Source organism: Euprymna scolopes, chromosome 6 (assembly GCF_053919585.1).
Source record: "Euprymna scolopes isolate OS-2025 chromosome 6, ASM5391958v1, whole genome shotgun sequence".
Classification (NCBI taxonomy): domain Eukaryota; kingdom Metazoa; phylum Mollusca; class Cephalopoda; order Sepiida; family Sepiolidae; genus Euprymna; species Euprymna scolopes.
In genome coordinates, this window is record NC_136487.1 from 36,990,783 (window position 1) to 37,062,871 (window position 72,089).

Sequence of the window (72,089 nt, forward strand, 5' to 3'; positions counted from 1 at the left end):
ATACTTGAGTCTTTGTGATATACAATGAAGGAGTTAGCACTACAAGATCCTGCCATGGCACTGTCAATTGTTTTTCCTAACCCTTACCCTGATTTTTTCTTGGTTTGGTTTGTTTGTTTTGTTTTATGGCGTATCAACCCTTTTCGGGTTATTCAATGCCAAATCCAGTTATTTTGGAAAAAGTTTTTATGCTTCAAGCTCTTTATATCTTCACATATTCATTTGTAGAGTTTAGTTTGGTTGAGTAGGGAAGTGGGGGTGAAAAAGGGGGGGAGAGACTGCTGCTTTTGTTTTGGGCTTCGCAGAACATGATTTAGTTGTGCAAAAAGTTAAAAAAATAAAATAAAAAGGTCATCTTCCGACAGCCTGATCTGGTTGCACTAGCTGATTTTTTTCTTTTAAAAAAAATCAATTATCACTTTTTCAAGTATGATTAAAAAAAAAAATTGTCTTATGGCTGATTGTCAATCCAATCTAACAATTTGTAAAATAAATAATTAGAGAAATATAACGAAACTGATATTTTAAAGGTACGTCCAATCAATCTGCCCATTTTGTAATGGAAATGATACTTCAAACTTAAGCGTGGCAGGTAAAAATGCTATTTCAAATTTAAACCCAACAGGCTGAGAAAGTATCTATTTCAAACTGATTTTTGGTGACAAATTAACCAACGGAGAAGCATCTAAAAATTCTATTTTAAAAATAATCGTGATAGACAAACTGACTGAAAGACACAATCTTCTAAATGTAGGCTAGAGCGATCCAGAAATGCAAATAATTCTCATACAGAGAGAGAGAGAGAGAGAGAGAGAGAGAGAGAGAGAGAGAGAGAGAGAGAGAGAGAGAGAGAGAGAGAGAGAGAGAGAGAGAGAGAGAGAGAGAGAGAGAGACGAATTTAAGGGGAAATAACTAGGAAACAGAGTATCAAGGGAGGTAATTAAGTAATATTTATTAAGAGTTATTTACCTTAGGTTTGTATAGAAAATAAAATAAATCTGAAAGAGGTAAAATGAATGAATAAATAAATACATAAATATGGAGGAGTATAAACAGACTATAGCAATACAGGAAATCGGTTATTGAAATAGTGTGACTTATGGACAAAAAATGAGCAGACGAAAGGTTTTGTAGAGTATTTTTTTTCTTTAATCTTCATATAGAAAAACAACTCTACAAGACTTTCGTTTCTCTGTCCATTTTTTGTTCATACGTCACATCACTTCAGCGCCCACTTCCTTGCATTTCTATAGCCTTCTTAAACGCCTGAATATATATTTACCAGCAATGCTTCAAGCAAACTATCTTTCCCTCATACGTAAAAAATATTTAATTTTATTTTACAAGTATTTTAATGGTGAATTATTTACAAGTATTTTAATGGCGAATGCTCTGACGAACTGCAAGCACATGTACCCCCTCGACGTAAATACCCCCGACAAACCCGACAAGCAGCAAAATCCCACCCCTTCACAGTTGAGATCCCTAGATTGAGAGATCCTTCTACTCCAGTAGTTTCTACCTCAGAACCGCTGGACTTTGGAATTCCCTTCCGAGTTCCTGCTTCCCCAAATGTACTGACATGCAGAAGTTTAAGTGTAACGTGAATCGAGATCTTGCTGCCCAACTCCCGACATAGTACCCATGTAGCTTATGTCCCTGATAGTAGACCCCTACATCAAAATGGCAGTGTGCCTTGTTTAGGATGAAAATGTAAAAAAAAAAAAAATTAATCAACATGTCCTCGGGCAAAAATTATCACAAATCTTAATTATTAATGACGTTAAGAGGAGTTTAGTGTTAGAATCAATGTATTATTACATAGTAATAAGGAAAAAGAGAGAAAAGGTCATTATAATACTATCATTTTTTTGTCTTGAACGGCACAATAAAGAACATGGTGCCATCCTGTAAGACTATTTTGTTTTTCTTATCAGGGTTAATCGATATATCGATACATTTCAATCATGTTTTAATTTTTGATTATGTGCATGATAGTAAATAAATTTTTAACTTGATATGATTCATGATTTAATAATATATATAAAAAAAAATTTGAAACTATAGGTACTTGTGCAGTTTAAAATTCCCAAACAATTTTAGAAAACTATTCTTAACATAGGGAGTCCATAACTTTGTTAACTATATGGAACTCTCCTAAAATAAAATCCATTAAATTGCTTGAGAATGCTAAAGCTGCATTACTAGTAAACCATCTTTATTGCGTATGTAACATTTTACTATGACATTATGTTATACACCGTCGATCTGTACGGTTAATAAGCTTTGTTAATATCTTCATTTTCGAAAATAAAATAAATAAAAAAAATAGAGAGAAATGAAAATTTAATAAAAATCGAGATGAATTATCTCCCTTGCTTTGTCAGCGTTGCAGTTGCACCGTTGCAGAAATGCACTAAAAAAAGCCGTTTAATCTTTAATTACTTCAACTTAAAATGTAAAGAATCAAACTTTTTACAAGGCATCGAATGCAAATTAAGTAATTTAAAAGCACAGAAAAACAAGTAATCGATTTTCTAGATAAAGAAGCGTCATAGGTATACATTTAACACACTTCAAATTTTTGAGAGAGTAGTATCCCTTTTCTCTTTATTAGCGATCAAATATCGTAAATCAACTGCAAGAAACACTTGGTAATATTTAGCTCTCCTGCTTGCCTTCGCTTTGTCATCTTAAAAAAAATAGATAAAATTCAGGACGTTTGTCCGGAATAATAACAAAAATTGAAATGTTGAATTTCAACTAAAAATAATGTCATCTACTTATATTTATTTTCATGATCCATTACTGCAGTTACCTCCCCTGACTTTATGTAGTTACCTCCCCTGCAATCATAAGCACCCGAAAGCAATTTCCATTAAGAATTAATTTTCTACTGTATAATCTTTCGTAATTTCTGGATATTTCATTAATTTCAATATGACAATGAAATAGATAACATTATTTTTAGCTGAAATTCAATGTTTTAATTTTTGTTATTATTCTGAACAAACACCGAATTCAATAATTAATTAATAATTTCAAGTGACACTATACGTTAGTATAATTTTCCATCAATATCGTCAGTTTCATTGAAACACTGGAAACTCAGCCACAGACCAAAAGTTATTGAATCAGTTTTGACACTATAGTATTCTCTGACTGCTGAGGGTGTTGCAGGGGGCTGAATTGGTTTGGTGCTGATTGGGCACACAACTAAGAAAATAGACACCAGGCAAAATGCAACAAATGGCAAAGAAGAGAGGACAATCAGAGCTGGACAGTTGTAAAAGAAATGTATTTATTTCACCATAAATACATAAGGAAAACGTAGAAGTAAATCGATCGATGATGATTCCGGGAGGAAGGTTGAAAGGACAAGAAATGCTGTACCTGGACAGCAGCCGAAACTGGATAGACGAGAAGCTGAAGATATGGAAACTAGATCCTGGGCAGCATGGAATGACGTCATACAGAGATTGATGTGGATGTAGCTGAAGTATGATGAGATATCTCAGGTCGGTCGGATCTGTGTAGACATGACTAAGGGCTAGACCGATAGGAAAAGTGGTTGCAGGAATAGAAGTGGGGAAGCTGGATCCTAGACAGGGACGTCCATATTAATCTCACATGGAAATTGATATGCACGTCTCTGAGATGGGATATTTCAGGTTGGTCTGGTTTGTGTAGATGTAGCTAAGAGCTGGGTTGACAGGAACAAAGGTTTCAGGAAATGCTGGATCTTGAAGTTAGGCATCGACTCACTGGAACAGAGAACTGAGCATTAAAGAGCACTAGAATAGAAAGCACTGGAACAGGAAATTTAAAACTACAGGCAGAAATTTCTGAAAGGGGCTAGGGCAGGAATCGCTGGTGCAGGAAGAGGCTGGAACCACTGGAGCTGAAAGAAGCTACTGGAGTTGGAGCTGCAGCTGCGGGAGCTAGAAGCTGTTGCTGTGAGCTGGAGTTGCTGAAGTCAGAGCAGGTGTAAGGTGCTGGAGCAGCAGTAGCAAGCTGGAACCAGAGAAGGAGCTGCAGGAGTGAGGTGGAGTCAGAGTGAGGTAGAAGTACAGGAGTTGAAGCAAGAATCAGATCAGGAACTGGAGAGCTGGAGTCAGGTGATTGAAACAAGTGACAAGATGTGAAAGATTAAATCGCATTTTAGTAGTTTGAGAATTGCCTTGAAAAGGGCAATTTGATTTACTGCTACTGTTGCTGCCTTCTCCTCTTGGGGCTCGACAACTGATTAATCAGTCAGGGATGGAGGCCTCCTGATTTCCCTGGCTGAATCGATTTTTCTGGTCAAAGTTCATTGCATGAATTTATCAGGAGGCACATTACAGTGACGATGTCATCAAACAAACAAATAATTATAATCAATTAATGACCACATTTTGCTTGGTCCAAAATATCTAAAATTTTGATAGGCTGTATTCACATAATTTTTGGTCTACATTTAGATGCTGGTGATTGACTGGGTGTGAGGAAGTTGAACTGCATGTGTTTCAAGATCAAGACTTTTTTGGAACGTAGCTTAACATTCACGTTTGTTAAAAATGTTGGAAAAAAGATTTGTTTGAATCTGTAATGTTCCAACGTAAACAAATAGAATGGTAAAAGTAACCCTTATCCTTGAGTGGCCGATCGGCCTTGATAAGTGGTGACGCCTATGAAAAAAAAAAAAAAAATGATACTGCGAAGGGGAAACACGATCAAAATAAAAAAAGAAAAGAGAAAATACTCTACAAAACCTTCTTTCGTTCGTTCAACTAAAAATATGTATCCATATATACTCGCACTTACATATAATGACTAGTACTAAAAATATTGACGAAAGAATTGGTTACAGTTGGTAGCTTTTGATCTGTAGCCTGAGTTCCCAGTATTTACATTTTCGCACTTTTAACTAACTGGAAGTATTTTTTGTTTTCATTTTCGGAAGAGATATAGTAGGGAGAAGAGGAGACAATCTAAACTTTAGTGATGTTTTTTACTTTTAGGACCTTTATTATATTTTGTTAAAGAAATTTATCTTTTTTTAAAAAAAAAAATCATAATTAAAGTTTTTCAAATAAAGTCATTGAAAAAAAAAAATTTTTTTTTTTTTTTTGACTCATATTTACCCCTATTAACGCATATCACCACTTGGATGTAAGGAGCTACTATTTGGGACCATACCTAGGAAAGATTAACAAGATGTTGGTTTATGTTACATTTAAACTCTTGCATATCAGTACAGCCAGGGAAGCAGGCAGCAGGAAGAGAATTTCAAAGTCTACATTGTTTGAGGAAAGAAACTATCTACAGTAGAAAACTTTCTTACATTTAGGGACTTCAACAGTGAAAGGGGTGAGATTTTATTGCTAAATGGGTTTGTCAGGGATATGTACACATGAGGGGGCACAAGTGCAACGAGTGGAGTTCATCAGAGCACATTCCATATAATATATTTGTAAAACTGGCTACAGGGATGCAACATTGTGGCGATGGGACAGAAGTTAGAGCTTAGTTGACAAAGTGGTACATATTAAATGAAAAACTCTTTTTTGGACCCTATCCATGAGGAAGAGGCTAGTGGTAGATGCACCAGCCCAAATGTGGCAACGATAGTCCATGCATGGGCGAATGGTGGCCTTGTAGAGGTACAGGACACTCTCAGGTGTGAGTAGTCTTCTAGCTCAATAGCTCAATAAAGGGAACGCACCTTCTTTGCAACAGCTTTCGCAATATCCTCGATGTATTTGTTCCAGTTCATATTGCTCGTAAATTTTAGGCTGAGGAGTTTGAAAGAAGAATTCTCAAGGAGGGTGTTATTTGTCATGGATATCAGTGGTTGGAATGGTGTCTTGTAATTGTTAAAGGATAGCAGCTTAGTCTTACTAGTATTACATGTTACCATCCATTTACATTCCCATTCCACTACAGTTTGGAGGTCATTTTCTAACGATTCTGCCATCATCTTAGATTTATGTACATCCGTTCTTTCCTAGTCCATGTTATTGAGCATTGTATCATCAGCAAATATACCCATTTTGGACACAATATTATCAGGGAGGTCGTTTATAAATATCAGAAATAATAGTGGTCCAAGGATCGACCCCTGAGGCAATCCCGCATTAATGTTATGCTGCTTGGATGTACATCCATCAATGACAACCTGGATGCTTCTATTGTCTAAGAAGGATCTAATTATATTTAGTATAAGCCCAGTTATACTGTATGATTTAATTTTCACTAGCAGCCCTTCGTGCCAGACTTTGTCAAAGACATTGGATATATCAAGGACTACAGCCCTGGCTTTGCCCACCTTATCCAGTACATGGTACATACGTTCAGAGATGACTGTTAAAATATCTGCAGTAGAATGACATTGCCTGAATCCATACTGTTTGTCAGAGAGAAGATTTGCTTTTGAGGAAACTAATAGGGCAATAATTGAGAGGGTCAGTCCTTTTACGAGAATTCTTGTACACTTGTACCACAGTGGCCATCTTCGAGCTACTAGGGAAGCAAGATTCAGCAAGACATTTATTATAGAGCTTGGAAAGTATGGGGAATAGTTCAGCTGAGCATTTCTTAATTAGTATATCAGAGATGTAATCAGGCCCACACACCTTTGAGATGTCTAAGTTTTTTATGATATTGCGGGCATGAGAAGGAGTGGTTTTTACATTATCTAGTGTGGCTTTAGTTCGCATAGGGAAATTTGGGAGTGAGTTGTTTGTTAACTCTAAGGTGGAGTTGGAGGCAAATCGTTGGGCAAGCAGTTCAAAATATTTGAATTTGACTGTTGTATTTGACATGCGAGTCCATCTTTCAAACTCCTTGGCCTAACGTTCACAGGAAACATGAGTTGGAACAATTACATTGAAGGCATTGCAAGAGCCGCTGCAAGAAAGGTGGGCTCTCTCTACCGTGCTAGAAAACTACTAACACCCGAAAGTATCCTGTACCTCTATAAGGCCACCATTCGCCCATGTATGGAGTATTGCTGCCACATCTGGGCTGGTGCATCTGCTACTAGTCTCTCGCTCCTTGACAAGGTTCAAAAGAGAGTCGCAAACCTGATAGGCCCTGAACTGGCATCTAAGCTTCAGCCTCTGTCCGATCGACGAAATGTTGCATCCCTCTGCCTTTTCTACAAGTATTTTAGTGGTGAATGCTCTGACGAACTGCAATCACTTGTGCCCCCACGACGAGAGCACCCTCGACAAACCCGACAGGCTGCTAAATCCCACCCCCACACTGTAGAGATCCCTAGATGTAAAAGATCTTTTTACTGCAATAGTTTCTTCCCCAGAACCGCTAGACTCTGGAATTCCATTCCAGGTCCCTGCTTCCCCAACAGTACTGACGTGCAGAAGTTCCAGTGTAACGTGAACCGACACCTTGCTGCCCAAATCCCTACATAGTACCCCAGTAGTTGTTGCCCCTGATAGTAGCCCCCTACACCAAAGTGGCAATTTGCCTTGTTTAGGGTGAAAATGTAATAAAAAAAAAAAAAAAAAATTATATTTTCTTAAAGAAAGTTATATAAAAAAATAAATTCCATAAACTCAGTGATATTTTACTTGTGTATTAAAAAAAAAATTTGTATGAAAAATAATTTATATAGAGAAGTATAAGAAGGCTATAGCAATGCAAGGAACCGGCTGTTATATTGGTGTGATGCATAAACCAAAATGGACAAGTGAAAGAAGGTCTTATTTGCTTTTGTTACTTTCTTCTTTGTATGTCCATTTATGTTCCAAAATAATTAGAATATAAATCAATAAACATGAACTTATTGTTTGATATAACTGGGATGGCAAAAGTCTGTAATATTTCGAGAATATTATCTCTTTTTTTTTTTAAAGAAAGAGGCTTAAGAATGCCATTAAAAAAAAATTGAAGATAAAAATAACAAAAACAAAGAAGACCTTTCGTTTGTCCATTTTGTTCATATGTCACATCAATACAACAACTGGTTCCTTGCATTGCTAGTGTGTTATATATTCACAGTGACAGGTTGTTCAATTTCTATATCGACTTTTGTCACTGTTTACAATATATACACTTGGCAGCAAATAAAACACAACACAGCTGAGTTATAAAAATATTTTGATACCTTTTTGATTTAGTATGATGGATTTTGACACCAGCGAAGGTGCGTGGCAGGATGTGGTGCAGATTTGGCAGTGAAGAGAAATATGTCAGCTTGTCCTCGCTCTGTGACTAACTCTCTGCCTGTTCACTTATGCTGCATGGATTTATATAAACATTCTTTCATCCTTGAATGTTTAATATTTCCCATTGGCTATTGTCACGATCTTTTGACCCATATTTCTGTCACATATTTCTGGTCAAATTATTTATTTCAATAGACAATAGTGGAAAGCCTAACATTCCACAAATGGAATTAATTTGTGTGTCTATAACCCTTCGAATGCCTATCTTCCTGAGGTCACATGCCTAATATCCCACACTTATACTCGGCTATATTTATTTACCAGCAATGCTTTAGGCAAATTGACTATCTTTTTTTAAAATAATTATTGTGAAATATAGGATGTTACATTTTATTAGTAAAGTTAAAAAATTATATTTTGAAATACTGTTGCTGATATAGTAAATTTTTTAAAAATTGAACAACGGCATGCAGACGGCTCAGCAATTGGAACCTATTTTTACAGTCTTGCTGCAGATATAACATGTGTAGCAGACGGGATTGTGAAGAACACAAGCAGGAGCAAATTCTTATGGCTTGAGATTTTGAATATACTTCCTTCTTGACTTGTCCAATCAGAAGCCAGCTCTCAGTTACATGACCGAGTTTATAAAAGATTAAACTGGCAACATACTCTTTCTGTTTCTTCCCAGATCTTGACTGACAACAAGTCTACATGAAATGAACCTGCCCCCCCCCCCAACTTCTCTATTAGGACTCAACAGAACTCACCTGGCTCTCGAGCTCGGGGTTCGACCAAGACGTGAATACGAACAAACCAACATGGTTATCTCCACACACGGACTTCAATGCGGTACACACAATAAAGCCATTATGAAAATATAGGAGAAATCCTTATTAATATATTTTGGCAACTCCTGACATGATGGTGAATATGCCATGTTCATCAGCATCTTATACTACACATGCAAGATTTCTGTTTGTGCATAGTTTCATACAACCTCTGTTTGACACTTTAGTTATTTATTATCATGAGATCATATCAGTCAAATCTGCTTATGTAGGGTCGCCATGCTGTGCACTTGAATGCTCTCCTTCTACAAAGCCTGGTTTCGACGACAAGTCAAGACAAGATAACTGACAGATGATGTAGAATGCAGGTTTTATAGCAGAGTTTCTGCCTTTTAGATAAATGTGGGGGGAGCTTGGTCGACATTCACCGATGCCTGGTATCACGGTCATGATGTGAGCATAGGTAAATGTTTCCCAATCCCCAACAAAAATATGAAAATAAAAGGTTGTCAAAAATGGCATTAAGACAAAGGCGAATTTTAAAAGTTCAACATTATTTTTTTATTTAACAATATAAGAAAATCAAATGATGTTATTGTGTTGATGTATTTTTATGTATGCGTCATGAAAGCGATAAAGCTAAAATGTCCAAGAAATAAATATTTGGCAATAAAGTTAATGTTTGTAACTTATTGTATGATCGCTAGAACTATATATATATTTGTAGTTAGTCTGATAGGTTTTGAATTAAATGCATAAAGCAAAGTAAAGAGAGAGAGAGAAATCTTGCTCTGACTGAGGCAAAATGAAATCGAAGAGTATATGTTAATTCTCACTACTTTGGTACTTCCATGTGGAGAATTTAGGTGCGTGCATGCGTTTAACGTCCACGTGGACAGAGAACAACGTTGATGTCTACGGCATTCTGCTCAAAGATCGACTGACTGCTTTTGGCGCGTTCGCCCCCTTTTATAGTGGACAGACTGGCTCCCAGAGAACTGTTAGGGAAAATATTTTTATATTCTCTTTCCTTTCAACACGATTGGCTGAAAACACAATATCCTTGTGACGTTTGTTGCTTCCAACTACGTCAGCAAAACAAGACGAGTTTTAGTTTTTACGATCGTGAAAATTGCGTGGGTGTATACAACAACTGTACGTGCCACTGAAACGTTGTTTGTACAGTCACTTAATATTTGAAGCGAGTCACTACAAATGATTTAACAAAATCTACAGATCCATTTCGCCAAGTGGAGTAGCATCACGTCTGCGTATTATAACAGGTATTTATACAATCTTGCAGAAAAAAAAGGTGGAATTGGGCATTTTAGTCTAAAAGATTTTTTTTTTTTTAATTTTTGGAGTCGTTTACTCGGAACAAGGGGAGAAAATTCAAGAATTTCTCTGAAAATGTTAAAGTTTTAGGTAACTTATTTGTAAAAGTAAAACAAACCCACTAAATTAACACAATAACACAAAGTAAAATATTAATTATGTGAACATTTATTGAATTAAAATAATTTTTTTTTAATTTTATAAAATAGATAGAATTTCGAAATAAATTACAACCGACATTTTTTATATTTTTCTTGAAATGTTTGATCGTGAAAAAAAAGGTAAAACTTGTCAAAAGCACTCTGCTTTGGGGTTGTTGTTTTTTCTTCGTTCCATTTTAATCTTTTTTTTTTTTTTTTTTCCAAATTACTCTGGTCCCACATTTTTTTTTTTTTCCAAATTACTCTGGTCCCACATTTTTTTTTTTTCCAAATTACTCTGGTCCCACATTTTTTTTTTCCTGAGATGCTTGACAAACATTTTATAATTTTCCAGTAAGAAAGTTTAGATTTCTCAAAAAATGTCCCTTTCCTCGCACTCATACCGAAATAGCCTTTTTTCCTTTTTTTTTTTTTTTTACGGTGATAACACAAACACATAGTTTGCACAGCGCACATTCAACTTTCTCCGTAATAGAACACGGTATTTGGGACTTTGGACATATTACCATTTTGGGCAATACACCATGTTATATTAGAAACCTTCTACTTAAATAGTCGATCAATGTGGCCTGGTTGTCCCACTGAAGACTTTCTTGCAAAGGGTTTTTATTCCAAAAGCTGTTCTTAACATGGGGAGGTTGGAGATAATACCCCTAAAAAGTGGGACAACTATGCCACATTGACCAAATCTTCTTGCTTCCAACATTTTATTATTGCATAAAAATTGTTATATTTGCAAATTGGGCACATATTGGTGGTCGTGTTATGCAATTTTTAAATTTATTTTTTTAAATCATTTTATCGATTATTTCCGATTATGTTGGTGCATGCGCAATTACAAAAAAAAAAAAAAAAAAAATTAAAACGGAACGAAATTTAAATTTCCATTTTTAAAACAACCCCAAAATGGAGCGCTTTCGACAGGTTTTACACACACACACACACACACACACACACACACACACACATATATATATCTTGCACTTTAATTTTTCTTGCATGATGATATCTAATATGATTGAAACGGTCTGCACATCGACTGTATTTACATAAAGAATAAAAAAATATAATTTGCTCTCTTTGATTGAGCACTATCAACGACCCTTGTTGAAATTCAATTATTTTCAATTTTTGGATATTTCCATACCCGAAAGAAATGTATATATATATATATATATATATATATATATATATATATATATATATATATATATAATGAGATCAAGGGTGATGCAATGTTTACTTGATGTAAGCAATGGTAAACTTCAATCTAATATAAATACCAAGTATTTATATATAGATATTTTAATCCCAACCAAATAAAAAAACTCAATACACTATTTATGACTTTAATAAATTGCCGTTTTATTTAATGCCTTAACCAGCATTGCTGCAAATATGATTTGCTGATTTCTTTCTGTCCTCTAATGAGAAGAATAGCAAGATAGCATTCTTTGAAACTCTACGGAATAAGGACTTTGTAAATTGTTTTTTGATGTATTTAGTCGAACAATAAATTTTATTATAAATTTCAACTTACAGTTTTAATTTCTTTTCTCTTATATTATATATATATATATATATATATTTAAAGTGATGGTTGTGTAGTTCCAACGAGAGAAAAAATGTATATTTAAAAGAGTGTAGCCATCAACATGGCTCTATATATATATATATATATATATATATATATATATATATAATATAAAGCTGTGTGTGTGTCTGGTCACAAATAGACTCCTATATAGTTGACTATTTTAAAAAACTGATTACATATAATGATAGATGTATCGAGACAGAGGAATGGGTATGTTTGATCTGGCAGAACGGTGGTTCATTAAAATTATGGGGTCTGCGTTCGCACCTGGTCCACAAAGTATGGAAATAAAAAATTAAAAAAAACGTTTACAAGTGTTTTTTTTTATATAGATGTACATAAGAATACTTTGATAAATATGTTTTAACTTAAATAGGGATGGTATAATAAAATTGTGGGGTCTGCGTTCGCGCCTGGCCTCCATAGAATGGAAATAGGCACAAACTTTAATAAAGACTTTTTATATCTATCTGCGTAAGTATACTTTGATAATTATGTTTCAGTTTGAAGAAATATGGTATAATAAAATTATGGGGTGTTCGTTCGCACCTGACCTCCATAGAATGGAAATATGTCACAAAGTTTAACAAGGTTTTTTAATATAGATCCACAGAATATTGTGATAAGTGTTTCAGTGTGAACAGGTATGGTATAATAAATTATGGTGTTTATCTATTTTATTTTTACTTTCATCATATTTTGCATTTGGTTTTGATACCCCCAAATTCAACCCAAATTTACAACCCTTTCTTTTCATAAACTATCATACTTTCATAAATCAGAGTCCATTTTCTGTAGGCTGTTTTTGAACCCAGTCAACGACGGGTACTTTTGCTAGTATATACATAAAATTGATGCTTTGGAACATTTTTATAGAGTCACTCCCGTCTCGAAACTGAAAAAATTAAAATGGGTAATTAAAGATTTAAGAGATTTTCTTTGCTGATGTCATATGTCTGAACAATCATATTACTTATTTGCAACGTTTTCAATGGCAACATATTTCTTGGAGCACTGGAAAAAAGCTATAACAACCCCAAACATAACTCCACTCCATTAAAAATAACTGTATGAAATTATCGAAACTGTTTCGTGCAAAAGCTCCACTCCGGTTTAATTTCGTTTCCAATTTTTTAGTAGTTTTAGCCTCGTTTTCGATTATGTTTAATCGCGGCGCTGAAAAGCAATATGGCGCTGCTTGTTACTTCCTTGCCCGTTTGGAGTTAAAAAAAAATATAAACAACAGGATTCTTCGCAAAAACTGGTATCATGGATTTTCTTAAAGATGCCTTGATGTCTATGCTGGGCGGTTAAGATTCTTCGCGACCTATTTAGTTAAGCATCAAGTCGATTCTATAGATGGTACTTTAAAAGATCACGTTTTTTTTTTAAGGGGTGTGGATGTCCATGGAGGAACGTACTTTTTTTTTGTTGTTTTTTGTTTGATTATCGTAATGGACAAGAATATTAACGAATAACTATTTGAGAAAATAATACTGTTATAATTATTCGCATACAGATTTCCTTCGATCATTATGGACTTTTGTCGTCTGTATTTTTCTTAACGATTTCTGATATAAATTGCCATCAACGGAACCAATTCGTACCCTACGTTCGTTTCCAGTAAAAATTAGTTTTATTGAAACGAAAATTCATGTTTTAAGAACGCGATTACAAAAGTTTCAACTTCAAAGACTGCATATTTAATTAATTTACGAAAATATGATTTGTTTAAATTTATTAAATCTAGTTTTACTTTTAGCCTAGGTGTGCTCTTCTTCCTGTAGCTGATTCGTTTTAAAAATCTATCCTAAAAGCTAGACAACATTTTACACACAATTGCTTGCGTTTCTGTTCAACCTCAACAACAATGACTTCACAACAGCAGACATTCTCAACAACATTTGTCCAAAAAGAAAGCTTGAAACGGTTGTCGAGAGATAAAATGGTGTTGGCCTCATCTTTGTTCGAAGTGTCATCATTTGCCGACGGAGACGACAACGGTCATCGTCCCCCAGTTTCGCACGTCATTTCGTGTTGACATGACTTCCAACCAAGACTTTAAAACCGCTACTTTAGATTCGATTATTAATGTGTTCGGACTGACCCCGCGGGACCCACTGAATGGATTCCTGGGTAAGTTATTCCTTTTCTTTTGAAGTAATATTGTAGATTAACACCCTCAGCTACCACCTCTATGAGATTTCAACTTTTTAATTTGATTACGTGTGAACAGTGATACCCTAACACTTGTTGGAAAAGGAGCCCCCCCCCCCCCAATAAGTAGGTAAATCAGTCTCTTATGTAAATTTAACTTGAAATGATGTTATATTTCCGGGATAACATTCCAGCATTTTAGAACAATTAGATTTTCTTCTCTTTTTTGCTATGGAAGATAAATGATGCGGATTTTGTGTGTGTGGGGGGTACTAGTTTAGGCAATAATATAGTATTACGACCTTGCCACTCAAACTTAAGGTTAGTAGTAAAAAAATGGATGGTAAATTTTTACGACGTGCCCCTGCCCCTGCCTCAGTGCCCCAGCGTATTATAAACACCCCAACCTCTCCATGTTAAAAACGGCTTTCGGAATAAACCCCTCCCAACCTGGTGTGGAGGCGGGGTTATTCCGAAAGCCGTTCTTAACATGGAGTGGTTGTGAGTGTTTATACTATGCTGGGGCAGGTCGTAAAAAGAATACCAAATGGATAAACTGCCCGCAATAGTTAAAATGGTTTGGAAATAGGAGGAATTAATTTACGTTAAATTTATATGGAAAACTGACCTCTCACTGTAAATGATAAAACGGCTGGGTGCTTATGCACTTATGTTACCGTGCTATTTTTTTTTTTTTTTTTTTTTTAAGTTCAAGTTTTATGATATTTTTTATTAAATTGCTAGGTGAAAGTACAGAATAATTACAAAACACCTTCCCCTCCCCATATTAAGAATGACTTTCCAAGTAATGTTATTTCAATATATATTTGCTGCCTACATAACCCCGGAAGTGAAGCAACGATGAGGCTGGTCAGTATCAGATGGGTGACCATTTTAGGAATGCTAGGCGTCGGCGTCGTATGTGTTGAAAACAACTCCTGCATCTAATATCACGGTTTAGCCACCATAGGTGAATAAACAAGAAATTGCCGAAAGAAATCATCGTATTTTTAGCAAAATGCGCAGTTATTTATCGATTTTTTTTTTTGCTTTTTTGGTATCGATTTTTTAAAGCATTTTCTATTTAATGGTATATTAGCAATATTGGGCTCACTAAAAAAAAAAAAAAAAAAAAAAAGGTACTTCTGTATTTTTGAAATAACTAGCATTTCAGCCCGTCGTTGCCCGGGTGTTTGAAGGTGTATGTTGAGCAAAAAAAAAAAAAAAAGTGGTAGTAGGTAGGCAGGCTCGAACCCGTATTGCAAAGGAGGAAAAGAACAGGGAAAAACCTGATCTCTTTGCTGTTACGACGACCGCTAAACCGGAAGTGACGTAGGCTTTAAGTAAGGCTAGACAACTGAAAGGAGAGGATAACTTTCGAAAATATCAGCGAATAAAGCGACCCCCCCCCCCTAGAAAAGTGCCCAGTTGAAGGTGAAGATATTAATGTTTTTAGCCAATTTTTCGATATTTGTCCTTTTGAAAGGTCGATCTTCAAAACGATATTGATCTTGTAAAAATTCGTCGCCTCTGTCGAAAGTTTTAGGCAGACATGTAAATATACATACATACATTTCTATATTGGTAGCTCAAATTTTCGATCCAAACCGATTAAATACCTTGACCTATCTACCTGAATACAGAGAGTGATCCGCGCTATTTTTTTAAATCGTATTTCCAAGTTTAATTCAAGTTTTCTGATGTTTTTTTTATTCAATTGTAAGGTTGAAGTATAGAATAGGTACAAAACACCCTCCCCTCCCCCATGTTAAGAATGGCTTTTTAAATAATAACGTTAATATTTACGTCCGGATCACTCTGCCAAAATTTCAAATGTTTAGACCAGAAATTGTCTGAGTAATTTGGTAGAGACCGCAGAGGTCATTTTTTTTTTTTTTTAACTTTGACTATTATGACGCCTTAACATTTATTGTTTTGGGCTCAAATCAAGTTATTAAGTTAGATCTATATCCAAGGAACCTATATCTAAAATTTCAATTGTTTATACCCAAAATTGTTGGAGTTTGGTAGAGTTCTCAAAGGTCAAATCGTTGAACTTTGACCCCTTAACGGCCAAATTTCTGGCCGAAAACGGATTACAAAGATTTTCCCAAATCTCCATACCCTGTATATCAAATTCTGAGTCTGTAGACTGAAAATTGACAGAGTTATTGTGTAGGGAAATGTACACACAGACACACACACACTCACAGACACTTTCGCTTTTATAGATACTAGCATTTCCGCCCGGCGTTGCCCGGGGGTTTGGAGGTGTGAGGTGTATGTTGAGCAAAAAAAAAAAAAAAAAAAAGGCGGTTAATTTTTTTTTAACTTTGACCCCTATTATGACCCTTTAACATTTACTGTTTGGGGCTTAAATCAAGTTATTAAGTTAGATCCATGCCCAAGGAACCTATATCTAAAATTTCGGTACTCATGCAGAGAGTGATCCGTACTGAAATAATAACGTTATTATTTAAAAAGCCGGTAAATATAGGGTTACGTAACAACAGAACACTGACCGCTCTAATTTGTTTTTTATGGGGTAATTGAGGTCGCTGACAACGAATCTGATACTCAAACCGGGGGGGGGGCAAATTTACCGTTTGCATGGTATTAACCCATGAACCCACAAACTACTTTCCGTCATTTACAGCTTCCGTTTACGCTACGCGCGCGGCAGCATAAACGACGGCTTGCTTCACCTAGCAAACTGATGTCATGATGTACCATGTACTTCTCACATGATGTACCAATCTTCCGCGGAAAATTTTAAATTAGATGAAAAAGAAATAAAGCAAGAAAAGAAAAGCACATCAAGTTGTGGGGGTGTAATTTATTCATTTTTTTTTTTTTTTCCAGAACATAGAATTTTTAAATTTTCAAAAATACATTATAGCACTTTTTGGGTGGAAAATTTAAACTTAGCTGAAAAAGAAATAAAACAAGAAAAGAAAAGCACTCCAAGTTGGGGAGAGGGGGGGGGGTAATTTAATTGTTTTTTTTTTCCTGGAACATAGAATTTTCAAAAAGTAACGCAACGACATTTACCGATTAGAACACCATTTAACATTTTTCAATGATTTTACTGTTTACATTGGGGGCGCAAGCGGGGAGGGGGGAGTGTTGGGGCACTCCCAATGTAAAGAGTAAAATCTTCAAAAAATGTTAAATGGTGTTCTAATCGGTAAATGTTGGTGCGTTACTTACGGAAAAATGGTTAACTGAATTGCAGAAGCACCTATTAAGTCACATAAGATTTATAAATCCCCCTCCTGCAAAAAAATGAATGAAAAACATAAAAATGTTTGGTGCTTACCGCATTAAAAACTACGTGAGACCAAAAAAAAAAGTCCCAATTTGTTGTACTTTTCTTTGATTGTAAGTCATTAAAAAATGTCAGTCCGTAATTTTTTCCACCCAAAAAGTGCTATAATGTACTTTTTGAAAATTTGAAAATTCTATGTTCCAGAAAAAAAAAAACAATTAAATTAACCCCTTCCTCCCCAACTTGGAGTGCTTTTCTTTTCTTGTTTTATTTCTTTTTCAGCTAATTTTAAATTTTCCGTGGAAGATTGGTACGCCATGTGAGAAGGCAGTTTGCTCGGTGAAGCAAGCCATCGTTTATGCTGCCACGCATGCGTAGCGTAAATGGAAGCTGTAAAATGGCGGAAAGTAGTTCGTGGGTTCAGGGGTTAATACCATGCAAACGGTAAATTTGCCCCTGGTTTGAGTATCAGATTCGTTGTCAGTGACCTCGATTACCCCTAAAAAAACAAATTAGAGCGGTCAGTGTTCTGTTGTTACGTAACCCTATATTTACCAAAAAGCCATTCTTAACATGGGGAGGAGAAGGTGTTTTGTACCTATTCTGTACTTTAACCTTACAATTGAATAAAAAAACATCATAAAACTTTAATTAAACGTGGAAATACGATTTAAAAAATAGCACGGATCACTCTCTGCATTAGCACCAAAATTTCAAGCGTTTAGACCCAAAATTGGCGGAGGAGTTTGGTAGAGTTTTCAAAGGTCAAATCATTGAACTTTGACCCCTTAACAGCCAAATTTCTGGCTGAAAATGGATTACAAAGATTTTCCCAAATCTCAGTACCCTGTATATCAAATTTCGAGTCTGTAGACTGCCATCAATGACTAAGCTATGAAAACATGTCTACTGCAAGGCTAAAAAATTAAAATATGAACCAATATTAACTACGTTATGCATTCATATTGCTGGTGTTCAACCTTCACCTGGCAAATTTCATTTTTTTTTTTTTTAATTTTCAAACTTTTGCACGGATTTTTCCGTTTTCATGTCTGTAGACCAAAAACTCTAGGAGGAGTTTGGTAGGCAAAATTTTTCAAACAAAAATATATGCGTATACATAAATATATATGGAAACAATTTTGTGTTTACTATAAACTTTTTACGCAAATATTATGCAAGCATAAGTCATGTAGATTATCTGCATTAATATAATTACACGTAATAGTTAACTAAAGATGATCATCCTATGAGAAAACCGAAGAAATAAATGGGGAATTAATTAAAATGAATGTTTAAAAGAATATGCAAATTAGCTAGATTTTTTGCTAGTGAATGAAATTCCACGACCCATATATAAGAAAATTGTATTTTCTTTTTAAATAAATAGAAAAGAGGGTTTTTTATATGAATACACACAAAAGAAAAACAAATTTATAGGAGTATAGATAATGTTATTTCAAAAGCCATTCTTAACATGGGGAAGTGAGGGTGTTTTGTAACTATTCAGTGCCTCCACTTAACAATTTAATAATAAAAAAAAGATATTTTGAAACTTTAACCTAAAAAAAAAAACTATTTAAAAATAGCGTAACACCAAAAATACATAAGCACCAAAAAAATTAATTTATTTTTCAAAGATTTAAAAGTAGTGTTTTTCGTAAAAATAATGAATATATATATATATATATATATATATATATATATATATATACATACATATATTGTTAATTTGAAAGATAATAATTAACATATTCAACGAATTTCACACTTCAAAGCACAAAAGATGAAAAATAAAACACATTCAAAATTTGGATTTTCAACCTTAAAATCTGATACGTGTGCAGTTTTTTTTAATTTTTTATTTTTTTCCTGTTTTATCTACAAACCTCACCTTCCCAACAATACAATATATTTTGCTCAGTTTCGGCTAATTATTTTAAGTGTATTTGTACCCACAAATAAAGAAGGGGGTTGCAGGCAAAAAAATTAGATAAATTTCGATTATGAAAAAAAGTACACCATTATAAAGTTCGTTCTTCGCTTAAGAATCGGTGAAAGATTTGTATTGATTGGATAATTACTTGATTTTTGGTAGATTTATTTTTAAAGAGAAACTTTGTCTAAAAAAAAATGCTTCTTCCTTTCGTTTTGGCCGTGCCTAGTTTTATGGAAACGTTATTTTAAAGCATCAATTATGTAAACACGGTTTTCGTCTCGCAATTTTCATTATTTTCGTACGATGAAAAATTTTTTTTTTTTTTTTTATTATTACTAGTTTATTTTGCCCTTCTCCGTTTTAAATGGTACAAAAGTTATATTGATAATATAAACTTATAATTAAGTTACATCGTGTTACACATGTTTGGGGGAGGGGTAATTCTGTGGTGAATTTTGGAGGTGCCTAGGGTTCCACAGGCGAGAAGTTGTGAAAATAATACTCACAATGAGAACAGTAGTCCGAAGAATTGAAATAACACATAGAATGTTTTTGTCAACATTCCCGGAATAAGAAGTAAAAATTTGGGTCTATGATTCCAAAACCTTATATTGGAATTGCCTACAAGACCCATGACATAACAGTTAATAGCGTTGGTTAATAATCGATTCTAAACAGTAGCATGCAGAGGTCTGGTGATATCCGGGGTCAACTCCTTCATTGTATGACCCCCAAAGACACAATTTTAAGTCCAAGTACTGAGAAATATGAGAAAAAGAAATACTCGATGATTGGATTAATTTTGGATGTCTGAGGGTCACTGCCCCACATCGACTCCCTCCCTTCTCAACACATCACTGGTTCTAGGTGACAGTCTTGAAGGTTAGACCTGGTGCTTGTGTAAATCGATGATCTTTTAAAGCAACACATTTCAGGTGAAAACATTATTACGCACTTACGTGTTATTTCAAAATTAGTATAAATTTAAAAAAAAAAAAATACGAAAAATGATCTAGTAGAATATGTAGATGTACTGGTACTTATGTTTTTTTGGTACTGTTCTGAAATGACATATCAAAAGCCATTCTTAACATGGGGAGGGTATTTTGTAACTATTCTGTGCTTCCACCAAACAATTTAATAAAAAAAAAGGATGCTTTATTGATCTACGCTATTTTTTAAATAGTATTTTCATGTTTAAAATTTATGTTTTTATTAAATTGTAAGATTAAAGTACATAATAGGTACAAAACACCCTCCCCATGTTAAGAATGGCTTTCTAAATAACATTATTTCAGCACAGATCAATAAGTGCACTGCACTAGTACCAAAAAAATGTGAGCATGCTACTGCTACCTCCGTGAATTAAATAAAGGGTTCTATTCGAAATTTTGCCCAGATTCTCGAATTCGACAGAAACATTCCAGAGTTCAACAAGATACACCTGAAGACCAATATGACTATAACTCTCAAGATGAGAACAGTAGTCCGAAGATTCCAAATAATATGAATAACCAATCCTTATCTAAAAAAAAAAAAGAAAAAAAATTCAGAAACGTTATAGACGTTCTATGTCAACATATTATATCGATAGCCACCGATTCGTCACGTGACTCGTGTTTATGTAAAACTTGAACTGACGGACTACAAGAAATTGAAACGAAATAAATCTGTTTGTTAATGGTTTCATTGTTATCAAGTGCGATGTGACTTAACACGTAAACGTCGATAGACTTTTTTTTTTTTTAAATGTTATCAATAATTCATCATGGCTACGTTTTCTTTTTGTAATGTTTTCACAGAATATAGATTAAGAGTTCCAAAATTCACACTAGAATTGTCCACATGAATCCATAGTATAACGGATAAAGACGTTGATAAACAGTCAGTTCTTCATAGAGGTTCAGTGCTTACTATAAATGATAATATTTAAGAATAACAAATTAATACTGCTAACTCGTCATGGCTGACGTAATGTGAACAACCAACGCTTGTGAATGAAATAAATAAAAGATTTTGTTTGAAATTCCGTACAGGTGGGAAAATTCGATTAGAAGCTTCTTAAGGTCAGAATTTATTTTACGATCAAAACTTTGTGACTATAATAACCAAGTTGAGAGTAGTGATACAAATGGTTCAACTGCATATTTAAAATTTCACCAATTATTTCGTTTGACTGAAAAAGTACACCCCCTACCCCACACACACACACACATCCATCCAGTGCGGCCGTAGCCATGATTGAACTCGCTACACGAGTTTGTAGTATAATTCGAATCTTGGTAGCTGAATACTTGATGCTGCGCCAGAGCTATCAAGGGTATTTTTTATCGTGACGCCATCACTAGATGGGGTGCCTACCACAATTTAAGAGTGTCCCATCTACCCTCGAGAGAAGGATAGACTGCATTAGTTTCTCAACCTGGTATGCAGTGCCTCGCCTTTCCAAATGGACACCCATCTGGTACTGGCCAGGCTCAACGTTGCTTAACTTCAGTGATCTAACAAGAACCGGTGTGTCAACACACACACACACATATACACCCTCTTTTTTTTTTCTTTTTTTTTTTTTTAGATTAGGAAGAAAAATTGGTAATGATCAGAGAAGAACACGAGAAAAAACAATTGTTATGGTTTTAAAATATGTTCAACATGAATAAAAAATAAATTCTATGTTTTTAAACTTCAAAATTTGAAAGTAATTTTGGAGCTTTTGAAAGTAATTTTGAAGCTTTTGAAAGTAATTTTGAAGCTTTTGAAAGTAATTTTGGAGCTGCCAAATAGGAACATTTTATTTGAATGAAAGTTTGAAAAGGATGTCAAGTTCATCTGTGTTCCTAAACCCAAAAAGAAAACTACTTATCTCAAGAATCCCTGTTGTATCAAAGAGCACTATTAGTTACAAAACTGTAAACTTTTGTTTTCAATCATTCAAAATAACTAAATTAAAAAAATCAAATAAAGCTTTTTTTTTCTTTGTTTTTTTTTTTCATGTTTTTATTTCTTTAATCTTAAATTACTAAAACCAAATTTAATCAAAAATAAATTACATATGCTCAAACACTAAACAGTGGAGAGATATCATATTTAACCTCATGAAGTGTGGTTTGTCCTTGACAACACGCCTCCCCATCTTTTTACTCCATTACACACAAGGATCCGGGTCAGTTCCTGATAGCTATCGCTATTGTACTAGTGGAAGAGTGCTAAGGTCCTTTTCTTTTTTTTTTTTTTTTTTTTTTTTTTCATCAGCATTTGAAGAGATTAGATTCTTCTCTTTTTGAATTGATCTTGTGTCAAAATTGATTTGAGCTCAACATTTATCCCTCACAAGGCGGGATGATGTGATACAAGGGTTGGAAAGTGGAATTGAAGAACTAGTGCCCTAGAGAATGAGTACTCTGGCCTGTAAAAGAATATGCATTTATATTGAGAAATGTATTGCTATGGACACCATGACATGGGCGCACAAGCATAGGACGACCTAGATCCACATGCATTCTGTAAATTGCACATGATACCAACTGTGATCCTGAAGATCTGAGGTAGCTGATGGAAGACAGGGAAATCTGGAAAGTCACTTTGGTCCGGGCGAGGCACCCGACTAGATAGATAGATGACCTGCAAAAAATTTCTTACTCTTATCAGCATTTCAGGTGGTGGTGGTGCCTCAGGAGATTAGCAATAAACTAACTTCAAAAAAAATTTAAAAAAAAAAGGGTAAAGCCTGTGAAGGTAGACCTCTTAGAACTACACAAGGCCAACAACATATCTCAATCAACAGGAAAAAAGCCATTTCAATAATGGTGTAGACTTTGTTGCCAATGAAAACCCCTGGCTAGCAACTCTCTCTCTCTCTCGTTATGGTGATGTATGCAGTTTTGGTGTTTTTTTTTTGTTTTTTTTGGCATTCAGATTATCAATTAGTAACTTTAATACTTGACTCCAACTTTTGAAATTTAAAAAAAGTTTGACTTTAATTCCAACCCCAAAAATCTTTTCTTTTTTTTTTTATTCAATTTTCACCCCAAACAAGGCACAGTGCCACTTTAAAGTAGGGGGCTACTGTCGGGGACATAAGCTGCAGGGGTTCTTTTGATACATGTCCGTTGTGTATTACAACTACATTTCTCACATTCAGATTGATAGACATTGCATAGAGGATAACATCTTTTTTCCAGTCGTCAAATGAAATCTGTTGCTGTTATCTCTCATACAGCGCTTGGTATTCTGAAATGGTCACCCACCTAGTACTGACCATATTCAACATCACTTTGGTGATCTGACGAAACCTGGTGCATCAACATGATTATGTCATGTAATGATTTTTTTGCTTTTGATTACGAATTATTGCTATTTGCTCTGTCTCTTACTAGAGAATGTGATGCTTGTGTGGTTTCAAATATGACAAATGTTACCTACTGTAACGATGAAGAAGAAAATGAAGAGTTACCAACTTTGAAGCGTGTCGACCGTTTTGCACATTGTGCACTTGATTTTTAGTCTAAGAACTTGTGTGTGTAGTTTTTTTGTTTTTTTCTTTTAGAAATAATATTAATTTGCATATGAGGGCAACAACTAAGGACAAATTGAAGAAGACGGGCAGTTGAATTTTTGACAACTGAGAAAGAGAGCATTAGAACTAAGATTTGTCATTTTTTATCAATGTGATGGTGGTGGTGGTATTGAAGTGGGGTCATGTTTAATTTCCTTGCAGGACAAGGTGGCATATTTCAAATAATTTTATGTCTTCTATTCATCTTTCAATACTGTTCTTTCTCTATATCTATCAAGTTGTCTTGTCAGATTTTCAAAGTCAAACCTAAATAGATTTTAAGCTGGCAAGTCGAACTGTTACAACTAAAATTTCATTTCTTTTTCTATATAAGTTGAAAACCAGAGTTCTGGAGTTGATAGCCAAAACACTTGACTTTTCTTCTAAATATCTGACATTTTAAAAGGTTTGAACTATGGCTTTGTTTGTTGTAGAGCATTCACCCTAGGTGAGTTGAACCAGCTTCCTCAAAAGTTGTAAACGTCAAGGAGATATTAAATTCACAGGCAGTCCCCAGTCTCCTGTAACTATGGCTATGACTCTTAAAACAATGAGACTGCTCTGAATGCTCAAATCTGACTCCATAGCATAACTCTGATAACTTCACACAAAGTTAAGAAAAAGGGTTTCTTTTTGTGGTTCAATTTTATTTATTTATTAGCTCCCCTTATCGAAGAAGGCAAATATGACCCATAAACTTGCTATGTATTCTTATACTTGTAAACTGAGATTAATCAGAAGGCAAGAAATATGCCAGTTTGTGAGCCATTATTACACCAACAAAAAAAACTCTCCCATTCCATCCTTGACGGTTCTTTCTGTTCTAATACTACACTTCATCTTTCCTGTCCTCAGTTAGTGAAAGAGAAAAATCTTTCTAAACTGAGAAATTAAAAAAAATTTTTTTTGTCCTATCCAGTTTTTTGTGAAGCTAGACTTTCCACACATGAAAAACTGACGTTCTGTCCGTTTGTCCTCATAAGGAGGCAAATAAATAAGGACCCCCCTCCCTCCCCTTTGTCATAGTTATTCTCCATGTCTGCTCTTTTAAGCCAAAATGGAAAATAGGCTAGAATTAAAAATCTAATTCCTTAGTCAGTTTTAAGGAAAACAACTTCAACTAAAAAGAATTTAGACATTTACAAAAATTGCTGATTTGTGATTTATCGGAAGTAGGGAATCAGATGAAAATACACAAATCCTGGTCTCTTTTTTTTATTTACTTCTTTACCAGAAAGTTTGAGACACAAGGTTAGGTGTAATTTTGAAAAGTCAGTGCCCGAGGATAAGCGCACTTAAACCTACAAAATATGCCTGAGCAGCCGCATTGGTATTCCCTGGTAAAGGCATCTAACCTTTTTAAGAGATATGTAAAGTTTGGGAAGCTGGACTATTTAGGACCGAAGAGAACCATAGCTCAGCTGGACGAAAACAAAGCCAGTTTGTAACTGACCAGTTTGGCACAAGTTTTATCGAACTTTTCTCTCAATTTTATGTGTAGAATAATCTAAGCTAGTTTGAAACCTTTGAAACATTTCTTAAACTATTAGACTTAAACATGTGGAATTTAGTACAAATAATCCTTGACCTATGCAGATTTTCCTTAAGAGGCTCATGAACCAAGAGTTCATACATTTTGGGTATGAGAAAATAATAAAAATGAAATATATATAGTTGAGGTTTAGGATAAATACCATAAAATCAGTTTTTTGTTTATGAGGAAATTAATGCTGTCATTGTTTTTAGGTCAAGTATTTTTTTTGTTTTTTGTTTTTTTATAGTAGCGCGAGTATTTATCCTGGATCACTTAGCAGAAATGATCTTCAAAATGTGCACACACTCATCAGTTATCTTGTCGGGTTTTTAAAGTCAGACCAAAATAGCAAGTAGTCTGACATATCAATACATATTTTTTTTCATTTTTCCCTTCCACTAATTTATTGGGACGAATATATTTAATTTTATTGTATATATATTTTTTTTAATACTTATTCCAATTAAGAAAACTCTTAGCATGGAGATATTTTCCTGTACTTACCAAAAGAGATTGAAGCGAAATTATTGTGTGCAATTATACTGAGCTCTTTTCTTTTGGTTACAAAATTAAATCCATCAGAATTAATTTCTGTTTCTTTGTAACCTAGTGGTATTTTTATCTATTACACCTGGGAAATGACAGGTATATATATATAGTGTATTGTGAGTTGTAGTTCAATCCTCATTGATGGTTGATCGTTGCTGATGAAGGGTGAACCCAGAAATGCATGTCAATGGATAAAATTTTATGCATGTAAAAATATTTACAAAAAAAAAACCATTAAAAATAAAATGAAATAAAAAAAAATTAATAAATAAAAATAATAAATAAAAACTATACCCCATAAAAAAAGTGATGTTAAAACAAAGAAAGGGGAAGTAATTCTCCCTCTTCGCCGCTTAGGAAAACAAACATTTAATACAAAAAAAGTAACAGTTCAAAACCGCTTATATATCACTGATAAAAACTAATAGGTCTTATCTAGTATAGATATATATTCATAAAAACAAGAAAAAGGCATATTACAATTTGTTTTTTTTTCCCCACTTCGCTATCTAAATCACTGTATGTAATTGTTTATAATAACTAGAACTAACATGATCACCTCTGTTGTGATATCGATCGATTTCTCAATCTAAAAGCTTTTCTTTGACTTTATCATTAATCAAGTAAGGGAAATGATTCTATTTTAAACTGTACACAAGTTTATAAAAAGCAAAAAACTAGCAGGACCTATTAACTGGCGTTGCCCGGTGAAAGCATTCCCCTCCCCTTCGTAAAAAAATTAAAGTATGGTTGTTGTTGCCCAACACCCCCAACCTCCTCATGTAAGGATGGCTTTCGGAATAGACACCTCCCCCCAAACTTTGCATGTTAAGAACGTCTTTTTGGAATGGTCACCCACAACATACCCATGTTAAGAACGGCTTTTGGAATACACACCATTTTGTGAGTAGGGGGGGTTCAAAATGTTTGCCCCAAATGTAAACTTGATAATCGCTCTCTTTGCCCATGCATACTAATCTGGTGGGCATTGATTTAAAGTGCATAATACAGGGCTCTATATCTCAAACTTCTTGTATCCACCAAATACAAATGAGATTTTCTTAATCAGCATAGTGGAAAACCTTTAAAAGTTGTCATTTTAAAGAAAAGTGTAGGTGGAGGTAACCTCCTCCTGTTAAGAACAGCTTTCAGAATGGTCACCCGCAACATCCCCATGTTGAGAATGGCTTTAGGAATAGACACCTTATTTTGTAAGTAGGTGGGAGGGGGTGTCAAAATGTTTGCCCCAAATTTCAACTTGATAATCACTGTCTTCACCCGTGCATACTTATCTGGCGGCCATTGATTTAAAGTGCATAATACAGGGCTTTATATCTCGAAAGCTACTTCTATCTGCCAAATACAAATGAGATTTTGTCAATCAGCATAGTGGAAAACCTTTAAAAGTTATCATTTTAAAGAAAAGTGTGTAGGTAGAACTAAGGTAAAAATTTTCTTTAAAAAAAAAGGAACAATTGGTCTCTAAGCAAACATATAACAAATAAGTAGTCTCATTGGTAAACTGATTTATAGTTTAAAACATACCTGCATAAAATGTTGATTGTAAGCAGTTAAAACATACCTGCATAAAATGTTAATTGTAAGCAGTTAATGCTGAAAACGAAAAATAAACAATAGTACCCATAAATGGTAATATTTTGTTTCAGGGTTTTTTTTTTGGGGGGGGGGGGGTCTGCGCGATGTGAATGTGTGCATATGTATGGGAAACAATAAAATTAAAAAAAAAAAATGGGAAACGCCACATTATAAAACAAAGTAAAAGAAAAAAACAAAAAATAGCATCGTGGTCGGTTCATTACGGAGATTTGAAATATAAAAATACAATGGTACCCATAAATGTTATGTTGTTTTGTTTCAGGGTGTTTTTTTTTTTTTGTTTTTTTTAGGGGGGTAGTGGGGTGTTAATATGTGCGTAGGTAACTGTAAGGTTATCAGTGCTTAAATTTCTGATTATGAGTAGTTAATATGCTTGTATTTGGTTTAATATTTTTAAAATGATTGCTTCGTGTAGAGAGAGCCACCATATTTGAAAAGGCCTGGAGTGTTCGTTAATGTAATAAGAAATGCAGAATAATGGATTTGTCAGCTCTCGGCCAATGAGTTTTTTTTTTTTTTTACTTTGTGACACTGAACGTATGGACAAGTATATTAATAATTAGATATTTAAAACAATAATATTCTGGTATGAAACAAAATCTCTCAAGAATCAAAATAGTTGAAATTGTACTTTTTTTTTTTTTTTTTTTGAATAAATGTACGTTACTGAGAAAAACAATATTTCTGTAGTCATAAAAGAAATGTTTGATGAATCCCAATTGAGGCAAACAATCAAACATTTTGAAATATTTATTTGCACAAAATATAAAATTACATAATGAACAAATAAGGTACAAGGTTATTCAAAAGTGTGGGAATAATGGGTGTCATTGGTCATCCTTGGTCTCAAATACTTAAAATTGTCTATCATACGCTTAACTAGAAATATATCACTTACCACAATACCACACTCACTCCAGGGGCTGTCCTACTTAAGATAAACTCAAATTTGAAAAAGTTTTAGTGAAACATTTATAGTAATAACATTTCATTGGCGAGGGAATGGGGAATAAACAAGAAACAACAAAAATTGGTTAGTAAGGATCTCGCAACACTTTCTAAACAATAGACCTCGCAATGTTTTTCGGTTTGCTGAAAGCAAACAGGTCAATCTCTAAGTGGGAGTGGGATCTAACTGCGGGTAAAAAGAAAGTGGTTGGGGAGTGGGTAAAGTTTTTCCAAGATGAGTTAACACTGGAGATAAAGGCCAAAGATGGAAAGAAATAAAAATAGGGAATGGGAATCTTGGAGGATGTCTATTACCAGGACAGGGTGGGCTTATTCACTCTACTAGCTAAGCATCTGGAAGCTTAAAGAACTTACCAAAGGGCTGGGGTTTGACAAGACCCTGAACCATTTGTGCCATGTTTAGGCAGGGAACACATACTCGTACTTGACTCCTCTTCTCACACACAAGCTTGCCAAGAGACTCTTATCCACCGTCTTTCAAACTCTGAGACATTTTGATGTGGAAATGTCTGGAGAATCTTTTTCTGAGAATAGTATCTTTTTCAAATGTCGCTGGGTTGAAGTAGTCTGCAACAGAAGCTGAAGTTCGAAGAATGTCTCCTTTTGCCTATGTTGCTGAGGTTGTAATGTCATGAAAATGTTCCCAGAGATGAGAGGACTATGTTGTTCCTTATTCAGATATTGGATATATTCAATAATTCAAAATGTAATTGTTGTACATAACCAAGCTTTTAAGCTGACTGTACTACTTGTAAATTTGAGGATGATTTCAAAGTTTAATGGGAGATATGCTTTAAAATCATCACAGGTGAAATAAAAACTGGCTTGCATGTAGTTGGGGTTCTATTTATGGGAAAACAATAAAAAAAATGACTGTTTTTAGTGTGCAAAAGTTTCTTCCTGTAGATGTAGTGGAGAATCGATCATGTGACCATTATTTTTATTTATTTATTTATTTTTTTGTTTAAATAAATTTTTGTAGGAAAACTGAATGGCTTCCATTGAGTTATGACTTTTTGGAATAATTAAGTGATGATGCTCCTTTCAAATTCCATTTTAATACAAATCTTTTGATTTGTGAAAAGATAAGATACAGGAGGGGGGTGTTCCTTGTCAAAAAGAATTGTCAATTTAGAATGTAGAAAGGTTTTAGATTTCATCAAAACTGAAGGAAGGTACGTTAGAGGATTGGCAAAAGGTTGATTTAAAACTAAGAGAAAACCTCCAAATTGTAGCACATGTCAAAATAAATCAAGCATATAAAGTTTATCTTGTGAGTTTTTCAAAGTCAGACCCAAATAGCAATTTGTTTTACATGCTTAAACCAAAATGAGAAATAAAAAATAAAAATACAAAGTTGTGTAATATGTTCAGTGTATATTTTATATATTTGTATGTACAGAATTCATTCCTAAAATAACCAGTCATTATGAATTTTAGAATGCAACTGCTAGATGTAAGAGGTTGTAATGTAGGATATATTTAGCTTAATTGAGTTTACAGGCAAAAGAGACACAAATGGTGTGAAAGCATTAAAATTAAGTAAAAATTCAGATACTTAAGATTCTTGTGAAATTTTAACAATAAATAATTAAAACTTTTAATTCTCAAATTTCAGTTTCTTTAATGTATTTTAGACGGCATAATATGGATACAACCTCCTATTTGATCTTGAAAATTAAAATACGTCAGATTTGCATTGAATTTGACCTGTAAATGAACTAAAGAAATGGAATAACTAATGAATCTTTGTTTCCTTTACTAGGAGTTGCTTCTAGCTTGACTATCTATTCCCATGGGGATTCTCTCCAATCTCTCTCCAGACCTTACATAGCGTTCTTTTTGTCTAGCCATTTACTTAAGTCACCTGGTTCTTTTGTTCCCTCATCACTTTGTGGCCACACTTTAGCCTTCTTTTATCTGTGTTAAGCAAGAAATTCTACTCATTGTCTACTAATAAACACTATTTCCTATTTCTTTTGTTATATTCTTTTTCTCTTTTTACTTTTAATTCTCAACACCTAGGGTGGGGGAGGCGCTTATAGTATCATGGAACTTTACATATCCCCAAAGAAAATAATGGGGTTAAATTGCATGAATAAGGTGGCCAGTTGACAGGCCCATTTCGTGAAATTATTCATTCATCAAATATTTCTCTCAGTAAATTGATCATATCATTTGCAATTTGCAAACACTGTTCAGGTGTCGATCTCTTCGTGATGAATTGTCAAATCAAGCTGAACTCAAAATAACTGATAGTTGCCAAATCTACAATTAAAGAAATGAAGTCAATTTAAAGTTTGCTGCTGCTAAAAAAAGGCATCATATATATATATATATATATATATATATATATATATATGTAAAGCTGTGTGTGTATAATATAAAGCTATTCGTCTGTGTGGTCACGAATAGGCTCTTAAAAAACTGGGTCTGTGGGGTCTGTGTTTAAAAAAACTGATTACATATAATGATAGAAAATGTATCGAAACACAGGAATGGGTATGTTTTATCTGGCAGAGTGGTGGTTCATTAAAATTGTGGGGTCTGAATTCGCGCCTGGTCCACAAAGTATGGAAATAAAAAATTTAAAAATTAAAAAAAAAACGTTTACAAGTGTTTTTGATATAGATGTACATAAGAATCCTTTGATAAGTATGTTTTAACTTAAATAGGGATGGTATAATAAAACTGTGGGGTCTGCGTTCGCGCCTGGCCTCTATAGAATGAAAATAGGCACAAACTTTAATAAAGACTTTTCATATCTATCTGCGTAAGTATACTTTGATAATTATGTTTCAGTTTGAAAAAATATAGTATAATAAAATTATGGGGTGGTCGTTCGCGCCTGACCTCCATAGAATGGAAATATGTCACAAAGTTTAACAAGGTTTTTTAATATAGATCCACAGAATATTGTGATAAGTGTTTCAGTGTGAACAGGTATGGTATAATAAATTATGGGGTTTATCTATTTTATTTTTACTTTTATCATATTTTGCTTTGGTTTTGATACTCCAAATTCGAAGCTATCTCTTTACAACCTTTCCTTTTCATAACCTATCACACTTTCATAAATCAGAGTCCATTTTCTGTAAGCTGTTTTTGAACCCAGTCAACGACTGGTACTTTTGCTAGTATATATGTATATATATATATAATCATAGAAACCTTTCATAGAGGCGCACAATGTTTTCTAAATAGCAGGATGATAATAATAATAGATGAAAAACTGTTGTCTCTTTTCATTCACCAATCAAAACTTATCCAAAATTGGCTTATTTATTTCATGAATGTCTCAAATGTTGATGAAAAAAGAAAAAAAAAACATAAGTTGAACCCCCTTTTATTTATTTTTTTTTTTTTTGCTACATGATATTAAAATCTATAATTCTGCTGTTACCTCCAGATGTTCTCTTTTCTGAATTAATTAATATTTTCTAACATTTTCTCTTTCTAAAAAGGATTAATGTTTCAATTATCACACAAGCAACAGCTGTAGGTGTTTTATTGTTGAGTAATAATTTTAGTGTTTTTGTAAAAAAAAAAAAAAAGCTATTGTTTCATAATTCTCAAATAGATATTAAAACATTTGAAACACTCTACAACAAAAGGCTTCTTATTTATAAGTTATACTCTTTTGTTTCAAACTGACAATCCTTTTATTCTTCATTAATGTGACAATGGAAAGCTGATTTAGGGCTAAGGATTCTTTTCATCCATAATTTTTATTTGGGATCTAAATTTGACAGCATTCAATTGTTAACATTGCTTGCAGGCAAGATGTTTTCAAAATAAAATAATCCTCATCAAAGTCATCTTATTTAATACATTCAATATTGAAATATTTTCTGATCATACAATAACAGATTTCGTGTCTATTTAGTTAATAGCAATATTATATTTACTGTACTTATATTTATGTCAGCTATCGCTCAAGAAGAGTTGTGCAAGTTTGTTCTCTAATGTGTGCCACCCATGTAACAGTTTTTGAGAGCTGATGAGTTATACAAAATTGTCTATGGAGAGATATAGTTTGAATGTCTAATTAAAACTTAAAAATCATTGGGTGGCTGAAATCACACCCTTTTTTTTTTTTTTTAATCTTTTTCTACTTCTCTCTCTATATTCAGAAGTGTTTGTTTTTATGCACTACAGAAATGAGTGGCACTCATTTTTAATATGGAAAACTCAAAATGCTCTAAAAATTGATGCAAATTTATTTATCTTAAATGTCTTTATAATTTATCCCTTTTTTATGAACTCACTTTAATTACTGTTAATATTGACAAAACTATTGCATATAAGTAGAAAGATAAGACAGTAAAATTAAAAATGAATAGCACTAAACATTTTTAAAAAATAGTTATGAAAACGAGGCGTTCAAAATAACGAAATTGAATAATGTTGCATTCAAGTACATGGCGTTCATATACTCTACTATAACTCTTGGTAGTTTTAAAAGGTCCAACTTCAGCTTGTCAAATTTTAAGTCTCAACTTAAAAAAAATGGATACCTTGGCAGTGTTAGCAGTAGTTCAATTCTTGACTGATTTCCTGCCTGAAAGTATAAGAAATTTTACCCTGCAAGTAATTAACTTCATCCAACCTAACAGCTCTAATTGCAATCTATTAAAGAAATTTTAAATCAAATTTTACTTAAGTGTCTCACCCAAGGTGAAAAACCTAAACACCATATTAACTAATACTTACTAATAAATGGACAATAGGTACCCACAAAATCGATGACGTCATCAATTATGGTTATCGATATGAAACTTTTAATATTTACGGAAGATTAGAAGCAACAATATATTACATTTAAAGTTCATAAAGATTTTGTAAAAGCTGTTTTTTTATTTCTTTTTCAAACCAAAATGAATAATGAAAATGACATTTTTTTTTTTTATTATTATATTTTTGTTAGATTTTGAGATTTACACAAATGATATAATTATTAAAAAATATATAATTATATATATTATTATTTTTAAATATTTCTATGCCTGCTAGTTTTTATACTAAAAAGTCCCAACTTATGAAAATATAGGTTATTCCTAAATATGTATTAAATATAAAACAATCACAATTCTAACTTTTTACATATAGTATAATAAAATTATGGGGTGGTCGTTCGCGCCTGACCTCCATAGAATGGAAATATGTCACAAAGTTTAACAAGGTTTTTTAATATAGATCCACAGAATATTGTGATAAATGTTTCAGTGTGAATAGGTATGGTATAATAAATTATGGGGTTTATCTATTTTATTTTTACTTTTATCATATTTTGCTTTGGTTTTGATAGCCCCAAATTCGAATATTGATTGAAGCAAAAAAAAAAAAATGCTGTGAATCAAATTCAGTTATTCATTAGATTCATGAAATGGTAATAATTATACAAAAAAAATAGGGAAATTTTGTGATGGACATGCACGAAAGCGCTCAAGACTTGTGTGTTAGTGTCTTAGTTGGGCCTACCTACAGCAAAAATGAGTTTGTCCAAGGGCTACAAAAAGATGACGCCAGAGTCATTCAGTGAATAACTGCAGAGGTTTCTCTGCTAATGTGTTGGATTGTGTTAATGGAGTTGTTCAGTATCATGTCTGGTTGGGTTGTGTCAATGAAATTGTTCGGAACTGTGTCAGGTTGTACCAACGAAATTGTTCGCATTGTGTAAAAGGCTACGTTGATGGAATTGTTCGGTACTGTGCTGGGTTGTGTCGATGGAAGTGTTTGGTACTGTGCCGATGGTATTGTTTGTGTTAAGTCGTGCATATGGAAGTGTTCGATTTACATTTGTTGTTCAGTTGACTTGACGGTTGTCGCAGTCGTCCTGCCACGTGTGATAATATATTGGGAGGGGGGGGTCCATTCCCCTTTCCTCGTGAAGTTACAAATTTTGTCATCAAATAGTGTCCTATTTGAGAGAAATATTTCTGAAATGGCAATCCACAGATGCATTTTAAAAAAAAGTTATTTTCAAAAAGTTATTCACCAAATATGCAATTGCCAATTCTTAAGATCTATCATAAACAGAAAATGTAAAACAATTTCTTAAGTTATTTCTAAACAAATATCAAATCCATATGTTTTAGAATAATATTCACATGAATGACGAATATGATATCTTGATTAAAGCAGAATATATTTTCAGTAAAAAGATGGTTTTCATTTTCGATTTTCCACAACATGATTTTATTGTTGCTATTTTTTATATTTTTTTTTTAATAAAGCATCATAGATTTTAATAATTAAAAAAAAAAATCTATATTTCAAATAATGCCCCTACAGTATGTGTGAAATCAATATTCATTTAAATCAAAGATAAAATTTGATATTAAAAAGATTTGCCCAAATTCAACATTTAATTAACTTTTAAGTATTAATGGCACTAAATCTAATGAACCTGAACGGGCGAGGCCCGTGTTTTGACAAGCTTCTGGGTTTGACCTTTACTCCTGATCTGAAATGGAACACGTACATCAAGTCTGTTGCCAAGGTCGCTGGAAAGATGGTGGGATCCTTCTACCGCTCCAGAAGATATCTCGCTACTGATGCAATTCTCTATCTATATCAAAGCCAAGTATGTCCAAGGATGGAATGCTGTTGCCATATCTGAGCAGGAGCTGCTAAAAACAGCCTATCCTGCCTTGACAGAGTACAAAATAGACTTCGTGGCTTAGTGGGGGATGCCCTTTTCTCTACCCTGCAACCTCTCTCCCACAGAAGAGACGTTGCGAGCCTATCCTTGTTTTATCGTTATTTCCATGACAGGTGCTCGTCTGAACTCCAATCTCTGGTCCCCCTTCGCCAATCTTTCACGAAAAACACCCGTCTAGCTGAATCCACTGTGAAAAATTTTCCCCACTTTATATCTATGCCTAAATCAAAACGCGGATTCCATGAACAAAGCTTCTTTCTTAGAACTGCACGCCTGTGGAACTCTGTTCCGTCTGCCTGCTTCCCACCGGACTACAACTTGGATGTTTTCAAGTCCAACATTAACAAATTCCTAATGAACCGCCCTCTTAAGTAAACACTTCATCAAATCTCCACATTAACGTAATGTACTTGCAATAACCCTTATCCCTGAGTGGCTTCCGGGTCTTGATAAGTGGTGATCACTGTCTAAAAAACCTATTAGTTTTCTTTTTAAAGCATTAGTGAAAACTTTTGTCTAAACAAAAATAAGTTTGTTAAACTTATATTTTTAAGTACTAAATAAATCATAGATTTTAGAAATTAAAAACATGAATATTTCTTATATATTATGAATAAAGCCCATACAACTTATCTATATATATATAAAAGCGAAAATGTATGTTCGCTTTTTGTGTATGTCCAAGAAAGACTTTTTTCAGAGAAGCGGTGAGTCGGTTCACAACTTTTTAAAACTTTTTATATCACATGTAAATCGTAATATCTCACAGTTAACAACGGAGCTCGCCTGTCTATTTAATTTGCTCGACTTCGGGAAGATAAATATTCAACAGTTTTCACTCTCTGCATGTAGGTTAGGCCTTTTCCTATAATGTTTCCCCTACCCCCAACGTCTTGGGGGGGAAAAAAAAAACATTCCCGCACTAAATGAAATGCTACCCCGCAGTCAAAATTTGACCTCATTAAGTCATTAAAACGTGCACCTGCTAATTTAAGTAATTAAATAAATTCAAACGTGTTTCCGTTAGCATCTCGCAGTGGCGCAATGGTTAACGTTGCACTTTTTTTTTTTCACACTTTAATTTACAACTTTGCCTCAAGTGTTCGGGTTCGATCCTCATACTTACCTACCAAAACATTTTTTTTTTTTAATTTTACCCCCTCCCCCCCCCCGGGTTTCCACACACACCTCCGGGCAACACCGGGTACCCCTCACTAGTCTTAATGAAATTAATATGACTCTAAGACAAATTAGCTTTGAAATATGATAAATATGATTAAATAAACATTGATAATAAATAATATAAGTCTTAATTTGATTAAATAAATGTTTCTTTTTTAAAGTACACAGAAAAACAGGTCTGTAATACTTAACTGCTAATGAAAATTGTCTAACGATTGAATTGAAACAGTTAACCTCTAAATTTTGGAAATTGCATGTTTCCATAGATTTATTGGTAGAAAGGTGCTAAAAACAGTTTTCACCAACCATTAATGTTTTGTTATAAAATAGAATTTAGTGTAATGTTTTACAACTAAAAAACTGTTTGAAACAGAACTTTTTGGAATTATCGAATTGGAAGCATTTGAAAATTATTTTTGGGAATGTTTTTCTTTGAAATTCAGCTGATTATATTATTACAAAACATAATATTGAATTTATTTGCATTTTCTATTTACAAATTCAAGGTAAGTAAAAAAAAAAAAAAAGTTTATACATAAAAAATCTATTTTTAATTTTTTAAAAAGTATTCAGCTTTATAAACTGTTGAAATTTTTATCAATTCTAATATATTTTGTTCAGATTCCGTTAAATGAAATATGGGAGGGGAGTGAACACATAGCAAAAAATATTTCCCCCCATATATGAAAACTGCATTTTAAATATAAATTAATTTACAGGTGAATGAGTATTAAAAAATTCAATGAAAATCTGATCATTAGTTGATTTTTATGTAGATTTATAAAACATGGGTATTTTTATGCCTTCAAAATAAGAATGCATAGAAACATTGGTTTAAAGCATCGATATAATGTAAACATGATTTTTAGTCTTGCAATTTTCATTATTTTTGTATGCTGAAAATTTTAAATTACTAATATCAACTTGTATTAAAGTTACATCATGTTGTGTATGCGGGGGTAGGGGTGTTAATTCTTTTATGCATTTAGTTCATAATTCAGTTTAAATTTTCAGGCTTCTATTGAAAGCCAGTTTCAGATCATAGAAAGATTTTGAATTTGCAACAAAAGTAAATCATGAAAATTGAAAGTAAATTGTAGTTCATTAAGAAGTTAATAATAAATTGTATATCTTGTTGGGGGGAAAGCAGTTGCTTGTATTGAATTCATTTCTTAACAATTTTTTTTTTTTTTGTTGTTTTCTTTCATTCCAGAAATGTGGTATCAAATATTCTTATGGGCTCTTTTCTCTTCGGTGTTTGTTCACTTGGTTTGTGCCGTTATAGCCTTCAGTCGGCTACGCAAACATAAACTAGGCAGATGGATTCCAGCCTTGATTATCATCATGGGAGTGCTGTCACCATTAACGGGAGGAATTCTATCCAGTAAGTTCAACATTCACACTCTTGAAATTCTTTCGTTAGACAAGATTTGAAAAAAATATCCCCCCCCCCTCAATTGCTAAATTTAAACCAAAATGTCATTTTGCAAGAATATAATTTGTTTGTTTGTTCAGTTTATTGGCCTATCAACAGCTGCATGGTCATTTAAGGCCAAATAAGTTCATTTTTTTTTTCTTTGGATGTCTTAGTAAGGTAGGTGTTCTTTATTTTCCAGTATGTCAAGGTAAGATTGGAGGAAGGTTTGTAAGAGATTTGGGTTGAAAAGTTTTTTTTGTTTTTTTTTTTGGTAGATTTATACTTTGGAGGAGAGGTTTACCTCTTTCAAGTAATTTAGAATTGTTTTTTCATTTATTTTTTCAAAGAGATCTTTAATGTTGTTAATGCTGTAGTGTTTTTGGCGTAGGGGAGCTAGGTCAATGCAGTTAATTAAAAAATGTTTAACGGTGTAGTTTTCTTGGCAAGGTAAGCATTCAGGTGGATTTTCTCCTTTTAATAGGAATGAGTGGGTGATATTTGTATGCCCTGTTCTTAATCTTGTAATGATCACTTCTTCTCTTCGGTTTAGTTTAGATTTGGGATTCCATTCTCCAAGTGTAGGTTTGATTTCTTGTAGCTTGTTTTTTGTATAAGTGTTCCATTGTTGTTGCCATTTTGTTTTGATATACAGGTTTATGGTTGGTTTAAAGTCAGTGTAGGGGATTTTTATGTTGGAGATTTCCAAGTTTAGTGACTCTTTAGCAGCTAGGTTAGCTTTTGTATTCCCTAGGATGCCAATATGGCTTGGGATCCAGCATAGGATGATTTGTTTTTGAGTATGGAGAAAATCGAGTTTGTTTAATAGATTAGTTATTAGCGGATTGCAAATGTTCTTTTCTTTTAATGAAGTTAGGACTGATAAAGAGTCCGAAAATATTATAAACTTGTTTGCTTGATCAGCACTTATAATATTAAGGGCCAGGTTTATTGCTGAGGCTTCAGCACTAAAGATGGAAGACCTATCAGGTAGGCGTTTTTGGATTTTTCTTTGCCGATAAATAGCAGAGCTTCCGACTTTTTCTTTGGTTTTAGCTCCGTCAGTATAAATGTGTTCATAGTCCGGATAGTCATGAAGAATGTCATGTATTTTTTCCATATAGATGGGTTTGATTGTATTCGATTTGGGGTGTTTAGAGAGATCTAATAGTATAGGAGAGTGTTTTAGATGTTCAGGTGGGTTTACAGCAGTTTTGGAAAGCCAGGGTGGATGTTTGAGTGTAGAAGCTTTGTGGATCTGCGAGATGTTAATTTTGGCTTCGTCTTTTATTTCTTTCATACGGAGACCATAAGACTTGATTGCTTTTTCCTTTTTTTGGAATAGGATTTGGTGTTTGGGGTGAAAGACACTCTGGTATATAGGGCTTGAAGTGTTAGATGCAAGTTTTGTATAGTATTGTAGGGCTAATTTTGTCCGTCTCATTTCAAGTGTAGGTTCATTCGCTTCTGCATAAAGACTCTCGACTGGTGTAGTGGGAAATGCTCCAAGTGCTAGTCGGAGTCCTTGGTGGTGAATTGTGTTCAGTTCTTTAATGTAGGATTTTCTTGTTGCACCGTAGATAAAGCAGCCATAGTCCAACTTTGATCTTATCAGTGTTTGATAGAGTTTTAGAATTGTTTTGCAATCAGCTCCCCAGTTTGTATGAGCTATGGTTCTCACAAGTTGCATTCTTTGGTTGCATTTTTTCCTTAAGTATTTAATGTGGGGTATGAAGGTGAGTTTTTTGTCAAAGGTGATTCCAAGATACTTGTATTGATCCGTAACTGTTAGTCTATTATTGTTAATTTTTAGCTCGGGGTCAGGATGCATTTTTCTATGTTGGCAGAAGTGAACACATTTTGTTTTTGTTTGAGAAAAGCTGAAGCCATTTTTGGTAGCCCAGCTAGTAATTTTGTTGATGCATAATTGTAGGTGTCGTTCAATAGTGTTCATATGTTTGGCCTTAAAACTAATCATGAGATCATCAACATAGATGGCATAGTTTGTTCCGAAGTTTATGTTATTAACTATATTGTTTATTTTCACATTAAAGAGTGTAACTGAAAGAATTCCACCTTGGGGAACTCCCAATTCTTGTTTTTGAGACTTTGATAAGATGTTTCCGAGTCTTACTTGGAAGGTTCTGTCACTCAGATAGTTTTTGATAAATGTTGGCATTCTGCCTCTTAGACCTAGTTCATTCAGGTCTTTTAATATTCCATACTTCCAAGTGGTATCAAAAGCTTTTTCTATGTCAAAGAAAACTGTTACCACATGTTCTTTGAGGATGAAAGCTTCTCTAATATAGGTTTCCAAATTTATGATATGGTCAATAGGGCTTCTGCCCTTTTGGAAGCCTGCTTGGTGTTCAGAGATTAGGTGATTTCTTTCTAGATACCAGGATAGTCTTCTATTGATCATTCGCTCGAGGGTTTTGCAGATGCAACTAGTAAGTGCAATGGGACGGTAGTTTATTGGATCTGAGGGGTCTTTTGAAGGTTTAGGTATGGGAATTATAATGGCATGCCTCCAAGTGTCGGGGAATTTTTCATTGATCCAGATATCATTGAAAATTTTGAGGAGGTATTCTTTTGATTTCATTGGCAATTCTTTTAGGAAGACATAGGGAATTTCATCTGGTCCGGCTGTTGAATTATGGATGTTTTTGAGAGATTCTTCTAATTCGTACATAGTAAGGATTTGATTGTAGTATTCAGTGTTGTCTGAATGGAAGCGGATTTGTTGTTGTTCTGCTTGGTTTTTGATGACTTGGAATTCTTTGTTCCTATTAGTCGGTGAGGAGTTTTTGGCAAAGTTTTCTGCTAAGATTTCAGCTATTTTTTCTTTGTTAGTGATTTTGACATTGTGATGGATGAGATGTTTATTAGCTTGTTTAGTGTATTTCCCAGTAATTTTGTTTATCATGTTCCATATTTCCTTAGGTTTGGTGTTTGAATTTAGTTGGCTAACATAAGTTTGCCATGTTGATTGCTTAGCTTGCTTAATGGTTCTGCGAGCTTTGGCTCGGTTTATTTTGTAATTTTCTAAATTTTCTTTAGTTGGTTGGCTATTAAATTTTCTGAGTGCTGTTCGTCTGGCTCTGAGCGCTTCTTTGCAATCTTTGTTATACCAAGGCTTGTTATATCTTGTTGATGGGGAGCTTTTAGGAATAGTTTTCTCAGCTATAATATTTAGAGTATTGGTGAAGTGGGTAATGTCATCATCTTTTGTTAAATTAGCTTCTTGCACTAGGTCTGTGTGGCACCTTTTTTTGAAATCTTCCCAGTTGGCCTTATGCAAGTTCCATCGGGGTGTTTTAGTGTCATTCTCTGGTTCTTGACCTTCTAGGATGATCGGGAAGTGATCGCTCCCACAGGTCTCATGATGTACATTCCATTTATATTCTGGGAAAATACTGGGTTCTGATATGGTGAGGTCAATAGCCGAGAGTGTTCCAGAGCTAGGGTGAAGATAGGTGTTGGTTCCGTTGTTAAACAAACATAGTTGGTTTTCATCTAGAAAATTTTCGATAATTTTACCTCTTCTGCTTGTTTGTTTGTTTCCCCATAGTTCATTGTGGCTATTAAAGTCACCCATGAGGATAAAAGGTTTAGGGAGTTGTTGGATCAATAAGTTCAAGTCTGTTTTATTTATGTTTTCATTAGGTGGCAGGTATAGGGAGCAAATTGTTAGCGGTTTTCTTAGACTGATGGTTACTGCAACGGCTTGTAGTGTTGTATTCAGTTTGATTTCGCTTTGAATTATATTGTTATTAATTAGAATGGACACTCCTCCGGAGGCTCTATTTCCTTGTTCGTGTATATAATCATAGGTTGAATATCGTTTGATATGTAGTGTGTTCTGAATTTTCTTATAAGTTTCTTGTAGGCATATGACTGCTGGGTGAAAAGAGGCAATGAGAAGGTTCAATTCGTCGAAATTTACCTTTTCACCTCTAATGTTCCATTGAAGGAATACTGGTTTATAGGTCATTGGTGGTAAGGTAATGATCCTCTGTGCTGTGTTTTTTTTTCTTTCTTTTCTTTTTTTTTTTTTTTTTTAGTTGATTATGGGTTTTAGTATTGGTGTTGATATAAGGTATGGATTTAGTGCAAGTTGTGGAGGGTTTTCAATTAGCTTTGTTTTTTTCTTCTGTTTTTGGCTTGTCTTCTGTTTGGTCTTTTGTTTCGGGATCTGGAACTAGAATTAGCATGGGACCTTATGTCCGTTTTGTTTTGGTTTTTCTTTTGTTTTGACGTTGATCGATGGGAGATTTCTTGATTTAAGGTTTCTGTTTGTTGGTTTGGGTATTCTGTTTCCATTTCATCTTCAGGTTCAGTTTGATTTTTAGGGATTGGGGTTCTAGTTCTGGAGTTTGAACGGGACCTTATAACTGTTTTGTTTAGGTTTTTCTTTTGTTTTGGTGGTGTTCGATAGGAAATTTCTTGTTTTGGGGTTTCTGTTTGATATTCAGTCTCCATTTCATCAGTTTCTATTAAATTTTTGGTGAGGATTTCTATTTTTTGTTTTGCTGGTTTATTATTTGGTTTTAAGAAAGTTAGTTCTTGGGGATATTGGCTTTTAAGAGGAGAGGTTTGGGTTTGGGAGGAGATAAATACTTTATTGGGTTCTTTCCTAGTTTCTAGTTTTAATTTTTCTAGTTTTTGAAAGTGTTGTATTTTTAGTTTTTTTTGGAAGTTAAGCAATTCGTTTGGTTCTAGATGTACCAGTTTTTCAATAAGTTCATTGTATTTATCAGGCTGGTTGGTGGGATTTGTTTTTTCTGTTATTTTCGCATATGTTTTATTTCTAATGACTCCTTCCACTATTGTCTTCGCTTCTAAGTAAGAAATGTTTCGTTTATGCTTTGTGGCTAAGATTTCTTTTTCAGTTTTCCATCGTTCGCAGCTTTTTGAGTAGGCAGGGTGCTCCCCTTGGCAGTTTATACATTTGGACTCGTGACATTCTTGTTCATTGTGACTTATTTCTTTAGAGCCACATTTAGCGCACGTGGGATGACCTCTGCAGGCATCTCTATGGTGACCGAATTTTTGACAGTTGAAACATCTCAGAGGATCTGGGATGTATATTTCAACTGGTTTCATGGTGTAACCAATTTTAATTTTAGGTGGAATTTTTGGAGTGTTAAATGTAATAATGTAAGTATGGGTTGGTATTTTTTCTGAGTTTTTCTTTATATAGATTCTTTTAGAGTCAATGACTCCTTGTTTGCTCAGTTCGTTTTGGATTTCTTCTGGTGAAGCCAGAGATAGTTCCCGGCTACGGATAACTCCTTTGGATTGATTTAGTTTATTGTGTGGGGTAACTTTAATGTTAATATTATGGAAAGTTTTCATATTTTCTAAATTTAGGCTTTGGCTTTTTGTCTCAATTTCTATTAATAGGTTACCATCTTTAGTTTTTTTTACCATTTTAGGATTTATTTTCCTTGTTAACACCTTTTCAATGAGAAAAGGGGATAATTTTGACATTGGCGTTTCGTCCAAAGATTCTAATACATAGTATTTAGGAAAATCCGTATTTTCCTCATCATCTGAGTCCGATAAGGCGCGTTTGGGTTTTTTTTTTGTTTTGACATAAATATGGATAAAAGTTTCTTTGCCTGTGTTCCCCACCCACCCCGGAGCCCAATATTGGGACTTGTCAAGGGGGAAACCCATTCGCCTTGACGGAGTCAGGGCTACACAGGCAGTATACTCAGTCAAGTAAGAAATACCGAGCATCTGTCGTTACTCAATTTTTCACTACCCAAATCTAGAGTGAACAAAATTTTGTGATTGCAGCCATGTCGGGATTGGATTCTACACTTGCTGATTGACCCTTGGCCAGCGCTTTCGAACGTCTACTTTAGGGGTGAGGTTTATCAGTTTCTATGGTTTTGTTTAAGAGGATTTCTTTTGCTAATTTTAAATTTCTCAGTTTAGTCTGAACCATTGATAGTAGACATAGTGCTTGACCTGACCAGCCGATTGATCGGATCGGGCCCCTCCGACCGCCCGTCTAACCGAGGTAAGGGCCAAAGAGATGTGTTAGGAAGAGGAGGCTCATGAACTCGTCCTCCAGGACCTTCAATCACCAGGATTCCGTTCCAAGGTGTCACGGGTCGCCACCCACGGCCAACAGGTGGCCCCATTGAGGGACTTTTACCCTCTGCAGGGGGGCAGTCAGTGTATTCTAATGCCCCACTGACAGGGCCTGCAAGAATATAAAACTGTTTCCCTATTACTAGGCATTCCATAATCGGTTTGGTTAACATTTGTATCAGTCTATATATATTTAGCACCTTTTTTTAATAAATCCTGAATTGAAAGATATTTTTCAAGTACTTTTATTTATTGGCACTTTATTGAACTACCTCCATGAAGAAGTGAATATATTTGGTTGAATTTGTAACTGTGTACAGCCTGTATTGCTTGACCAATCATCACCAAATATGGTCAAAATGTTGGTCATGGTGTAAATTAGATATCCCAAAATTAAATCAGATGCATGTCAGATCACAGAAAAGTGTGAATTTACATTCACACTTTTGGCAATATTGGTTATCTTTATTGTAGACACTTGCTAGAAATTGAAACTTCTGATTTTTTTTCTCCAAATTTGATATATATATATATATATATATGTGTTGATAACAGTGACCACCATACAAAATTTCAACCAAATCAGATAAATAGTTCTTAACTTTGGGGAATATTTCATACAATATGAAGAAGTAAAACTGAGACAAGACTTTGCATTGTCAGACAGAATTGTACATGACTGACTCCTATTCTTTATAAGTAATTTTAGACATATTTCCCAATTATTGACATATGCCTAACATTTTGGAGCATTTGCCCTTGCTGATCTCTATAATACTAAATTAACAGTGAAGGTCTCGTAAATGTTAAATGCAAGGTCCTTACATTTGTTTTGTCTTTTTTCACATTTAAAAGAATTTTTTTTTTTTTTAAATATTGTTGATTAAAAGAAAAGTTTTTGATCCGATTCGTAATTGCTCACATCCTGAAATTACAAAAATTATCATCTCAACATCTTTCAGTTCTTCGGGATCCTTTATTTAGACTAGTAAATGTTATGTCATTTGAGCTTATTGTCTTGTTTGTACTGCAATTTCCTAATGTTGTACTTTATGTATGTTTGCACCATCCTGCAATATAAGCATATGTAAACCGAGATAACTTACAAAATACATGATTTAATTTTCTTAATACATACAAGTAGAAACAAACCAATGTTTGTGTTTACTTGGAAAGTAAAAAGACACTGAACAAAGTATCAAATAGCTGAGAGAGAGAAAAAACACAAACCAGTTGTTCAAGATGTCGTTTATCGTAAAGCTACTATATATATATATATATATATATATATATATGATAAAGGGCTCTATGGTCAAATTTATCTTTAGTTGACCTTTGACAACTAAATATTTTCGTTTACTAGCCAAACCCACATGATTTTTAGCATTTTATGTTGATACTTAAAAGCTATAAACATTTTCTTCAAATGTGTTTTTAAACAGCCTTCATTAAAAAAAGAGTATATTGTTCTATTTAACTTTTATTGTTTAAATAATTTAACTTTGTTCATTTTAATAAAAAAAAGTTGAAAAGATACTTTTCACTGACTAGTGAGCTTTGGAAAATTGTCAGTGAAAGAAATACAATTGCCAAAAGATAAGCGTTTCATTATTTCTAGTCGTCACTTTGAAAAATCACTCGCAAATGCAACTATGAGCCCTGTGATATAATATAGAATATGATATATTATATACACTAGATTCAGTCACTCTGATGAGTCGTAGACAGCGAAACAAGTAGAAATGCATGTATTGCAAAAACAAATAAGTCGTGCGAGATATCCTAATTATATTATATATGATTGTTATGGAAACCAGTCATAAAAAATGTTGCTCACTTCCTTACGATTTTGAACACCAGTACATTAATCATAACTTTTGTTTTAGTGAAAAAGAATTTAATTTTTTTTTTCACAATATTATCTATAAACTGTGATAATCGGAAATTTGGTCGAAAAATGAGTGATCGGTGAAGCTTTAAAGCAGTTCTACACGACTAAAAGTGCCATTTTTTTTTTTTTTTTTTTTTTTTTTTACAAAGGCATCACCACATTATCAAGGCCCAGAGGCCACTCAAGGATAAGGGTTAAAGAGTGTACAGTAGAAGTTGGTCAATATAGTAATCATTAGTAATGAAAATTTGGTAAATTTAATAACTTATATGGAACGGCTCATCAAGAACTTATTTACTTTAGACTTGAACAAAACCATATTGTAGTCAGCCGGAAAGCAGGAAAACAGAAGACAATTCCACAGGCGTGCAGTTCTAAGAAAGAAGCTTTGTTCATGGAATCTACGTTTAGGTTTAGGCACAGATAAAGAGTGGGGGAAATTATTGATAGTGTTTACAGCTAGACGAGTGTTTCTTGTGAAAGTTTGGCGAGGGGGGACCATAGATTGAAGCTCAGTTGAACACTTTCCATGAAAATAACGATACATCAGAGACAAACTCGCAACATCTCTTCTGTGAGATAGAGGTTGCAAGGAGGAGAAAAGGACATCTCCTACGAGGCTACGAAGTCTATTTTGAACTCTATCAAGGCAGGACAAGTTCTTTCTAGCAGCTCCTGCCCAGATGTGGCAACAGTATTCCATCCTTGGACGTACCTGGCTCTTATATAGATAGAGAATAGCATCAGCAGTGAGATATCTACTGGATCGATAGAAAGATCCCACCATTTTTCCAGCGGCCTTGGCAACAGATTTGATATACGTGTTCCATTTAAGATCAGGAGTAATGGTCAAGCCCAGAAGCTTGTCAAAACTTGAGGCCTCCTGAAGACGAGAGCCATTCATTTCAATTGATGACAAATGTGGATTAGAATGTTGATGATGTAAAGAGAGAAGCTTGGTTTTAGATGCATTAAAAGTAACCAGCCACTCCTTTCCCCATTGTACTACGTGCTCAAGATCAGAGGAGAGAGAATTGGAGAGAACTTGCTCGTTTACTGTCTTAGATGTGGTACCATAAATGGTAGTGTCGTCAGCATAAATGTCTACAAATGATGTAAGGATATGATTTGGAAGATCATTAATGTAGATCAGGAAAAGAGTTGGGCCCAGGATGGATCCCTGAGGGACACCGGCATTAATATTGTGAGCTTCTGATTTTTGCCCCTCAACTACTACTCTTATGAATCTATCAGAAAGAAATGATTTAATAATTGAGAAGACTTTTCCAGCTATACCATAGCTAGCGATCTTATGAAGTAAACCTTTATGCCATACCCTATCAAAGGCTTTAGATATGTCAAGAGCAATTGCCCTAGAAAGATTGCCACCGTCGAGAGATTTGCTAATCCTATGCGATATAACTGTAAGGACATCTGCTGTAGATCTAGCAGAACGGAAACCATATTGAGTGTCACTAAGAAGGTTATTTTTGTTGAGATGTTTGATTACTTCTGTATTTAATACAGATTCTAGCAACTTACTCATGACGCACAGGAGACTTATTGGCCTGTACTGAGAGGGGGATGAGCGATCACCTGAATTCTTAAATACAGGGCATACTGATGAGATTTTCCAGGGAGATGGGAAACTATTCTCCTTAAGACAACGTTTAAACAGTTTTGTAAGTATGGGCGCTAGTTCAGGTTGAAGTTTTTTGAGTACTATAATTGGAATACCATCAGGGCCAGTTGCTTTACTGGAATCAAGGTTTTTGATTAGCTTGGCAACATCACGTACAGATATACGTATATCACATAGCGTGTTTTCTGATACAAGAGGAAATATTGGGGGTTGGCGGTCTTGGTCGCAAAGGGTAGAATTAGCTGCAAAGTTCTTGACAAAGAGTTTGGCTTTGTCTGATGCTGACGAGATTACCTCAGATCCATTGATAATAGTTGGGATGGAGCACACGCTTCTGTTCAGGATTCTGTTTGCTATTTGCCAAAACTGGTGGGAACCAAGCCGCTGCTCAGCTACTTTGGACTTAACAGATTGAGCATACAACTCTCTTGCGTTCCTTATTACTTTCTTACAATGGTTGCTGGCAGTCCTGAAAACGGCTTTAGTTTCCATACATCTATTACGTTTGAAGCAGTGGAAAAAGTGATTTCTGTGCGCAATGGCAGCAGCACATTCTGGAGAGAACCATGGCTGGCTGTTAGGTTTTTGCTGAAACTTTTTAGAGGGTATGAAATGGTCAATACCTACAATTAACCATTCAGTTAGGTCTAATACTATAGAGGACACATCCTTTTTAAACATGGAATGCAGAGGTAGATCAGATATAAATGTACGGAAGCTATCCCAGTCAGCCTTAGTGTATCGATATACTGTACGATGAAGAGGTACGTCTGGGGACTTATTACATTTCATTTTTATCTTAATTGATACAACAGAGTGGTCGGAAGATCCAAGAGGCGACAGAACAGAAACTGAACATAGTTCAGGGCAAGTTGTGAGAAAAAGGTCTAGTAGGCTCGCATACTGGCCGTCATTATCGGGCACACGGGTAGGTTCCTGAACAATCTGAGTGAGGTCATAGGCAATGGAGAAATCATGACAGAACCTCCCCTCATCATCGGTCTTGTTTGAGTGGGTCAACCATTCGACGTTGTGAACATTGAAGTCTCCACATACGTGAATGTTAGCTGAAGGATAAGTAGAAAGGACTTGGTCAATTTTCTCAGATATGCTTTGAAAGATAGTAACTCCGCTGTTGTGGGGGCGATAGAGAGTAAATATAAATGCAGTAGTGTGAGCTAAAGCAACCCGGAAGCACATATAAGGTAAGTTAGGATCTTCCCTGGAGATGTCCCTCCCACATGGAAAGCTATCTTTAATATAGGCACATATTCCATGCCCATGGCGATCTTGGGGGTCAGATTTAGAAGTTAAGTTAGAGTATCCTGAAATTGCAAACTCATCTAGGGAAATAGCCTGTCCAATGCCAGTTTCACTTAAAAATAAAAGGTCTGGTTTAGTCTCCTGTAATTGGGTTTCAACCTCTGGAAGGTTAGAACGTAGACCTCTGATGTTGGAGAAGGAGACATGGTATTAGGGGTCTACGTTGGAAGTTGGAGAACCGGGTTTAATCGTGTATTTTTTCTTGAAACTTGTCATGATGAAATTTTGGAATTTGTGGACTAGGTCGACAGATTTACTTAGAGCAGGACAGAGAGGGGAAACTAAGAGAGAAAAAGAAACGAAGAATTTTTTTTTTTTTTTTTTTGTACCACATGATAAGGTAAAGCCGTAACAATTACCCACTAGTATGGCATCGAGAGGCCCCACCAGAAGCTACTGCATGGTCCAGATTCCATTCACCAGATGGCAATACAGCAGCCCCAGTACTTTGCACCTGCTGATAGGACAGCCTCCTTAGTGGTTAATCCAAGGTTCGGGTCCCTGACTATCAGGCGGATAACGTCAGCCCAGACAAAACGCTTACCTCCAGCACCCTTACTAGTGACATGGCTACAAGGATAGACATAGAAACAGAAAATTTCCACCAACTCTGCCAACTGTTCGCGCAAAAATACTGCCAACCTAGAAAACAGCTTTTTCTTCTCCCTTTGTCAGAAAAATCACTCATTTAAAAAATGAGGACTAAGGGACAAATAAGAAGAAGCGAGAGTAACAGGAGCTGCCGATAACGCATCCACAATGCGTTTTCTACTCTCCATTAAAAAAAACCATTTAACCATATATTCAAACACTATTGTGTTTGCATGATATACATATACTACGTAGTGTGTGTTTAACATAATGTATCACATTTTTATTCCCTAGCAGAAAAAAAAAGTTCAAATGATACATAACTGATCTACAAAAAAAAAGTGTCTAAATAGGTGATTTCTTCTCTTACTAATTCTAAAACAAAACATTTACACTTGTGATGCAGTAGCAGTTTATAGATTAAATATTTCAACAATGATTTTTTCTGAATTCAGCAGTCTTACAAATTGAATTATACTTAATTATTTTTTGGCATAAAATGAAATATTTTTGTCTTTATTAATATTTATTGATTACTTTTTTTTTTTTTTTTAACACCTTTTGCTATGGACTTTGAGTCACTTGTTCTTCTGATTCACCAAAAACTCATATTAATGAATTTGTTTTGAATCTCTTACCTTTTTTTTTCAGGTGCTGCAATTGCTGGTGTGTACCGTGCTGCTGATATGGAAATGCATCCTTTCTATGCTCTCTTTTTTGGCCTTATGCAGACTGTTGGTGTGATTGTCATCTCCTTGTCTCGTTTTCTTAGCACACTCTGATCCTTATTTAAAAAAAAAACAAAAAAAAACAACAATTTGAATCTCATGGGTGATACCATGGCCTTAAACCGTGCTCTTAAGTCGAGGGCTCAACAGAAAAAGAGGTGGCGACAACAGCAGAAATGCAAAAAGAAGCGAAAGAAAGTCTGAAGAGAAGGAGAGGGGACTATAATATGTAGAAATTTTTGTATTATAGAGCAATAATTGTACAGAAAAAAAAAAGAAAGTGCTTTGTCAAAGTCATGAGAGTGTATAAAGTCCATGTATTTTTTAGATCTAGTTAAAGTTATTCATAGCTTTTATTAGATATGAAGAGCAAGGAGAGGAGGATTTTTGTATCAATGTTGGAACCTGAGTCTACATTTGTTACAGATACATAACAATGACTCAAATTATTGATACAGCCACAAAGTGATAACTGATCAATACAAGAATCAATGTGATAATTACTTTTTAAAAAATTGAACCCCAAAGAACATTGTCTACCTTTTCACCACATTGTCTTATAATATGAAATTTGTACTTAAGGACTTCACATCTTGAAGAAGCCGGGAAGTATTTAAAAAAAAAAAAATCAAAAAATCATGAAAACTTGATCATAGCTAACTTTTATAGAGAAAATTAAAAAAAAAAAAAAAAAGAAAGAAAGAAAAATACTTCTCAACTTTTAAAAAGTTGGAAGCATTAGGGCAGTTACTTTGTCTTGAATTTTCTGCTTATAAAAAAAATTATATCAGTCAATTTGTAGCAAGTTTACATGCAGCAGACAGTTTAGGATTTAAAATGGCTGCCACATAGTACTAACAATGGGGAAAAAGTTTTGGGGCTTTTTGTTTTTTAGTATCTGCCATAATGGTAAGAAAATAAAATTGTGTATAATGTGCATTTGTTTTTCTTTTTTTTTGTTCATTATTTTTCCCGATTCCCTACTAAATTCCCGATTCCGATTCTTTATAAATCTCTAAATATTTAACTATAAAATAATGATCTTCGTCTAGATTACCATAAAAATACATCTTAAATGTGTGTATATTTCTTTAAACGTAAAAAAACACTTGTGAGTGGATGATCTATAGATTTTAGTCTTACTAGAAGTTTAAAATCAAATATTTACTATTTTATTATTACTACTAGCAGTGGAAGAGTTTTCTTAAACCAAAGTCAAATAAAAAAGATAAAGGAATCGTTTTTGGCATTGGAAAATAGGCACAATTATTTTCCAATTCCAATACAACAAAAAGTTCCGATTCTCAATTCTGATTAACTGTCCCAACACGCATATATATATATATATATATATATATATATATATATATTAATGTGTGTGTGTCTAGAAAAGGCATTAATACACCTGATCTATCTACATGGTAAGAACATATCGTTTTTATCAATATGTCTGTTACAAATAATATGATAACGATGTGTACGTGAAGATACAATAGGTTTAATCAAATCAAGCAATCATAAGAATTTAGATAATTAAGAATTCCTATAATGTTTTTATATAAGTGCATTTTTAGTTCTGTTAGTTGATTCACGTTTTTTGCTACATCACAGTTTTGTTTTGGCATTCAAAAGATGCCAAAACCAGAATGTGGTTCCTTGTGTCTAATTTATTTTTTTTTAAACATTGAATCAAAGTTAAGGAGAAAAAGATAAAATAAAAAATATTTTAAGTGTTTTAGTTGCTTTTCGTTGTCCAATTTTTCTTCTTTAATAATATATGGTTTAACTATAAAAATAAAACTCAACAATTGATCCCAGTGCTATTCAAATGTTTTATAAAATTATATACTCATAAAAATCTTTATATATATATATATATATATATATATATATATATATATATATATGAGTTTTTTTTTTGTTTTTTTTTTACTTAATTGTATATATTATCCATTATTTATAATTGACTGACACGTGATGAGATGAGAACAGTAGTTCGATGAATCCAAATAATGTGAATAACCAATCCTCATCTCAAAAATTCATAAACATATATTCGTTTTATATTATTTCTGGAACAGAATGTCTTTTTAGTGTGTGTGTGTGTGTAGAGGGGGGAGGTCATTTATTGCTCATCAGATGTATCAAGTTGACCTTTTATGGAATTACGTGAAGTCCTTGAAATGTAGGTTACTGTCACCTGTGAAATTGTTACAAGACATGCAAGCAAACACTTCAGAAGTGGTAAGCTCACATTGTCAAGCATTACAACATTTAAGTTATCTTTTTGAATGGGATTTGTTTGCTTTTTAATGTTTTAAACTTGGATATCATTCTACTGAATGCATTACATGCAACATAAAACAATTTTTTTTTTTTTAACTGCTATTTGTTGTCTAAATTAGGGGTCTCCAAACTATGCCCTATGGGCCAGATCTGGCCCGTCAAAGTCTTTAATCAAACTCACAGAGCTTTTATGGAAAATGGAAAATTATTCAGGAAAAAATTTGTAAAAATAGTGTTTTTTTTTTGTTTTTTTTCAGAAAATGATTAAAAAAAAGTTTTTGGAGAACCGGTTTCATTAAAAAGCAAAGTTAATGAGTAAAATCAAGATGTTTTTTTTTTTTGCTCACATAGCTCTAAAATGTCAGCAATATGCTCCCCCTCTTCTTCTTCTGTTAAAAAATTTTGGAGACACCTGGTCTGAATAATTTTAATTTTGTAACATCTGTTTACTTGTTCACAATATTAAATACAAAGTAATAAATATTTTCAGTAGAAAAGGGAGAAATGTACAAAATACAGTAAATCTGATGCGCCTCTATCTCACATATATTGGTTTATATATTTATATATATTGGTTTATATTTATATATATATATATTGGTTTATATATATTTATATAAAGGCACTTTGTAAGTTCATTTTCTATAGACTCTGAAATAACTGAGCTGATTTTTTATTTTTATTTTTTTAAAGTTTTGAGATGAATATATAGAGATCTATCAATGCCTCCAATAAATATCCAAACTCAATCAAAAAACTGATTAAAAAAAAAAGGAACAGTTTGATTTTAACGAAAAATAACACCTTTATACAGCCTAACATCACAAGTGCTTTTGAAAAGTTTTATCACCGTACAAGTGTTGCAATATTTTGGAGCTATAATGGGGTATGATCCCACACAGTCGGACGATTCTATTTATAAACGATGCTGCTAAGAACTGATGAATCAAATTAATTCACGTTCTGCTACCAACCAATCAGAAACCAGAATTGCTTCATAAATATTAAACCTTTTCTGGAGCAATTTCCTATGTTCTTTTCCCGGGTTTTGACACGGTAAGAATATTTTGTTCTGTGGAACTGTCTACTACAAACAAGTCACCTCCCAGGACTTGTGTGTAGCAGCGAACCATCTGAAACTCAAAATGGCTTACACTTCTAGAGGTTATGCGCCCAGCGTGCGTCTTTATTTTGATGGATCCGAATCAAAATTCGAATTGTGGCAAGTTAAATTTCTAGGATATCTACGAATCCTAAAGCTACACAAAGTACTACAAACACAACCTGAAAACAGAAACGACCCCGACTTCATTGAAAAGAACGCAACTGTCTTTGCGGAATTAATACAGTGTTTAGATGACCGAAGTCTATCACTTGTAATGAGAGAAGCCCTGGACGACAGCTGCAAAGCATTAAACATATTGAGAGAGCATTATTTATCGAAAGGAAAACCCAAAATTATTTCTTTATACACTGAACTGACCTCTCTAAAACGAATGGAAGCCGAAACTATTACTGATTATATTATAAGAGCCGAGACAGCTGCAAATTCTTTAAAAATGTCTGGTGAAGTTATAAGTGACAGTCTGTTAATTTCCATGGTCCTTAAGGGATTACCGAGTGATTTCAAGCCATTTACCACCGTGATATCCCAGAAAGAAAAACCCATCACTTTTAGCCAATTCAAGGTAGCACTCAGAAGTTACGAAGAAACTGAAAAAATGATCACAGAAAAAAACGAATCCACAAATATGAAATTTAAAAATACACACATAAAAACACCAAAATCGAATTATACCCATGCCAGGAATAAAAAACGCAACTTTGCCAAAAGCAGGTTTTTTCCTAAGAAAAGTACAAAAATTATTTATGATTGTGGACGACCTAATCACAAGAGTTTCCAATGTAGATACAGGACTCAAAATGGCGACTACATTAAAAATGTAGAGAGCTCTGTTAGCGAACATACATTTTTATTTTCGTGTGCATTTGATGCTTCAAGAAACAATAATAATTTTCTTGTCGATTGTGGGGCCACGGCACATGTGATTACAAAGGACCCCAACTTTAAGCCACAAAATCATTTTGTAGAACTAGCTGACAGGAGTCGAGTCAACGATATCATTTTGAAAAGAGGCAATGCGAAAATCTCGCTAAAGAACAATACAGGTGAATTGTGTTTCTGTATTCTAGAAAACGCTCTTCTAATCCCAAAATTTAAACAAAATATATTTTCTGTACAAACTGCCACAAAACAAGGTGCAAATATAAACTTTAGCCCCAATAAATCAAAACTGGTATACCCGAATGGAACTGTATTCGACATTAAAGAAAATGGACGACTATATTATTTAAATAGCGTAGTCCCATCAAAATCCGCCTGCCATGATCTACAGACATGGCATAAAAATTCTTGGACACTGCAATATTCCTGATATCAAAAAGTTGCCGACTGTAGTTGATGGAATGCAAATACAAACATCAAAAACCTTCAACTGCGACGTCTATACGCAAGGGAAAATGATAAACTATCAAAACAAGATACCAGACAAAAAGGCCAAAAAAATCCTATCAATGGTGCATTGTGACTTGAACGGTCCCGTAGAACCGATGGCCAGAGAACATTATAGATATGTGTTGAATTTCATAGATGACCATTCAGGTTTAATAATGGTTTACTTTTTAAAGAACAAATCTGATACCCTGCTAGCAACTAAGAAATATCTAGCCGACATGGCCCCCTACGGTGAAATCAAGTGTATTCGCTCTGACAACGGTACGGAATTCACCAATAAAGACTTTGAACTTTTACTAATTAACCATCATATCAGGCATGAAACATCAGCTCCTAGATCGCCACACCAAAACGGGACTGCTGAACGTGCGTGGCGGACACTTTTTGAAATGGCAAGATGCCTACTCATTGAATCAAAACTCCCTAAAAACCTCTGGACGTATGCATTTATGGCGGCAGCCTATATACGCAACAGGTGCTTTAACAAAACACTATCTAAAACTCCATATGAATCTTTCTGCGGTAAAAAAACAAATTTAAGCAGAATGCATATATTTGGTTCAACTTGCTTTGCATTGCATATATAGAGAAAAAGAGTAAATTGAATATTAAAGCCGACAGAGGTATATTTCTTGGATATGATAAAAACAGTCCAGCCAATTTAATATTTTTTCCCGAAAAAAATAAAATAAAAAGAATCCGGTGTGTAAAATTCACAGACACGTTTAATTTTACAGACGAAAACCCGTCATATGAAGAGGATGAAATTATATTACCTCAAATAATTAGAACAAATGAAAACAATAAAAATGACGGAGACGAGAGTGTCCATGATGATGATGATGATAAAGTCGAAAGATATCCCAAAAGAAATAGAAGACGACCCGATTTTTTTGTGATCGACAATATAAAAGATTATCAAATCGACTATTGCTATTCAATGGAAAATGCGCCAAAAAGCTTCAACGAAGCAATTAATTCAGAACATTGTGATGAATGGAAAATTGCCATGAAAAAAGAAATAGATGCCTTAACCGAAAATGATACCTATACGGTAGTGCCTCTCCCAAGAGATAAACATGTTATTTCTACCAGATGGGTCTTTACAAAAAAGAGTAGAGCATCAGGCGTAGAACAGTACAAAGCAAGATTTCTTGCTAAGGGGTGCTCTCAGATTTACGGTAAAGAATACTTTTCTACATTTTCGCCGACCACAAACCTAACGACAATCAGAGTTTTAATACGAGTCGCATCACAATATGACCTAAACATCCATCAAATGGACATAAAAAATGCTTATTTGAATGCCCCAATAGACTGTGAAATTTATATTACCCCTCCAGAGGGATTTATAATGAAAAATAAAAATAGCGTGTGGCGACTTAACAAGTCATTATATGGTCTAAAGCAGAGTGCTCAGTGTTGGAACACAGTATTCCATGATTATATTATTAAACAACAATTTAGACAATGCGCTGTAGACCCCTGTTTATATACCCAACAGAAAGACGATAAACTGCTGATTTTGGTTTTGTGGGTCGATATTTTAATCGCATCAAATTGTGACACAATGTTAACTGATGTTAAGAACAAATTAAGTAAAAGATTCAAAATGACCGATCTTGGCAAAATATCCTGGTTTGTGGGGATAGAATCTACTCAAAGCAAAGGACTTGTTACGATGACTCAATCGAGATACATCGACAAAATACTATTAAAATTTGGAATGGGAGAGTGCAAGAAACGCTCTACACCGGTGGAAAATGATATTAATAAAAATATACACACAGAATCTGAAATAATAAATGACACACAATATCGCGAAATTATAGGTAGTCTTATATATTTAATGACTGCAACCAGGCCCGACATATGCTATACAGTAACAAAACTGTCACAAAAATTATCACGACCGACAATGAAGGATTTAAACAGAACTAAACAAGTCCTACGTTATTTAAAAGGAACCAAAGAACAGAAGTTAGTATTTAGAAAATCAAGAAATCCCCTAAAATTAGGTTTTTCGGATTCAGACTGGGCAAACGACGAGGATCGCAAGAGTGTATCTGGATATTGTTTCAGACTCTCAGAAAATGGGCCTATTATTTCATGGAAATCTAAAAAGCAACAGATTGTATCTCTCTCTACGTGTGAAGCAGAATTTATCGCGCTCACACACACGACCCAGGAAGCACTCTACCTTAAAAATATCCTGAAGACTATTTTAGAGCCAGAATTGATTACAAGCCCCGTAGTAATTAATTGTGATAATCAAGCCAGTATAGTCTTAGCACAGAACACGATAATCAACCAAAGATCTAAGCATATAGATATAAAATACCATTTCATAAAAAACGAGATAAAAAAGGAATCCATTATTTTGAATTACATATCATCAGAACAAAATATCGCTGATGTATTTACGAAACCGGCGACACGGATAAAGCTACGTTTTTTCTCAAAACTTGTTGGTGAATTCGACTGAATAATTTTTTTTTTTTCTTTCATTGCCCTGTATGTATATAAATTTCTATATATTAAAAATACAGACCAGTGAAGTTCCACTTATGAGAAGGCTCTTACTTTTTTTTGCATGAATATCAGCGGAAACCCCTAGGGGTAATGCTCAGAGTATATAGATTTCTATATATAAAAAAAAAAAAAAAAATTAGTCCTGGACAAGACGTTAAACTGTATCCATTTTATTTGTATTAACACTTTAACCTACTAATGCGTAACTAATACTTTTGCTTAAAAAAAAAAAAAAAAAATCTTTGTAATTTTCCTTTTTGACATTTGAACACAATTAAAAATGGTGTCTTTTTAAATGCTAAAATTCTAAGACCCAAATGATTTCTAATTTTTGTTATGTCTAAGTAAATATAAAAATATATATTTATTTTAGAGCAGAACAAACACAAGGGACTTCCCCATTATAAAAAATAGGGAGGATGTTGCAATATTTTGGAGCTATAATGGGATACACACAGTCGGACGATTCTATTTATAAACGATGCTGCTAAGAACTGACGAATCAAATTAATTCACATTCTGCTACCAACCAATCAGAAACCAGAATTGCTTCATAAATATTAAACCTTTTCTGGAGCAATTTCACATGTTCTTTTCCCGGGTTTCGACACGGTAAGAATATTTTGTTCTGTGGAACTGTCTACTACAAACAAGTCACCTCCCAGGACTTGTGTGTAACAGCGAACTATCTGAAACTCAAAATGACTTACACTTCTAGACAAGCATATAAAATTAACAGTAAATTCTTTATACACACACCGGTTCTCACAAGATGACCAAAGTTAAGCAACGATGAGCCTGGCCAGTACCAGACGGGTGACCATTTGGGAACACTAGGTGGCGTATGTGCTCTCCACTTATCTCAGCATTGTTTCCAGTCATCCTGAACTTATATATACTGCAACTGGAATTAAAAGTGACGACTCAGGAAAGGTGTGGTTGGAGATTGTGCAACTCTTGCCACAATAATTTCACACGCAGACACACTTCAATGGATATCCATAGTCTGACAAGACTGAACAAAATTCTTTAACAAGACAGGAGTGCGCTCGAATGAATGTTTCTGTTTAGAGCACAAGTGAACCATGATACTTGACTTGCATTTTAAACTAATTCAAGCTATTATATAAAAATGATTTTAGAAAATCAACAGTAGGTTCTCTCTCAAGTTACTGTGGGGAAACATGTAAAGCTTCGTCCCGGTGTGCTGCAGTGGATCCCCAACTAGAGCAGGCAATCAATTGATTTTATTGAAAAATGGACGATTTTACTGATTTTGATGACAAAAGTTTTGGAAGTGTGGGATATTTTTTTGTTGATTTTCATTCAATTCCAGGCAACATCTGATCACCCTGCTTATATGTATATATGCGTGTGCGACACATTAGATTATAACCACTATTATATTAATTTCATTCAAAATTCAGCTGATATATCTTTTAAGACAGTCTTCTTGTATGACTAAAAGTAATAAATCTTGATTTGTATTATATAGAAATACTTATTTTGCCATCTAATTTGCATATGTTTTATCAATGTATGCAAGCACACTTATGTAAATTATATGACCATACTAAAAAAAAGTCACCCTTCTCTAAATGCCCAGAGATATTAAGAAATATTAGAGAGTGGTTGAATCAACAGAGAGTGAGAGGAATACATAGATAGCTAAAGGATTGTTTTCAAACAAACTTAAGCCATTTTGATATTGTGAAAATGCGAGAAGGAAAAGAAAGTAGTTAATCAGAATCAAATATCAATTCATCAAATGTAATGCTATAAATCATAAAACCCAACAACATAACTTTATATGTTGGATATCTACATTCAACTTCAATTGCTTTAATTTATTAAATAATGAAGTAGTTGGAAGTGGCTTCGGTGCTCGTCAGGAATTCTCTCATTAAAAAACAAAACTTAAGAAAAGTCTTTTGGATCTATGTACCCATAACGAAAAGAAAATATGCATAAAAAAAATCACATAAATCGATCGAGTAATTTCACTTTTTAATAAGAAAACCAAATTTTATGGTTAAACAAACAGCAGCTACATCACAATGCCATCTTGAAAACAGGCTGAAGAAACAAGGGAGGGAACCTCAAGTAATTCAAACTTGAAAGATTTTAGAAAGCAATTTTTAACATGAAGACATTGAAAACAATTAAATTTGCTTAAAAGTGATTTTATAAAAAAAAAAAAAATTTGCTTGCTCAATTTACGTGATTTTTGGAATGTTTTCTTTTTGTCACGGGTGCATATATCTTCATATATATTTATTTTTGTTTTTTAATATAAAGGAAGTCTGAACAAACAACATAATTTTGTAAATAAAAGAATGGAAAAAAATTATACTAAAACTTTTCCATGCAAAATTTGAAATATTTTTTTTTATAACTAGTTTAATGTTTGTGTTAGATTTTTAATTTATACTTCTTAAATCCCTGGATTAAAAGATTAGTTCCTTGTTGTATTTTACAAGAAAATCTTTTTTCGCCCATTTTATGCCCAAACCACATACATCTGTATATTAGTTTGTTTTATAAGGATTTATTTTGACAATAATCTCAAATGATAAACTATTTCATTTGATTTACTGATGTGACCCATTGACGAAATGTTGCATATGTTTTATAAGTATTTTAATGGTGTCCTCTCGACAGAAATACACCCGACAAACCCAACAAGCAGCAAAATCCCACCCCTACACAGTAGAAATCCCTAGATGTAAGAAAGCCTTCTACTCTAATAATTTTTTCCCTAAGACTGCTAGGCTTTGGAATTCCATGACTGTACTGACATGCAGAAGTTCAAGTGTAATGTGAACAGTCATTTTGCTATTCAACTTCCTACATAGTATCCCTATAAATTATGTTCCATATAATAGCCCCCTACTTCAAAGTGGCACTGCCTTGTTTGGAGTGAAAATGCAATAAAAGAAAGATACTAATAATGCCGAATAAAAATGAACTTGAAAAAAAAAAAGGAGTTTATTCCATACTACCCAATTGAGGCCTCAGCACTGATTATAATTTAAGATGATACAGAGGATCTAAGTTAACGTCTTCAGTTCCTTAAAGATGCATTGGACATCTTTTGAAATGCTTGTAAATAATAAATTTGAAACAATACAATTATGAGAGCTTTTTTTTTTTTTTTTTTTTACAAGGAAGTCACCACTTATCAAGGCAGGAGGCCACTCAGGGATAAGGGTTATTGCGTGTACAGTAATCAATGGGATAATATTGTAGTAATCGCTAGTAATGGAGATCTGATAAAGTGTCTTACTTAAGGGGGTGGTTCATCAGAAACTTGTTTATGTTGGACTTGAATACATCCAAGTTGTAGTCAGGTGGGAAACAGGTAAACGGAAAAGAGTTCCACAGGCATGCACTTCTAAGAAAGAAGCTTTGTTCATGGAATCTACGTTTTGATTTAGGCACAGATAAAGAGTGGGGAAAATTACTGACAGTGGTTTCAGCTAGACGGGTGTTTTTCGCGAAAGGGGACCAGAGATTGGAGCTCAGACGAGCGCTTGCCATGGAAATAATGATAAAAACGACAGGTTCGCAACGTCCCTTCTGTGAGAGAGAGGTTGCAGGGAAGAGAAAAGGGCATTTCCCACTAGGCTACGAAGTCTATTTTGTACTCTGTCAAGGCAGGATAGACTGTTTTTAGCAGCTCCTGCCCAGATATGGCAGCAGTACTCCATCCTTGGACATACTTGGCTTTTATATAGATAGAGAATTGCATCAGCAGTGAGATATCTACTAGAGCAGTAGAAGGATCCCACTATTTTTTCAGCAACCTTGCCAACAGATTTGATATACGTGTTCCATTTAAGATTAGGAGTAAAGGTTAATCCCAGAAGCTTGTCAAAACATGGAGCCTCCCCAAGATGAGAGCCATCCATTTCAATTGATGCCAGATGGGGATCAGAGCGTTGATGATGTAAAGATAGAAGCTTGGTTTTGGATGCATTAAAAGTAACCAGCCACCTTTTCCCCCCATTGTACCACTCGCTCAAGATCAGAGGAGAGAGAATCAGAGAGAACTTTGTCATTTACTGCCTTTGATGTGTTGCCATAGATGGTCGTGTCATTAACATAGATGTCAATGAATGATTTAAGTATGTGTTTTGGAAGATCACTGATGTAGATCAGGAAGAGAGTTGGGTCCAGGATGGACCCTTGAGGGACACCAGCATTAATACTGTGGGCTTCTGATTTCTGCCCATCAACCACTACTCTTATGAGCCTATCAGAGAGAAATGATTTAATAATTGAGAAAACATTTCCAGTTATACTGTAGCTGAAAATCTTGTGAAGTAGGCCTTTATGCCATACCTTATCAAAGGCCTTTGATATGTCAAGAGCAATTGCCCTAGAAAGGAAGCCTTTGTCGAGAGATTCGCTAACCTATGAGATATAACCGTTAGCACATCTGCTGTAGATCTAGCAGAATGGAAACCATATTGCATGTCACTAACAAGGTTATTTCTGCTGAGGTGGTTGACTACTTCTTTATTTAATATGGATTCAAGCAACGTAATCATGACACACAGGAGACTTATTGGTCTGTACTGAGAGAGAGACGACCTGTCACCTGAATTCTTAAATACAGGACATACTGATGAGGTTTTCAAGGGTGTTGGGAAGCAATTCTCTTTAAGACAACGCTTAAACAGTTTTCTAAGTATGGGGGTAAGTTTTGGTTGAAGCTTTTTCAACACTATAATTGGAATACCGTCAGGGCCGGTTGCTTTACTGGAATCAAGGTTCTTGATTAGCTTGGCGACATCACGCACAGATATTTGTATGTTGCATAGCGTGTTGTCTGTTATAGGAGGAAATACGGGGAGTTGATGGCCTTCATCGCATAGGGTAGAATTAGCTGCAAAGTTCTTGGCAAATAGTTTAACTTTGTCTGATGCTGACTAGATGAGCTCAGGTTTATTGATGATGATTGGGATAGAACACATGCTTCTGTTCAGGATCCTGTTTGCTATTTGCCAAAACTGGTGGGAACCAAGCCGCTGGTCAGCTACTTTGGATTTAACGGACTAAGCATATAGCTCTTTTGCATTTTTTATTATTCTTTTACAGTGGTTGCTGGCAGTCCTGAAAGCAGTTTTAGTCTCAGTACATCTATTACGTTGGGAGCTATGGAAAAAGTGATTTCTGTGTGCGATGGCAGCAGCACATTCTGGGGAGAACCCTGGCTGGCTGTTAGGTTTTTGTTGGAATTTTTTGGATGGTATGAATTGGTCTATACCTACAATTAACCATTCAGTTAGGTCTGATACTATAGAGGACACATCGTTTTTAAACATGGTAAGCAGAGTTGCACTGTTTATTGGGCAGGTTTCAAATTTGTTACAACAAGGAAATGCTAGTTGATTGGCAGACGACATTGAGGAAGATGAATAAAGTTTTTCATTAAAAAATAATCATATTGTAAGGTGTGACTGAAATGGTTAAAAGAAAATTATTTCCTTGAGTAAAAATCTGAAAAGTTTGACATTCCAGAATGAATTGATTTTTGTCTTCAACATTTATTTTTCATAAATTATCATATCATATGAATCCAAACATTCTAGTGTTGGCATTGGTATCCCTGATATGTTTCTAGTCAGAATTATTTCCAGAAAGACATTGAGGATTACAGGAAGGACCATGCTAAGATTGCAAACATCCTAAGTGAAAGTGATTTTTATGGAATGAACTGGATTCGAACTTGGGATAACCAGGGTGTCATTCTGTCATAAATGGTAAAACTAAAGAAAGTTTACAAATTACTACAAAAAGATCCTGTTCAGAAAACAGTAACCAAAAACGTGAACGTTGTATCAGTTAAATAATTTATTAGTCTTTAACAAAGTCTTGAATAATGAAACCCAACTTGTCGATGTAAGGGAAAAAATACATATGCATCAGCTTTATTTGATTAGAACTATGCCAAATTTACAAACTACTAATAAATCTAAACTCATCCTATATCTATAATATACTAACAGTTTAGCCTGACTTTGCTCGGGCCCTATGTACTGTTCATAACTTGCTCTACGTGTGAATACATTTTATGTAAGATTTTAAATGTTTAGACCAAAATTTGTCCGAGTAATTTCGTAGAGACCGCAGATGTCAATTTTTTTTTAACTTTGACCCCCTAACATTTATTATTTTGCTTGCTTTGCTTTGCTACATGTCTGAAGACCCTTTATGTAAAATTTCAAATGTTTAGACCCAATATTAGCTTAATAGTTTGCTAGAAACCGCAAAGGCCAAATCTTTTGAACTTTAACCCTTTGGAAGCCAAATTTTCAGAAAAAAAAAGTGATTAAAAAGCTTGCCCTATGAATACACTTTATGTAAAATTTCAAATGTTTAGACCAAAAATTGACTGAGTAATTTCGTAGAGACCGTAGAGATCAATTTTTTTAAAAACTTTGAGCCCTTAACATTTATTATTTTGAGCTCAAATGAAGTTATTAAGTTAGATCCATGTCCAAGGAACCTATATCTAAAATTTCAAGTATTTGGACCCAAAATTGGCGGAGGAGTTTGGTAGAGTTCTCAAAGGTCAAATCGTTGAACTTTGACCCATTAACAGCCAAATTTCTGTCCGAAAACTGATTAAAAAGATTTTCCCAAATCTCACTACTCCTTATGTAAAATCTCAAGTCTATAGACCGAAAATTAACAGAATTATTTGGTAGGGAAGTGTACACACATAGACATTTTCTTTTATATATATATATTTGAATTCTTATTCTCTCTTGGAATAAATAATATCGTTAGAATTCAAAATATTGGACAGTTAAAGGCACGTTTCTTCATTTTTATTTACTGTTTAATTTTTCGTTTATATGTGTATATGCGTACTTATATGTGTATATATTTAAAACTGACGTGGCACCTTCTCATTGGCTATACCTCCTTCTCCTCCTCCTCCTTTCTTTTCCTTTCCCTTTTTCCCCGTGTATGCTCATCACTTTCACTACACCGATGAAGACTGAAGGATCGGTCGAAATTTATGTACTTGTAAAGAAAATTTTTTTTCATAATATTATTTTGAATTTCTGCATGTCACCAATTGAAAACGAAAATATATATATATATATATATATATATATATATATATATATATATATACATACTAGCAGAAGTACCCGTCGTTGACTGGGTTCAAAAACAGCCTACAGAAAATGGACTGTGATTGATGAAAGTATGATAGGTTATGAAAAGGAGGGAGTTGTAAACAGATAGGTTTTGAGACTCAAAAATTTTACCCTAAGCAAAATATGATGAAAGTAAAGATAATTTTCGCGAAAATATATTTTTTTATATCAACTTTGTTTCCATTCGTAGCTAAGAGTGACCAAGAAAATGATGTTTCCTTACAAAGAGAAAATGTTATATATATAATAATATAAATATACAAGAAATAAATGTTACCATAGTCAATAAAAATTACTTTTATGGTAGAAAAGTTCATTGGTTTGTATTTTTAAGTAGTTTGTAAAAAAAATTTTTTTTTTAATTCATGAACCGGTTTTAAAAAAATCAAAATGGCAGCGACTTTGAAATGGAGAGCCCCGTTTTCAATTTGAAGGAGGGGCACCTGAGCATTCTGTGTTGACAATTTAAGAGAGTTCCATCAATGTAAGGAATATTTATAAACATATTTTAATGTTTTCCATTATTTTGTGCTTGAGGAATATTCGATTATGGCATGTGTAGTTTATATAAAAATTCATTTAAGTAGTTATCGCCTCAAATTTTGTTTTAATTTCGGTTCGCTGAAATTATTTCAAGTAAAGAGCATTAAAAACTGTTTCAAAACAAAAAAGTCATGAACTGAACTTTTATTGACTATGGTAACATTTATTTCTTGTATATTTATTTTTTTGGGTAGTCGTTTGTTGGCTTTTCTGCTAAACACTCTTACTAAATAATATCGACGAAATATCGAAAAACAAAGAAACAAAAACAGTTTTGAAAAATAATGAAGCTTTACTTACTTTAGCAAAATAATCCGAAACAGCAAAATGGGATATTAAAAAAGTAAACACGTAATTACTTTAGTTTTTTAAAGCAAAGAATCGATATAAATATGAACAAGAAGAAAATGGCGCCCTTTTCAAGCAGAACAGCTTCGTTTCAGTTTTACAGTATTGAACGGTGTAGTATTACACTATTGTAATGTAAAGAACATGCAGAAAGGGTTGTAATCAACTGAATTTCTTCTAGTACACTGACAAAAAAAAAAGCTTAAACATATATATAAATAAAATAAAAAGGTTATGTAAATGTTTTTAAAGACACATAATCACGTGAGCAGGATTTTTTCCTTCTTTTGACACGATAACAAGTAATGTTCTTATTTTTTATTATTTATTTATTCTCGAAAGAGTGCCACGTGCAAGTGGAGAAGGAAAAAAACAGAGTTATGCAAAATTTGTGTCGAGAATTTTCTAAAGTTCCGACTTTTTTTTTGGCTTTCACTTTAATAAGAACGTGAATTTATGAGGTGAATCTATGAGGTGAATTTATTCGACACAATATGATTCAACTCAAAAAAGTAAATAAAAGCTAACGTGAATTGAGATTAAAGTTAAGGTGTTATTGTGGCCCTTCACCCTTTTAAAAACCTTGTTAAATTTTGTGACATATTTACATTCTATGGAGGGCAGGCGTGAACGAACACCCAATAATTTTATTATACCATATTTCTTCAAACTGAAAGATAATTATCAAAGTATACTTACACAAATAGATATGAAAAGTCTTTGTTAAAGTTAGTGCCATCGTACAGGCGCAAATGCAGACACCGAATTTAAGTTGAAACATACATATCAAAAACCCTTGTAAACGTTTTTTTTTTCATTTTTTATTTCCATACTTTGGGGGCAAGGCACGAACGCAGACTCCACAATTTTTATGATGCACCGTTCTGACAGATCAAACATACCCATTCCTGATCCTTGATACATCTTCTATCATTATATGTAATCAGTTTTTTAAAATAGTCAACCATATAGGAGCCTATTCGTGACCAGACACACACACAGACTTTCAGCTTTATATTATAAGATATATATTTCCTTGTACCTATTTGTGAATTATTCCATGGATTTTCGGCCTTTTGGATTATTTTGGACCATCTTCCAATTATTCTTTCTTAGATTTGCATTTTTGGATTTTACCGTCACTGGATTATTTATCTTTCACCAGACTATCCATTCACGTGAAATCACCTTTTTCTTCCCCCTGTTCCCTCTGCTTCACTTTTTGTTATCAAGTAAGATCTTTGACTTACTTGTAGCTTCATCAAATACTTTTGCAAGCAAAATCCGATCCTGCATTTTGCTAAATCCTACCCTCTGATGAGAAGGAAAGTATTTCTTTGAAACTCCGCGGATTAAGGACTATCCACTTATTTAGTGTTTCCTTTTCAAATTAAATATGTTTTAACTCTTTTTCAAAGTGTTTTTTAACATGTTTTATTAACTGTTTGCTCGTTTATATATATATATATATATAAAAGTGAGAATCTGTGTGTGAAAGGACACTTCTCAATCTATATACTCAACAAATTTTTTATCTACAGACTAGAAATCGGGTATATAAAGGGCGTAATGATAAATTTGTCACCCTAAAGAAAACACTAGAGCTTTATTTTAAAACTTATTGAAAAAAAATTAATTCAGATAACTTCATTATGTAGTATAGCTGACACCTATTCGATGTAGCTGCCTTCAGCCTCAATCACCACCTCAATACAGGTCCGGAACTGAGAGCATGCCTTTTCCACAAGCACCGGTGGGAGCTCGATAAATATTTGCGGATGGCAGCGATCAGACTGGCATTGGTGTTATGGGAGGTCATGTTGATGATGTTCTCAACGTATGACCAAATGAAGTAGTCCAACAGGTTCAGGTCGGGGGAGGAGGGAGGGGTCTAGTGAGAGAAGGATACAAATTTGTAGCACTCCTTCTGAAGCCAAGCCTGGGTCCCTTTGGACTTGTGGGCCAGCACAGATTCCTGCAACCATACCCAGGGTTTTCCAGCAGCCACTTGATTGCACTAAGGGATCACCACACTCTCTAGCACATCCAGGTACACTTTGATGTTGACTTTCAAGCCAACTTCAAAGATGTGAGGTGGCATGATGTGGCCCTCATTTGAAACCACACCAAAGACCATAACTCTGTTGAGTTATGCCCTCAAGCGTTGAACTGTCCAGATTTGTATTTTGAGGGTGCTGGCAACGGTCCTGTTGTCATAACTTGGATTGGTAGAGGGCATGAGTTGTACAGCGGTGCATCTTTGATCTCGCTCGATGAACATTGTGCCACTTTCAGACATGATAGAAGGCTTTCATCGCTCTCAGGATGTATACATAACTGGCCAACTAGTCTGATGGTCTGAAACAAAAAACAAAAAAAGAAACTATTTCCTCAAACTGAAACGGAATCATGTTGTCTTTTCTAGGGTGACAATTTTATCGTTCCACCCTGAAGGGTATTCAGACATGTAGAAAACTTTTTAATTGGTTTTCATCTGGAAAAAGGGCTGCTAAGGGGTCGAAATTGAAATATTGGTACGTGGGGATCATTGAAATAAGCTTTTCGAATGATTTCTGACGTCTTCATTAAAAATTTTGTGATGAAAGTCTTTTTGCTAAGGCCATTCTGAGGATAAATGCTTACCTCACAAAATGGGATGTATCTTTAAATTATTTCTTTCGAACTTAAGCATAGTCCACTTAGTGAGGTTGAGATCAGGTCAAGTTTGAGTGGAAATTCGGGTCATATTTTTTTTTTTTTTTTTTTTTGCAAAAAGATTTTGACCACAAACTTTCTGATAAGAATGTCAGAAATCGTTCAAAACGCGCTAAACTTATTTTAATAATTGGAAAAATGAAAATATCAAATAAAATAAAAAAAAAGTATATATTGGTGGTGACCTCATTCATTTAAATATACATCTTTTGTCACATTGGAATCATTTAATCCTATTTACTATATATATATATATATATATATATATATATATATATATAATGGCGGCCACAAGGCAGAGCATACAGTAGACTGTAGATTTTTACATCAGCGTTTCCTTCCCCTAGATGTATGTCTCAGCGAAGACTGGGGGTGCATCTCTCCCAGTGAATTAATGTGCCCCCAGATAGCAACCTGAAAATTTCTACAACTCGGCATGGTACATGCAGCGCCTAGCCTATATACATATAAATGTATAGTAGACTTTGTCAGTCAAAAACTTATGAGTACATTATGCCAAATTGATGGTTGATCTGAAAGTAAAAATTTTCATATAGGCACAACTAGTATATATTAAGTGAAAATTTTATAAGCCAAACCTCCATAACTTGAAGTGAATATAAATATTAATATTTATATAGTAATCCCAACTACATAAAAAAAGTTCAATACAACCAAGATAGGAAATAGAGCTTGTTATAGAAGAAAACAAATTTAAGACCATAAATTAAATTTTATATGAATTTCTTGTTCGACAAGTTGTTGTTGTTATATATAAAATTTGTTCGACAAGTTCTTGTTGTTATATATAAAATTTCCTTAATTCGTGGAGTTTCAAAGAAATGCGTTCTTCTCATCAGAGGAAAGATATTAGCAAATGAATAACAAAGCTATTAATTTGTTGGCATTGGTATCATTTTTTTTTATTTTTTTATAAAGGAGTCATCACTTATCAAGGCCTGGAAGCCACTCGAGGATAAGGGTTAATGAGTGTACAGTAGTCGCTGGGACAATATTGTAGTAATCGTTAGTTGTGGAACTTTGGTAAGTTAGATTACTTAAGGGGACGGCTTATCAAGAACTTATTCACGTAGGACTTGAAGACGATCATATTGTAGTCAGCTTGAAAGCTGGGAAATGGCGTGCAGTTCTAAGAAAGAAACTTTGTTTATGGAATCTACATTTAAGCACAGTTAAAGAGTGGGAGAAATTATTGATAGTAGTTTCAGCTGAAGTGTTTTTCGTGAAAGTTTGGCAAGGGGGGGACTATAGATTGGAGCTCAGACGAGCATTTGCCATGAAAATAAGGATAAAGAAGAGACAAGTTCGCAACATCTTTTCTGTGGGAAAGAGTTAGCAGGGAAGAGAAAAGAGCATCCTCCACAAGGCTACAATGTCTATTTTGAACTCTGTCAAGGCAGAATAAGCTGCTTCTCGCAACTCCTGCCAAAGTGTGGCAACAGTACTCCATCCTTGGACGTACTTGGCTCTTATATAGGTAAAGAATTACATTGGCAGTGATATATTTTTTTAATTTATTTTTTTTTTCAATTTTCACCCCAAACAAGGCAAGTGCCACTTTGAAGTAGGGGGCTACTATCGGGGACATAATTTGCGAGGGCATTATGAAGGGAGATGAGTAGAAAGATGTTTGTTCATATTACACTTGAACTTCTGCATATCAGTACAGTTGGGAAAGCAGTATCCCGGAAGGGAGTTACAAAGACTTGCAATTCTGGGGAAGAAACTATCGGAGTAAAAGGCTTTCTTACACCTAGGGATCTGTACTGTAAAGGGGTGGGACTTAGTTGCTTGTTGGGTTTGTCGGTGGAGCGGTAGAATAATCCCACCATTTTTCCAGCGACCTTGGCAACAGATTTGATGTACATGTTCCATTTCAGATCAGGTGTAAAGGTCAAACGCAGAAACTGCAAACTAGTCATAAATGTAAAAAAAAAATAAAACGTAATAGTGCAAAAAGTTTGTAAAATGGGGAAAAGAAATGGAAACTAAAAGAGTAAATCAAGGAGTACAAATCCAGATGAAATGATGTGGAGAGAATTATTTTAAAGATTAAATAATGACAAGAGTTAATTGTTCGATAAGAAGAAACCGGATTTATACTGCTGACAAATAGATCCAAATTAAAATCCAAAATGTGCATGGGAAGACAATATAAGTAGCCTTAAATCTCTACACTTTCACCCCTAAATGCTCCAGAGAGACACAAAATGAAGTAAGCAAAAAAAAAAATGAAGAGAAACCGAGACATGTGCATGTGAGTATTATGTTTTTTTCTAAATAGTTCACTGTATAAGTAAAAAGAAATACTCAAGCTGAGATCGAAACCAAAACCTCAAGACAGTGAGTCAAGTATGATAAACATTAGCCGACATGATCTTTATAAAGTGTTTTGAAATACATATATCCGATTTTCTTAAGAGTATTATTTTAAAAGTCAACTTAACAAGTGTCAAAATTGTTTAGCTGGGAATGCCTCAGACTAAGAACATCAAGTGTGCAGTTTCGATTTTAACCCATGATTTTTTTTTTTTTAATGAAATCAAAGAATCATTTGGCACTGTCCCAATGGCAAAAAGGGAAGCTGGAGGTGGAGAACAACTGGTATCAAGTAGGAATCGATGTAACGCATTATGAGGGCAAGCATTTTTTGACCATGACAGATTGTGGCCCGACACGTTTCACGATATGGCGCCTGTTGACACGACAGGATGCATCTAGCATTATACAACAGTTGAGAGCTCTCTTTTTTGAACGTGGTGCCCTGCTTGAAATTCTGACTGATAACGCCACTATATTTCGATGTCAAGAATTTCAGAAATTCACGCAGGAATGGGGGATTAGAATGTGTTATCGATGTGCATATTTTCTCGAAGGTAACGGTATAGCGGAGCGGTGTCACCACACCATTAAAAGAATTGTGGCCAGGACACAGTGTTCTATTCCAGAAGCTGTGTACTGGTATAATGTGACACCAAAGGACGATGCAACACCAGAAACTGCACCAGCCAATGGGATTTACCGCTATGAACAGCATATAAAAGGAATTAATGTCACACCATCAATGGTTAGCATTGTCAATACACCATATCAAGTGGGAGACCGTGTTTAGGTAAAACCCCCAAATGCTGGGTGCACTGTAAAATTTTGCAGAGGAAAAATAGATAAAATCATAAGTCCTCATACCATGTTGATTGATGGTGTACCACGTCATGTAAAAGATATCCACCCCTGTTATACCTCTTCTGATTCTGAGGACGATCACATACAGTTCAGGGATGATCCTGATCGCCTACTGCCCCTTCAGGTGAGCATAGAAACACTACCTACAAACCAGATGAGGGAATGATGGAACATGCTGGTGGCAATAGTGATGAGAACGATGGACACGAGGAAATACCACCAGTTCCTCATCGAATACCCGAGAAAGACAAATACTGCCCACCCTCCATGATTGTGAAACACCGCCTATAGCGCCACGAGAGGGGATGATGGAACATACCGAGGAAGTGATGCCTCCGATTATTCGAAGGAGTACCCGACAAAGTCTGCCCCCTTACTCATATGGAACCATGAGAGGTGATAATGTAACAGACTGGTGGCAATAACGGTGGTAATGAGGAAGATGGCAATGAGGAAGTGCTGCTCCCGATTCTTCGAAGAAGTACCCGACAAAGATGACTGCTCCCCTGCCCTGTGTGTGATCATGAGATCAGGGGGGAGTGTAGGGAAACGCATGACTTACCTAACTAGCATGTGTGCATAATTCAA

At 34.3% G+C, this 72,089-nt stretch overlaps 1 protein-coding gene across 1 annotated transcript; it reads left to right on the top strand.

Moving 5' to 3' along the window:
- Positions 1–13,196: 13,196 nt before the first annotated feature.
- On the top strand, positions 13,197–51,117 carry LOC145277609 (transmembrane protein 170A-like). Its single transcript, XM_080129134.1, has 3 exons — positions 13,197–14,188; positions 37,700–37,870; positions 50,104–51,117. The coding sequence occupies exons 1-3, from the start codon at positions 14,095–14,097 to the stop codon at positions 50,232–50,234; spliced, it is 396 nt and encodes a 131-aa protein (XP_079985260.1). The 5' UTR covers positions 13,197–14,094; the 3' UTR covers positions 50,235–51,117.
- Positions 51,118–72,089: the final 20,972 nt, after the last annotated feature.

Coding starts and splice junctions, on each gene's coding strand:
- LOC145277609 (XM_080129134.1), top strand. CDS start 14,095: ATGACTTCCAACCAAGACTTTAAAACCGCTACTTTAGATTCGATTATT. Junction 14,189..37,699: donor CCCACTGAATGGATTCCTGG/GTAAGTTATTCC, acceptor CTTTCATTCCAG/AAATGTGGTATCAAATATTC. Junction 37,871..50,103: donor AACGGGAGGAATTCTATCCA/GTAAGTTCAACA, acceptor TTTTTTTTTCAG/GTGCTGCAATTGCTGGTGTG.